General features: G+C 43.3%; 2 protein-coding genes across 2 annotated transcripts in view; one reads left to right on the top strand and one right to left on the bottom strand.

The window, feature by feature from the left end:
• The first annotated feature begins 14,760 nt into the window (after nt 1–14,760).
• fam222aa (family with sequence similarity 222 member Aa) lies at nt 14,761–58,755 on the top strand. Its single transcript, XM_010770651.1, has 3 exons — nt 14,761–15,666; nt 39,323–39,466; nt 55,390–58,755. Exons 2-3 carry the CDS (start codon nt 39,370–39,372, stop codon nt 56,868–56,870), a joined length of 1,578 nt encoding a protein of 525 aa, XP_010768953.1. The 5' UTR covers nt 14,761–15,666; nt 39,323–39,369; the 3' UTR covers nt 56,871–58,755.
• Nucleotides 58,756–65,311: 6,556 nt separating this feature from the next.
• Nucleotides 65,312–72,089, bottom strand: part of trpv4 (transient receptor potential cation channel, subfamily V, member 4) — a 14,115-nt gene continuing 7,337 nt past the window's right edge. The window contains exons 8-17 of the mRNA XM_010770650.1: nt 72,073–72,089; nt 71,716–71,874; nt 69,396–69,488; nt 69,187–69,260; nt 68,683–68,848; nt 68,456–68,522; nt 67,653–67,957; nt 67,098–67,225; nt 66,884–67,005; nt 65,312–66,761 (exon numbers count right to left, since the gene is read on the bottom strand). The exon at nt 72,073–72,089 is cut by the window's right edge and continues 163 nt beyond it. Coding sequence (XP_010768952.1) covers nt 66,661–66,761; nt 66,884–67,005; nt 67,098–67,225; nt 67,653–67,957; nt 68,456–68,522; nt 68,683–68,848; nt 69,187–69,260; nt 69,396–69,488; nt 71,716–71,874; nt 72,073–72,089 — 1,232 coding nt within the window. The 3' untranslated portion in view covers nt 65,312–66,660. The remainder of the gene's footprint in view (nt 66,762–66,883; nt 67,006–67,097; nt 67,226–67,652; nt 67,958–68,455; nt 68,523–68,682; nt 68,849–69,186; nt 69,261–69,395; nt 69,489–71,715; nt 71,875–72,072) is intronic.

Raw genomic sequence — 72,089 nt, 5'->3', positions numbered from 1 at the left:
TAAGAGGCAATTGTCCAAGAATGATTGGCCCCTTACAAACAATCACTAATTACTACGGAAATAGAGTCACGGAAAAGAAGAACATCAACAGCTGTTGAAGTGGGCAGGTAATGAAATGATAATACCTTGCTGATGGAACGGTTGTCAAGGAGTCTCTGACCTTGTTTCCTTCCAGAGTTGCTTTCTGTTCCCTCTGCTCGGGGTTGATAAGAGCAAACACGCAGCATCAAAGATCTGTCAGATCAACACCTTTGTCTCACTACACATTTAATATGTACCACAAATATTTCATGTCTTACCCAGACCATGCAATGTGTATCTGTGTTTGATGATGAAAAACAAAGGTGAGGGTCTTCAAATGCGGGTATAACTACTAAAGTGTTCACTCAAAATGGGGCTTTTTGTACAATTTGAACAAACAGCATCCCTTCCTGAACATCGACTATAATGTGATTACATATTCGTCTGGAGGGCAAAGTGAGAGTCTGTGGAATACAAAAGCTTCATGCTACAGCTTTCCTGTTGTGTTGATATTTTTTGATGAAATTCAATGTGATGGCCCAAACAGCAGAAAGAGGAGAGGCTTGATGGAGGGGAGACTCAAACCGGGGTAAGGAGACCTCCCTCTGGGCCCGGCAGCACAGTCCAGTTTATTGATTTTCTGTCGTCTCTTTCCACATCTGGAATGCGCCATACCCAATAGATTATGACAAACGTGCCCGCCAGAGACCAGCGATCCTCTAATTGAACTTGATGGAGTACGGTTGAAGATCAAAGGTTGGGAACATTTGGTGACATAGCAGGTTTCACTACTCCTCCCAAAGACACTCCTTCAAAGTCTATAAAACAGGCCGGGGAGTGTCCTCCGTCCGACTGTCTCTCCTCTCTTGTCTTTTCCATGGCAGTGGACAGCTAGACTTTCACCGCACCGCTGAGCACAATGGAGTCAGTGCTTTACAATAACAACCTCCTGCCAAAAGCACAAAAAAACAAGGCAGGAGAAAAGCTCAGTGCTCTATTTTGATGAAAGTAACAAGCACAGCTTGTTGTAAATAGGCTTTCTGAAGCCTGAGGCAGCTTTTCTCCCCAGGGGACGTGCTTTCTGCATCTCTCCCAGGGTTGCTGTCGCCACAAGGTTCTCTCTGTAAGGGAAAAAGAAGGCACAAACAAGAAGTTGCTTCAGCTCCTCTGGCAAAAGGAAATCATCCCTCAGTAGGGCACACAAGCTGGGATTTACCATCCATTCAGATTAGGTAGAAGATGTTTTGGTTACAATACACGATTGTTTACTGATCTTTTTGTTAGCTGCAATGTTAGGATTATAGTCCAGGTGCACACAGACATTATTAGCTGAGTGTGTTGAGGTGTTGAGGAAAGAGGTAGCACACTGTCTGTCTTAGAGCTCTTCCTCCTGATCCCTGATAACTCGGATGTGTGCTTATTCAAATGGCTTTTGCTCCGGGCACCCTCTTGCAAATCAGGTGCCATCCGCAGTGGCATTGTCACACAAATTAGAAACGGATGTTTTGGGCAGAGCCGAGTTGCAACCTCTGTGGACATAGTTAGGCCGGTTTCTTTGACGTGTTAGTCTCTCTTCACACCTCCACAGGGGGCTCAAGACTCTCTCTCCTCTTTCTCCCTTAAAGAGGGAAAGGGGGACGTAAAATATGATTGTCTCTGACTTGCCACCCACATTTGAGAGAGTAGTTCTTTCTTTTAATACATCTCCTCAAACCTCTCTCTTCAGTTACCTTCCTCCCCAATGCCTATAAGCCCCTCTGATCCTTTCCAATAATAATGGCATTGCCAGCCAATCTCTCTGAAAATGGGTTCAGCGCATACCTAATCCCATTTAATTACTTAGACACACAGGGCTCAGGACACACTCCTCAGGCGGCGGCCCCCCCTCTGTAAGCATGCCCTGTTTGCACCCCATCCACCTCTCCTCATGAATTATGGATCCCTGGCTGCAAGCGAGGGGTGATCATTCCGCCTGCTCTGTCATAAGGCTCAGGGAGAGCCTTAGCTCAATGTAAATATGGTGGCTGTCTGGGGTTGAGGTGCCCTATTGTGCGTGGTATTAAAAGCTCGCCACTCTCCCTCTCAGTCCTTCCACTGCTGCAGTGCTCACGGCAGGGGGGCAGGGGTAATCGCACAGGCCTTCCAGCACTCTGCTCAACTGCAGCCGGGCTCACGCTGACCAGCATTATGGCTGACAGTCATCTTACCTGAGAGGCAGGGGAGAAATGAAAAGGAGATGGAAGCTGAAAACTGGAGAAATGGGCTGAATAAGCCAGGTTTTACTGTTGATTTGTCAGCACAAATACCGGTTTACACAGTAAGAAAACATCAACACTTTCAGTGTGACCGAATGTCAAAGTCCGCCCGACCCTGTTCCCTGGGTGATGTAACGGTGATATGACTTAAACAGACAGTCCCTGAATGATAAGGGTTTCTAAATGCCAGGCAGTGGCTGTTTGCTGTTTTAACAGGGACATCAGTATACTATCTGAACACTGCTGCTGCTGTTGATACCAGTCACTGCCACAGCGTCAGCAGCTGAGTACAGCAGAGGAGCACGGGATAAATCATGTTGTCCATTCCTCATGTGCTCAGCTGACAGGATCAGACCTCTGCTTTTCCAGCTACTATCAGATGCTTAAAACGCAAACACTTCTGGGCGTGATATCCCATTCTCTTGTGACAATCCGCAGTTGGAAACATCCCAGCATGATTATTGAGAAGGAATGTCTACTAGAGCCTTCATCAGGGTTGTGTACGTACCAGAGCTAAATAAAGTACAAAATCGACCCCTAAGGATACTTTAATTGGGAATGTCACAGTTCTCCCCTTGCCCTAGGAAAAGAAAAGAAAGATGATGTCTGTGTCAGCTCTGAGATGGTTCGATGCTGTCTGTCAGGGCCTTGAGCACATTTCCCTGAGCTTGATACAGACAGGGCTTGTCTCGCTGCCCTCAGCAGCAGACAGACGTCTCATCTTTATCTCTCCAGATTTCTACCTAATCTGTTTCTCTCCCCTTGGCCTCTCTTCATGAATCTGTCATAAATCATTTTTGGATTTTGGCCCCCGTGTGCACAGACGGTTTCATAAAGGGAGAGGAATGGGCATCAGATATCCAGACTAAATAGCGATCAAATTACACGGGATATGAAATGCTGTAGTTTGGAATCCATTATACTACTCAATAAGAGTCTTCTCTCTGTAATATGTCAGCTCTGGCCCTGAAGGGACAAAAGCACAGATGGTACTGTATATGTGCAATATGCATATGACTGAACAGTCTAATAACTATGGTTGACAGCTGAGTGAACAAAATACAAGCTAAGTGTACACAAGTTGTTCAAAAATACAAGCCTGCCTCAGTATTACTTTTATACATTAAAATTGGCCTGATTGCCACACATTTTGTATATTATACAAAAGAGCAAAGCATTGTGTTTGTTTTGAAACCGCCCACACCAGGTGCTCTTATCCACAGATGAGGGTTCATCTTATGCCTGACCTGCTCATTGGTTACATTGATTTTGCAGGTAAATAAATGTTTTTATTTCAAGGTTCACATGAAAACAACAATTACATTCAATAACAGAGTAAATTGACGGTCGTGCTAAATGGACTGGCCCTATCTGCCTTCATCTGTTAAAACCACTGGCATTTTTTAAAGGGCTCTTCATTTTGACAAGTATTATTGAAAAAAGTCTGTCTCCATGGCAACAGCAGACTCATTACATTTAATCCACTAATTGCTAACTAGCTCCACAATTGGCTGTAATTGCTTTGGGGACACAGTTAACCCCTCGGTTGGTTTGTAGAGCGAGGCTACGTCTGCCGGCGTGGGACAAAGGCCAGAAATAAAAGATGGTGCAATGGGAACTCCACTGACAAAATCCAACAACCCCCCCCCTCCAAAAGACAAAAAAAATCTGTGCACACTCGGCCCTCATCATCCTTGCATTCCTAAATCTCCTAGTGCAATATTAATTAATGGGGAAGGTTGCCATGGTGATTGATCACCATATTCTCTGTCAGCAGTATTTAGTCAAATGGGCCCTAATGTTGTTTGTTAATGGAGCAGTAAACAATACTGCTGGAAGTCTTTTTATTACCTCCTCAGCAGCTCTGCTAGCACCTGGGCCATTCAAAAGCAAACTGTACACCCAACATCAAAAGAAAGACGGGAAATCTCGTCGCTCTGATACATTATTTTTCTCTCATGGTTAGTGATATGGGGGAACAGAGACTGATCGCAACCTAACATGACAATTTTGTAGTGCGTATAACACCACTGAAGCCATTTAAGCCTACAGAAATCCTACATGTAGTAACAAGCTAGTTACAATATAGAGGACATCACCTTTGCCATTTGAACCAAAACACTATTTTATTAAATCAGTAATCTTTCAAACTACTTAGGTTTTGGAGTTATTGAGGTTCAAATGAGTCATGATGAGACAAGTAATGATGAAAACATATAGGGTTACCATTGTGAAAACTGCTTTTAGGTTTACTGTGTGTGAATGCGTTCACATATTGGTGTTGGAGTATGTTTTAGTGTGTGTGGGTGTGTGTATGCCTATGAGTCAGGGCACTGAACAAACCCAAACCCCTTTGAAGAGTGAAAGGCTCAAAGGATGGAGAGGCAATCCGAGAACTTCACAGACGCAGAGGGGAAATTGCCTTGAACCTTGAGGTGTATGAAAGTGCAATTTGTGTCCCATCTGTTCTGCTTCCCTTCCATTAGGAGGAAGGGTGCTCTAAGGCCACGAGTAGAAAATGCCCCTGTGAGGGTCTCTGGTACACAGAGGCTCTCGTAGATTTAATTTTCCAGACTAGCCCTTCCCGTTTCCTCTCTGTGTTATTAGAGCTTTGAATGTTATTACCTTGGTCCTCTTTGTAACATGAAAATGAAAGAACAATGCTTTTTGATATTGGGAAATTGAAAATGTATGACAGAAGTAGCTTTTTGATTCATGTGTCTGTGTGAGCCAATAAGCGATTCCCACTGTAATATTTCCACGCCATATTGACCGTCTTTCCAAAGGGGGATAAGAACATTGGAGAAGGGAGAATGAAAATGAGAGCGAGACAAACCCTGCAGCTCTTTTGAAACAGGAGTCTCTCCACCTTCAGTCAATCCTGCCTCCGTCATACCACTCTGCAAAGTGGCCCGATCGGCTTCCTTAACTTTTTTGCCCTTTCTTCGGAGGGATTTGCATGACAGAAGCCAGGAGTTTGTTGCCCGGGAAACGGATTGCCTCCATTTGCAGTTGGAGCAGGTGTTACTAGAGGAGTTGGAAACCATAGCATCAGAGATTAGATTAGAAGAACATTGTCAGAGCGAAGGGTGTAAAGTGCATTACTGGCACCAGAAAGAGCCACTTTTATCGATTCACATTTTAAATATAGCGTCGGTGGAGAGAATCTTTGAAGTATTTCTGCTGCATTTAGGTCAACTGTTAACCATTAGCTGGCAGGGATCAGCACTGGCATTTAAATATGAGCAGGATGTGTCAACGCCTTACACTTTTGAACAGCATAACACTATGGGATGTAGCAGATTATTTCAGGAGAATCTATATTTTCTTGCATTAAATAGAAATAGTTCTATATGAAGCAGAATTAAAAGTAAAAAACGGACCAAAAACAGCTTTTAAATAATGAATGGCCATGTCTAATTGTTGTGTTTATTGTCGTAGGACTTTTATGGCAGGTTAAGGCCAATGCTCTCATGTGAATTCCTGTTGGGAACAAAGGAGAGCTATAAAACACTTAGAGGGCTATACAAGGCCTTTCAGCAATATATTCTTTTCCATTTCTATTACCCTCCATTATTTAGTTTCACAGCCAATTAAAGCAAAACAAGTAACTATTTTTTGAAAATCGTTCTGTACATAATCAGGACAACTTGTTTTGTAGTCATCAAGGTGACGTCCCTTTGGTGGAAAACCAATTTAAAAGAAGCAAGGTCTTAGATCCAGACCCCTCCAACCCTTCCCCGCTGAAATCCTAATGGCACCTTTCTGTGGAAAGCTTGTCTTGACAAATTGATTTCAACGTGTGAAACAGAGAACTGTCCCCGGAGACAACAGCCCCTAAAACCCTCTTCACACTCATACGCTGTTAATTTAGAGGAAAGAACATAAAATGAATATGAAATAGAAAATGTGGTTGTGTTGCAGGGGGGGATATTAACAGTGGAGGGGCGAAGGGGTGCATGCATTTAGCGATTAGCACCACAGTTTGTATAGAGGAGAGTGTGCACGGTCCCTGTTGCAAACTGTGAAACAAATGGCATCTAAATTGAATAATTCAGTCTGGGGGAAAAAGACGTGGGATTTGCACACAAAGACTGACTGACAGATAGAGTGAGAGGAGAGGCAGCCAACCTTTAACTGAGCTGGAGAGAAAAGACAGTAAATGGCAAGTTAGATTAATAGATTGGCAAGGTCTCACAGAAGATGGGATAATAATTCACCAAGCTCAAGAAAGGCAGCTTTTTCTGAGGTCAGAGTTGAGTGAAGAGGAATTATGAAGATGGAAATATGAATATTGAATAATGTAGTCAAGATCCTTCCTTGAAACAAAAAATGGATTAAGAGTGGTAGGAGGAGTCAAAGGTCAGAAGCAGCTTTGGAGAAAAGATTGAAATGAGTCATGTGGGTGTAGAAGAAAAAATCTGTGAAGCATAGTAGAGACGGAGCAGTTGAAGAAAGAAGAGAATGTCGTGTTGGACGAAGGTCAAGGTGCTTTTATCATTCACATCCAGCATCCACTATCTACCTCGGTGCACCTTTTAACCAGCGGCTGACATGCAGACATGGGAACGGCAGACAGACATGTAAATGAACACCTGGATTTTCTCCGAGCTTCTTTTGGATTCAGTTTCTTACAGAGTAATTATGCTGAACAAATACAAATCACTTCAAGTCAATTATGTCGTGGGGAAATGGGAAATGGACTATTTAATTTTTACAAAGCAACCTCTAACTCTGGCTAATTGCGTGCTGCTCATTCCAGCTAGTTTTTCTTCCCATGTGATGTTTCTATCCTGGTCTGGCTCTCTGCCCCCAGCACCTCGCTTTCAGATCTTTCTCTGATCTCATTTGTACTTTGTGCTTTGAGCTAAGATGTCCTGCTGGGTTTGTTAAGCAGCTTCCAAGACAGACTTTTAACCTCCTCTCTCATGTCCAAACCCATTATTTCTACCGGGTCTTCTTTGTCTGCTGATTTTTTGACTGACAGTGTGATATTGAAAGTGTTGCAGTCTGGCTTCATATGCAATTCTCTTTATTCAGATGACGTTTCGGCCCTCAGGCCTTTTTCAAAAGCAACAATTATGACAGAGGAATATAACTGATGGATCACATGGCTGCTTATCCATCAAAGGGGAGGCTTGTAGTGATGAACCCACAGATAATTATTACTGACTTTGCAGTTCCCTCAACTGTCTGGAGCCTTTTTAGCAGCTCTCAGCTTATTGTTTTGATTTGGACCACGACTGAACTGTTTACTCTCAATGTTCTCATTGCATTGTTTTTGGAGCTGTTTTTGACTAGCTGGTGTGTGAACTCTATATCAATGCTCATGTTTTACCTGCAGGACATGTTCAAATAAACCAAGTGTCTGTTAACAAGTTAGCCATATCACATTTCAAACTAATGTTGTGTTTTCATTCCCCCAACAAGTCAGAACTTGTAGCTTTAGCCGTACAGCAAACACTGTAACCACAAGTAACACATGTTATCTTAAGTTTGTTTGTATTCAATAACATTATCCTCTAGCTGGTCAAGCCAGAAAAAGTTAGCAGCAAAAGATAAAGCTGCAAATTCCTGAGTGAAATTGAATAAGCTAACTGTGTTTAAATGCTTACAAACAGCATTTATTTTACAGTGAGAACATTATATTCCTTCTTAAAGTAACACATTTTCTTTTTTTCTATGATTTATATATATTTTCCTTTACAATAAAGTTTCAGTGCAAAAATAAATCCTACAAAAAAACGTTAAAAACAAGCTGTACAGTACACGAAGGGTAAAGAAAGCAAGCTAGGAAAGCTTCACATTATTATGGTCCTCCTTTTCATTATTATAATAATAATTATAAGTAGCCAGGTATTTAGCACACATTTTAACCGGGAAAATCTGAAAAGGAAAATGTAAATAAATGCTTGTTTCCGTCCAGTACCGTGCAGTTTTGAGTAGTTGGTTCATCGAGATTAGCAATAGGTACTGGCACCATTTGTCAAATCGTTAAACCATTATACCATTCAGTTGACGTCACAAGCTTTACATGCGACATTGTTTTTTTGCTTAATCTGTAAGTACTTTTTAAAATGATGCTATAATTGAACACCATCTTTTCGAAAGCCTCATCTAAGAGTAAACACTTTTTGGAAAATGCTTCTTCGGTGTACGTTTTCCTGTAGTGTATTTTTCTACTCTCCAAATGAAACATGTTGAGAAAGAGAAGGATTTAAATGCACATCCTGTGGTTAAAACTTCTGAATTTATGGTTTAAATGTCTGCAATAATTTCACAATTCAGTCTCATCGAGGACAACATAGTTAAGTAATTGGACCGAGAATCCAATGAGAGAGTTTCAGCATGATGATTGCTTCCAGGAGACAGTTGTGCTTGAGTGTTTTGGAGAGGTTGTCTCTAATGTGATTAGCTGTCTGTTTCAAATTAAACACAAGCCAATAATGAAACTAGGGACAAAGTATCCCATTGTCCTAAGCATCCCTACAGATATCCTCACTTCTCTGCCTCTTTCTTTGCCTTGACAGCTTTTGTTCTGCCTTTCATTTCCAGCCCTTGTCCTTTAAGAGATAGACAGTAGAGAAGAGGTGAATGTGTGTGTGCGGGTGTGAGTGATTTTGTATATGTGTGTATGTGTGTTTTGGGGGTGCAGGGCGGGTGAAAGGAGGGAGCACTCAAATCCCAGTGGCTCTGGGGAGCTGTCAGAACTGATAGTGCTCTATCACTTGTGAGCGGAGGTGCAAAATTGGGCCGAGCTGAGCACTGTGCACAGCAGAGGATGATGGTCCCTCTGTCCACTGGAGCCTGACTGACTGAGATGGAGAGACATGGAAAGTGTTCAACCAGCTGCCTCACAACTTGAAATGAACAAGCCTAAGCAATTTAAAATACAGCACAGGGAATTCAGAATACAGTAACCGGCAACAGGGGTCACAAAATCCTTCTTTCTAATATGTTTTATCCAAAATGCAAATGACTGACTGCAGCTAAGTTAAATTCTGCTGCTGACATACGCTTACTCACTTTTTTGTTGAGAGTTAGATGAGAAATTCAACACCAGTCTTATATCTGTAGAGTAAATAAGTAGATACTGAGCCATGAGATGGTTAGCTTAGCTTAACATAAATCCTGAAAACACTGGAATACACAACAGCTCATATATATTAATATCAAAAAATTGTAAATGGGGATTAAGTAAGATCTTTTTTTCTGATTACATAGTTTTTTAAAGACAATATATAGAGTGTACCGAAGTATACAATCTACTTGTTCCGCAGTGGGTATAAAATATAGGGAAATACTAACTGGTAATGGTATAATATACAAATTATATATTTAAAAGCTGCTGCCATTTCACATGTAGAACTTAACAAAGAGGAGGCTAACTATTCAGAAAATGACCCTGGAAAAGCTTATAAATTGACTTTGATTTCTTTGTAAAACTACTATTTCCAAGGTCAAGAATAGACTTTCTAAAGAAATCACAGCAGTTACTAAACTGCTCTTGAAGCCATTCACATTTGTTTTATTTGTTTTCTTCTGTAAGCAGCTCATCCAGATTTGTCTTGCATTGCATTGTGGGACAATATCATCCTTCAACCCCACACTCGACAATCAAGTCATTAAGTATTTTTTGATTTTACTTAATTGTGACACTTTTTCAGGAAAAACACATGACACACTTGAAACCCAGTTAGAATAATGTATCGGGAACTGGGACTCTCTTTAATTTACAGTCACATTTTTCACAAGATTAAGATATCTAATTAGTGCAGAGATCATCACAATCTTTTTTCGCTACACATTGGGGAGATTTCACTGCAGCATGGGTGGAAATCTCTGATTCAAATGAACTTTCCTTCATGTTGTGCTTGGGTTTTAAACACATATTGATTATATGTGTGCTTTTGTTATAGCTGTTTCCTGAGGGCATCTGTTATTAAGGTGCTCTTAACCTAAACAAAGTGTATTCAGCGGCCCCTCACTTGTCACAGACACCAGTGCTAATCTGATTCTGTCTTGTATTGTATACAACAAGTGAAGCTCCCAAACAACAGAACTGCCTCAACCAGCTGCTGTAAGGAGTACAAGTCTACAGCCTAAATATTGTGTGCGTATGTGTGTGTCTGTCTGTGTGGCTTTGTGGTTATCTGTGTGTGTTTGTGTGTAACTTCTGGTTGTTGTAAAATGTTGACGTTTCATATTATCATGGAACACTTTAATTTGGTGTGACATAGTATTTTTATTCAGCACAATTTCATTACTTGATAAATAACAGAAACATTTATTTTTTTAATATAATGCTGGGAGCTGCGGCTAACATTAAGGTGCTGACAAACAGCGAGTAGGTGTTAAAAAAAGTGCTTTATTTTCTAACAAGGTAGTGGCAGCTGGGTGAAAGACCTTCTGCTTTAAGGCTTTCCAAATACTGGAACATGACTTCCTAACAAATACAAATAGTTTGGGTGTCTTCTTAGTTTGTCTCCTTAGTTTTTTTAGGATGAGGAAGAGCTGCCATGAGATTAAAAAGGCCTAAGTGTGACAGAGGTCAAACTATCTGACCTCCCACCACTCGATTTAATGACGACACATAAAAACCTGACATTTCATCTCTGTTAATGTTTTGTCTCAAGTAAAGATGATACTAGAAATGCACAAATACATTATTGTCCTTCCTTATCACACTTAATGCAGTTACAGTATTTGATTATACTGTTTTTTTTATTAAATGTAGGCCTGAGGAAGGGTCCCCACCTAAAAACAAACTGATCCCAAACATGAAAGCCACAACGTAACCCAAACTCAGCCTGTCTGCAACAGCTTCCTGTGTGTATGATGAGGCTCCGAGTGGTGTCTCTTAGAGACTTCTCTTGACTGGTCACACACAGGAAACCAGATGCTCTCAAGGGTTGAACCAGAACACTGTTTAAGAAAACAGCTTTCTGAGACATAAACAAGTGACAGTCTTTGTGTCAAGTCAACTGAGGTTCACTTAAACTGCACCTTGAATAGAAAACAAGGTTACAAAGCACTTCACAGGAAACCACTCTCAACCAAGCTGTTCAGGAACACCTTGTCTTTTTTTAAATATAAACTAGTGTCAGACTTCCTGTTTACTTAACTAAATCTGTATAACACATTTAACACAAAACACTGATTCAGAGATTTAAAAAAATAAGTAACTAATACAATAGGAACCATAACATAAAACATAGACCCTGGATCAAATGGTCGAAATATCACCAACTGAGCGAGGCCATAGGAAAAATGTGTCTTATTGGTTTTCTAAAATACGAAATACCAACCTTTTTCTGAAGGTTGCTACGGAAGCAGGGGGTCACGATATCAAACACACACTTCTCCTTTAGTTTCAGTGTGGACGTGAGATTGCAAACAGCCCACTGAGGAGCGAGAGAGATGTTGTAAAGATACCAACGTTCAGGAGTAACACTTCTTCGTCCGGGTCTGTGTGGCTGCTCTGCCCTCTGATCTTTGTCCTGGCTTCCCCTCTTCTCAACAACATTTGGCTGTCAGTAGAAATTCTCTGGGGAAACATCTATTTGCCAATTGCTGAAACTTAAAATATTGCAAAAGACTTGTTCTTGTCAAGCCCTTGCAACAGCAGGATTTGATAAATGCTTACTCATACAGTATCATTGTAGCCAACAGCCTTTGACATCACAATGAATAAACTAAAGTTGTTGTGCGTACATTTATGAGTCATCCAGGTTATATTCATTTAAGATGATGATACTTTCAAGAGGACAGGGAAGTCTTGAATTCAACTGGTGTCTTGGTTGATGGCTTTGGCTTCAGGCCTTTTTGCTCAGCGTTCTGCTTTCATGTTGATCTCTTCTCGCTTCTGTCTGAGACATTTAACGCAACACTTTAGAGACTCAACCCCGCGTAGTGTCGTTGCCATCCTCGCAACATCATCCCCTCTCATCAATCCTTTCTTCCACTCCTTCTTTCCAGTTGATACTTCATGCCCTTGCTCCCTCTCCAGTCTACTCTTCCTCCCATGCCACCTCTGGCTGTTCCCGATCTTATCCGCCACCTCTGTGTCCTCCAACCACTTGACACCTTTTCAGATTCATCCCCACCAGTTGGCAGACAGCGTGCATTTCACCCAGAGGGCGCAATGCAGCGATCCCTGGGAATCAATGGCAGATAAATCAATGCTATCTCTTTTTTCCATGCCTCTGCTGCCATCGATTTTTTTTCCTGTTACTTTGCTGTTTGTGGAGACTTGAACTTTGCTCAATTAAACCGAGTTCACTTTCAGGAACAAATTGTAACAGTGTAAGGCTTTCAGTTCACAGACAGACACTAATGTTGGCTCTGGATGGGGGCATACTAGAGCTTTATTTATGAGATGCCCCATTCAAACAGAAGCAGCAGTGGTTTTCACTGAAGCTGAACCTGGATTTATTGGTTTTGTAAACCCTCTTTCAGATGAAGCATGCCAAAGGCTTTGCTTAATAGTGAAGTCTTTCATTTTCATGCAGAGCTGATACCTGAACGGAGACAAAGCAAATATCCTTTGATCATATTTAAGAAAGAAGGAGGCCCAATTAGCATGTGAATAACCCTTGCTTTGGTGTTTTAGTAAATGGTTCCTAGGTTTCTTGGCAGGGAAATATCTAATGTGATTTCATATCCAATCTCCAGGCTCTAGATCCTGTCATTGGAAATGATTTCTGGGGAATGCACAGACTCAGACATATTATTCAGAAAACTGCATTTAATAAAGCCGACAGAAAATTATCCCCCGTGATATTTCGCTAGTCTCCCCCATAAATAATTCATTGTTTTTATGTGCCCTCATGCTGCCTTGGGGATTGGAACAGCTGAGTGTTTTCACAACGTATTTGTGTCCAATCTTCTGCGTATTGGGCGTACTCTAATCAAACCACAGTAAACATGCCTTGAATGTTTGTTGAGTCATCTGCTTATCAGCTAATCAAATGGCTTATTTGCCTGCCTGCCTGCCTCACTGGAGCAAAACACAGCTCTGGTTGAGTATTTTTCAATTAATTGTTCATCTGTATGATTGACTATGCAGCTGCACGGCCTAGGTGATATGATTGAGCTTTAATGTGTGCTATATAGGTCCACTGCAGCACTGAGGGGGAGATGTGATTGCAGTGAATACATTTAAGGGATTGACTAAGTCAGGCATCATCATTTCGCCTCCCCCGATAGTCAGTTTTATGTTTGTCCTGTAGGTGTAGGACCACACAAAAGACCCCATATGTACCTATTTTTCTGTCAAAGAACTAGCATGAAAGTGCAAGTCATAGAGAGAATTTCAAAGGCAGAAGCAGGACAGCGACATGGAGCTGCCAGGGATTGGTGAGCAATCAGATAGGGCAGAATTGATGACCTGGCTCAGGATGGATTTCTTGGAGCGGGCTGCCAGACCGAGGTAATACTTTCAGGCTCTTATCAGCACTGGCATAAGCTGAGTGCTGCATCACCCACTTCCCAGCGTCAGCTTATTATGAGAGTCCATGATGTGTGATTGCTTGTACTACCTTTGTGTGTCCCGGGGTCTGTGTGATGCACCGGACACAGTTAGTAAGAAGAAGAAGAGGATAGCTTAGGGCCTCTGTCAAAGAAAAACCTCCATTTCATCTCGGTTTGAATGACATTTTGCAAAAGTAGGTGTTTTGCAAGGTTCCCTGTGACTCATAGCTGGAAGTGTCAGTAAATAAATTATGCTAAGTAGACAGTCACGTACCCTTATGTCATTTTTTAAAAGATTGTCTGGCTGAAATATATTTAGGTGTGTCGTTGAAAGACATTATCAATGTGCAGGACTTTGAAGAGATGCGCATGATTTCCCATATGGATCACTTTAGATATATGAGCTCACAGGACAATAAACTCTGATCACACATCAGGCAATCTTTTGATAGCATAAACTGATTTTTGCCAGGCTTATTATTTATATGGATTATTTCTCCTTTAGGAGTTTCAAACCAATTAAGTTAAAACGCATTTTGCAGTCACCAATTCATGAACAGCAGATTAATTCTGCATGCTTATCACTTTTAATTGTATTCCTGTTGCATGATAATACTTTAGTTCTCCCTGTAGACTAGCTACAGAGCAGCTTTCCTGCGGCTGGATGTAATTCAGTCTCCTGCTCAAGGGCACGTCTGCAGAGCCTAGCGGTTTGAGTCTCTCCGTGAAGGGATGCTGCCTTAAACATTTAACTAGGCTGCTGATAAGGATGAAAGCGTGATTAAAGATCTCAATCTGCATCCTGCCACGGCAATTTATATCAGACCGTTTTTTTTTCTTTTTCCGCGAATAAACAACGTGGTTTCAGACGCTTGGACGCCGAGCATCTCTATGGTAACAGTCCTCAATTACTGATGATTGGCCAACCCGTGGGAATGTTTCTATTCCCTGAGTGCAGTGATTGGTCGGTGGGCGGTCTGTGCAGCCTCACTGTCTGCAGCGTTCCGGGTTATTGTCAGTCTCGGCAGCTCGGCACAAGGGCAGGACCGCATCCCGAGCCGCCTGCTCTGCTAGCTCTAGAATCAGACGTAACCATTTCTTATTTGGTTCATACACCAAAGAGAGTATCTCGGACCATTGCTATCGAGGTTACTCCACAGTCTGAGCTGGAAATCTGAGTCTGAAACGGGAGGCAAGATATCTCGTTTCTTCCGCCACCACGGAGAAAGTGACGGACGGAGCAGAGCCTGAGCACCGGGATTTTATATCGCTTCAGTTTAGGATATTTCAGCCAGCTCCAGTGGCCCAGCCTTGATTTCTTTCAGGGCACCTGCTATTCCATAGAGAATATTACTAGCAGTCGCTTGAATATGTTGAACTAAGGTTGTATATCGAACAGGCGGACCACTTTAAACCCATGCGTAACAGCGGTGGATTTGGGAATACTGCGTAGCCGTTCAACCAGCCAGTCTTCAGATCATCTAATCTGTTATCTGGAGGTATCTACAAGCGCAAAGAAGAGCAACCAGGACCTTTTACTTTGTTCCGGAGGCTAAACGTTGAAAACCCGAAGCGCTCTCGGTGCGCAATCCTTCCGAGGACGCTCCTGAAATTGCCGACCTGCGCTTTTGCCCTCGACATAAATTGGCAGCCGAGTCGAGAAAAAGGGCAAAGCTTATTAACTTTGCATGCTGGAGGCTAGAGTGTGGAATCTAATTCACGGGGTTACCGGTGTATTTGCATAACATCGGAAGAGGAGGATAAACTTAATCAACATTTGACATCGACAAAGCGGCTGCTGGATTTTGGAGAACAGAATGAATCCTTTTTAATTTGGACATCAGAAGTATGAGGCAGATTGCTCAGTGAATGCTACAATCTGCATGGAGTTCTAGTCTGCACTACGGAGCAATTTATGGTAAATATATTTCACGGCCATTTATTTTTTTCCTTTAAGTCTTGCAGATTCAGAATGGTTTTGGTCAGTTTTTGTATCCATTAACGTAGTGCAGGCAGAGACGCGCTGAATCCTTTTGGGATGGTAACGAGAAGAACAACAGAAAATAATGAATGTTTGTAAATGTTCCCTTTTCCCAGGATAATGCCCACATAACGATGTCTCAGATGTAAAGCCTTTGTTTCCATGCGTGACCTACAGTAAAGGAAGTGTTGTAAAATCGACTAGTTAGAGAGCCGCTCCCGAATGGCTTTAGGAACTGCTTTGATGTGTAATATTGGTCTTTTCAAGTATGGGTAGCAATTAAGTGTATTGTCGAGGGTATCGCACCGCAGGCACCACAGGCAGGAGTGTGTGCCACTGGAAGAGTTGCTGCTCAGAGCAAAAGGTGCGAATTTATCATCTGCACGCCCCCGTGCGTCACTGCGTGTGGGGAGGGTGGCTATAGTGACTGCTGCAATTAGTGATTTTTCACCCTGGAGTGTTAATGATATACCATCCCTTTTTATAGCGGGCCTGTATATTGTGACAGGCTTTAATCAAGGAACTTACACAATTCCTGCAGATGTGTGCTAAATGCTGTAAAACTTTTCGCTTGGTGCTCGGCGACATGGATGATTCTCTGTGCTGCATTGAGGTCTGGAAGGCAATTTGTCATTGTCCTGTGAATTCTTTAGCAAATATGTCTTCTGCAGCAGCCTGGGTCTTGAATGCAAATGGAAAAGTCTGGTTATCTTGAATTTGAGTCCATGTTTATTTGAATATGCTGGTTGATAAAGTTTAGGGCTGTTTCCACTCTTGTGAACTTTGAGCCTCATGGGTTGCTGAGGTTGCTCTGCAATATTTAGCTTCATCGCTCACACTGCACATAAATGAGCCTTCACATTATGCTGACTGTGCAGGGAAAGAGCTGCACACAGTATGTTTTATCATTAGACTACAAGCATCCTCAAAATGTATCTTCCTCCCTGGCTCCAGTCACTCTCTCTCCAGCCGCCCCGCAGACAGGCAGCTCTCTGAATGTAATATGGGCCCCTACAGCAGGGCAGGCACCCCCACAGTCAGGGCACCTGCCATCCTGGCTGTATTGAATAAAACATCCAGTGATGTATGAGGCAGGGGCTGCACCCGAGGGGGCAGAACTGCCTCATTTACTTCCTACACTCTGCGCCTATGACCTGCTGAGCAAATTGTGCTCATATTAGCTCTGCGGCTGCTCCTCACCTAAACAAATAGTCTTCCCAGCATAATGCTTCCCTTAACTCAACATGAAGGTTGGACAAGGCAGAGGAGAACAGAATGGTGAAAAAGCTATAATATCTGGGTCACTGAATCACCTTTAGGAGTTTTTAGCTCTTGGTTTGCCTTTTTATTTTCTAGCTTGCTCTTAAGTCCTGTGTTTTCTAGTAACATTGAACTTTCAATTATCCTGCTGCAAGACTTTACTCACATTTCATCTTCCTCTTGCTTTTACCATGTTTCCTATTGCTCTATGCTATCATCTGTCCAACAAAGGCACAAGTCCACAAATGTACACTTGCAAAAGTATTTTGTGTTGCATCAATCCTGATCACATCAGCACTTTCTGCTTTACTTGTGAGAGAAAGTATTACTAAAGTAAGATCTAATATAGTCATTTATACCAGCAGCAGCAGCAGCAGCTGTGAGGAGGAGAACATATTCTAGCCTCATATTGATGAAAGTAAAAGCCAACACCAAGAGAAGCTATGCATCTTTAGCTCCAATTCCATATCAGCTTGATTGATTGATAGCGTTTGGGTTCCTTACTGTATTCTTCGCTTATTAAAGCGCCAGCCTGAAGTGAATAAGTGAGCCTCACTCATGAATATCGCTAAAGTCGCTGAAGTTTAATTTCCTGCGCTGTGTATTAATCTTTTTTAATCCCTGCATGGTTTGATTGTCTCAGCACCTACCCAGAGGCAGCAAAACTCATTTTGGCACTCAAGATGACTAAAATAGGTGTGTGTGTGTGTGTGTGTGTGTGTGTGTGTGTGTGTGTGTGTGTGTGTGTGTGTGTGTGTGTGTGTGTGTGTGTGTGTGTGTGTGTGTGTGTGTGTGTGTGTGTGTGTGTGTGTGTGTGTGTGTGTGTGTGTCTAACGATCTTCCCACCCCTGAAGTGTCTGCATGTCCGTTCCTGTGTGGACTCTAGTAATAAAAGCACTTGTTTTTACCCACACAATAAAATAAGTTAACCACTTTTTATAACCGATTTACGATCCGCTAACTCAATTTATAGAGAAAATGTACTGGAGATGTAAATAATAATGAACAACATTTCCTTCCGATGTCAAAGAAAAGAAAAGACAGGCGTTCTTAGAGTATTTTATATCATGGAAAAGCACAAAGCTTCTTACTTCCTAATATCATCGGACACTTTGAGGAACACAAGCGTTTTCTCTCAAAGCCGTGTCACCAGCAGCTCATTAGACGCCTGATCAAAGTGTTTCATTTCAGGCAAAGTCTACAAAAGTCCTTGTTTTAACACTTTTCATGTGCAGGCAAACAAAAGAGACGTGCCCTTCCTTGTACCTTACAATATTACATGATTTAATATAAACTCTGATGTCCCGGCAGCGAGATTTGTCTTGCACATCAGTACTCAGGATGTGGAGGGGGATAAAACCAAAGGTATTACGCAGAATTAATTGTGAAGAAACAAACACACCCTTCAGCCAGTCAGTGTGAATGAATCGAGGTGAAAGCTGAGTTCAGTTTCCAGCAAGGATGATAGTGTTGATTGGATTTGGCATGTGGAGGCAGGATATGCTGGAAAAACATTTGGTTTGTAGGTAGTTATTTATGCTCAAAGTAGTTAGCTGCTACAGCAAATCAAATTGCACACCACTGCTGTGTGATTGACCCTTAGTGTAATTAGCATCATGTAACAGAAAATAATACAACACATCTTCAGTAAATTGACTAGCGTGTCATTCTACTACTTTAAACACAGCGCAGGCATCTTGTTTTCATAAACAACTATGCATTTCAAATCAAGCATGTTTGATGTGGAGTAGCTACTGAAATAAAGCCTACAGGCCTTTGATTGCACACATGCCCCAGTGTTTCTGATGAGAGCTTCATGTTAGTGAGACGCTGTGTGGTTTTCTGCTCGTTACGCCACCGAGGACTTCCTGTTGTTCAGGCTGTAGGGAAAGATTCACCTGACCACAGCCCTGCTCAAGTGATCTGATCCGCTGTGATGGTAGACGTTGGCAACTCTTCATCAGGTTTATCTGCAGCCACTTAGCGCATGACGGACAGCGGCGATCCCCCGCCCTCCTCCCCTCTCACCCTGTCAGACTGAGTGGAAGTCACGTCTCACAGGGCCCCCGAGGTTAATGTATAGCCTTTAATTTGGAAAGGTTAGGGCGGTCAGTCCATTTTTTTTACGTCTGACAATGCCCTTGTGCGTGTGAAATGTAGGGACTGTGGAGTTTATGTGGTTAATGAGTACAGTAGTATAGAAAGGCTGAGTGCCGTGGATTTGATAGTTTACTCCATAACCCAGCCAGAGACGTGTGGGGAGGCATGCTCCTTCCAAAGTGTTCTTGGTGCAAGAAAGAGAATAAAGCAAATCTGACAAGCTCTCCAACAGCGAATTTGCTCTCCTTAAAAACAATGCCGCTCTTGCCTTCCTCATGGTCACATTGATTTGTTCTGGGTGACAGTGCAGGCTGCTGTGAAATCACCCCAGCGCCATTGATCTCAAGTGGAGGAGGAGGAGAGGGAATGAGAGCCTGGCGACAGTGAGCAACATGGGAAAATCCTCAGTGTGCCCTCTTCAACCTTAAACAGTAATAAAATGAAGGCCTTGGTTACTATCTGATCAGCCCCCGCTGTACTTCTTCAGCCTCAGTATTGCAGCCTAGTCGGCGCTTTGATTTGTTTTGGAGGCCTGTGCATGCTGTTTGATTTGCTATTGTGCCTCGCCATGTTTCACATTATCAGCTGAACTCTTTATTGCCACTGTTTTCCATGCCAGAAGCAAGGCTGTTTTTTATCTCATGCAGGCCTCTGATTAATATCCCCCTCTATGCTGGTGCACTTTAATCTTGAATGGAAGATATCTGATTCTCCTCGGCTATTGAGGAAGATCAAACTTTAATGGAACAAGGAACTGCACATCATCCTAATCTCCACCTCCCTGCATTTTGCTTGACTGCTCTCCCTCGGGCAGGAAGCAGGAAATACATCAGACAGATAAGGTATGTTCTGGTCATGCTGTGGTAATATATTCCCTGTTGACAATGGTCACTTTACATCTCAGATGGTTGAATACTTGGTTGAAGTAACAGTGGGTAAAAGCAAGGAGAATTGATTGATATTAACTTACAAATCCTGTATAGACTCAAACACGGAAACTTTTCAACAAGCTTTAATAGAGGTTTCTTCACAGTTCATTGCGCAGAAACAGAAAATGTGTACGCCTCTCTGTATTCATCGACATGCTACAGATGAGGCCTTTTGTGACCCATGTCATCCGTCTATAACAGCCTGCAGGAGAGATACAGTCAGCTGTATGGATGTATGAAGGTTCAATGCGTCTGATTACACGACAGTCAATCCAGGAATTAGCTATTGACTGCTATTTCCACCACTCACCTCCTCCATATCACTGAATAACGGTGCATTATGCTGACCAGCATCTGGACTGTGACTGACTAGATGCTTATTGTTGCAAATGGATAACACGTATGGAGTGTCACACCTCCCACAGACGGTTTGTGTCTCTGACAAAAAGAGGCTATTACCCAATTCTAAGGCGGTTGCTGTAAGGTAATGAAATTTCCACTGACTGGAGAAAACAATGTTGTCTGGTCCTGGATTGTAATTGCAGAAGCCACCTCACCATTTTCCTGAGTTCAGCGTGAATGCAACACGATTTAATAAAACTCTGGAGATTTTTATCATTTATTGCCAGGCCTGGCAGCCGCATCAGGGGGAGCAAGCTGAGGCGTGCACAGATAAAACTCATTCAATTTACTTGTTGAATTTTAACCAAGCCGCAGACCATTTACAAGAGAGCTGGCATATAAGCCATAGGGAAACGTTTATGTGTTGGTATAGGGCTGCAGCAGGTCAGCTATATTGTTAATATAAAGCAGCCATTTCCTTAATCTAAATGGAGGAGTAGCCTGGAATTTCCGTCATTTTCTCCTGTGTTATTATTTGTGTCAAGAACGGGTTGAAAATCCGTGGGATATTAGGCCCTGAGGCCAAAGAGCTTCTGTGTGCCTGCCTCCACTCACATACAAAAACATAGGAATATTGACATGAGGACATGTATGGACACACACACACACACACACACACACACACACACACACACACACACACACACACACACACACACACACACACACACACACACACAGTCCCAGCCCTGTTTTATTACCTCCTGCCTGCTGCTGGAATTGCTTTCCTCCCTCGAGTGAGCCAGGCAAAGCCGGCTTTATTGTGTTAACCTATTTGTGTGTCAAGAGCGATTGCAGCGTTCTTTATCTCTGTTTGTATTCGGACGGGGAGACGGCAGAGAGAGAGGGAGAGCGAGAAAGCGAGGAAGAGGGAGCGGGAGTGGCGGGGGAGAAAGGAGAAAGGGGTGGGGGGTTTGCACAGGAGCCAGGCGAGCCACCGGAGTTAGACGGATGGCCGGTCACCTCGCTCCACTCTGGAGGATAATGACTGGTTGCTTAGCAATAACCCACCCCCACCCACTTCCAGACTTGCATCCAGAGTAATCACTTTTTTCCTCCAAAAGATTTCATATATAATTACTAGCCCACTGCCGGCCTTTGAAATCTGCCTAATGGGTCTTTTAATTTATTTAGCAGAGTGGGTCGAAGGTTCGAGCTGAAATTTGAAATGGTGTGTGTGAGTGAGGGGCTTATCATCTCCTGGTTACTGTAGATTTGCGTTTGTGGTTGTCAGCATGTGTTTGTATCACTTTGCGTTGAGCTGTTGGTGGAGTTTGACCGGGATTACAACAAGGCCAAAGATATATTTCTGCTAGATAGCTGCTGCTACAACCTTTGACCTGTGTAATGCTGCAGTGGCAACGCTGCATTCAAACGGATGCATCTGCACACACAATCACATATTTCTGTTTTTAATGGCCGACCAGAAGCTAGAAGTGCTTCTTCTTGTGAGCTCTTAGTTTTATTAACATTTTTATTGAGTTGAACAAATTGCTGACCTTAGAGCATAATTAATAGCCCGGCCTGCTTAGGAAAAGAGAGTTTTGGCAGAAGTGACTGGCGTTAATCCAAGCTGTTTATCTCAAGATTTGCAGTATGTTTATTCAGCAGGTGACAACATTTAATACTGCTGAGTGTTTTCCAACGTCTAAATTATTTCCAACTGCTTTTCTCATTTATTATTCCCCAGTCAGGATGTTAATCTACAGGCTGTCTTTAACCTGCACTGCTCTGCAGCAGATCTCCATTATTTTAGGTAACTGTGTTTTTAAGTGGCAGGATAAAGGTATAATATCTGAACATGACCCCAATTTAAACTGTCTTTCATCACCAGCAGCAGCCACTGATGTTGGCACAAAGTCCAGAGTCGTTTTAATGCTCAGCCAATTATCCTCTCTGCTGTTGAAAATAGATTTTTTTCTTCTCCTCTTTTATGAAGAAATTCCCTGTGAAGTTCATATTAAACTTTGACTTGTTTATGATGGTAAAAAAAAGTCACGGCTGCTCAAACAGACCGTGTGGATCAAATCAAATGTTTTTGACTTATGCCAGTTGGTGTTGCATTAGACTGTTCATATTTGGATAAACAAATTACTCGAAATTACTCGAAAAAAAAACGAGTTTTGTTAATGGAGCTTCTTCAAATAATGTCAGCCGTGTCTGATATTTTCCCATCTGTGCTCTCTCTCCATATCGCGTTTGGTGCCATCTTTCCTTATCCAGGCTCATGCACCATTGCTAAGAGTGACAGCTTTGCACGTCCTGGGAACTTCATACAGATACACTAAACATACAGCGCTATCCCCCACCCCCATCTCCGTGGCATGCTTCTGTGGCTGCGTCTATAGGAACAGCTGTCCAGCTGTCACCGCAGCCAGCCAGTCAGACGCTCTCCGAGGCAACATCTGTAGAGACTGAACGCACACGGGCAGCCTGCCATTCTCTGCTCGTCCCAAAAGACCATGAAAGTGTGTCAGGCCTTTTGGCTGCACATTACCACTGACCAGATCAACCGTATCACTGGGTTTTGATTGAACGTAATCTGCTCCTGTGCCACTTAAATAGACTCTGCGGGGCTTCAAACCTTTATTTTGTCACTAACTTTTAGTGATCTGTCACTGAAATGAGTCAGATGATAACAACAGTAGACCGTAGAGCCAAAAACTCAAACCACATTATCGCACCCATTAATAGTCATCTGCTACTGCATGGGTATGTGTGTGTTTGTGTGCACGCGTGTGAGTGTGTAAACAAAATCCCATCGAGCAAGGTGCAATGGCCTGGAACTGACGAGAGCCCACTGGGAGAGTCTTTCCTTGATGTAGCCCCCGCTCCCCCTCCCCACCATCTCTTCCTCCTGACAGCGGAGCGGCGGCGGCGGCGGGGGGGGGGGCACAGAGCCGTGGTCCCTCTGTCAGCCACAAACTAGGATCAGGGAGATCGCATGGGACTCTCCTGGGATGAGCAAAGGGAAGAAGGGAGAAAGCAGCTGTTCAGTGTTTTTCTCTCACTTCTTCACCAGCTTTCTGTTTTTTCTTTACTCTCTCTTTCTTTTTCTCTGAGGCTATCATTAGCTTCTGTCATGCTTCTTTCTTCGGTGGGTTTGAAGAAAACGCTTAGAGTGTTCATGTATGGTTGAGATGGAAATGTGCTCTTTGTCATTATCATAACTGTGCCTCTCCTTGTTGTTTTTAGGAACTTTTAAAGCACTTGATTTCTTCATCAGTGCACTTGATAACTGAGGGCCTCTCAGGCATACCGCCTCTCCCCACAGACAGCTGCAGACTCATACAGGCTTTGGGCGAATCTGATGGATCCTGTTTACTGGAGCTGAGAGAATGCCTGGGTATCTCAAATTAAGTGTCACTTAAAGCTTGTCTTTTAGTCAGCTTTCCATTTTGTTCCTCCATCTCCAGTGACAGCACTGTGCTGCCAATTGTAACAGGGATTGAGAGGAAGACATTTGGTGATTATACATTCTGTCATGATTGAGGGGTGAAGCCAGAAACTCGAGGCAAAACCAAATTCCGTATGGCTGCAGTGAAATCTCTCCACCCATAGTGAGTTACACTCAAACAGCCCCAGTCCCAATGACAGGGAAATCGCCTCCTCATGACTTATCGTTTTATCATTCAAATTTACCCCATTGATGCTGGCTGGTGTGATTGACAGCTGGGCTTGAAAGCCACAGCTACCTCAATTGAGCTGCGGCAGCCAGTTGGTAACCGTGACAATGGTCTCTCCTCTTTGCCTTGTTTTCACACTTTTTCTGCTGTCACAGAAACCTCACTGATTGTTTCTCTGCCAAGACAGCATCCTATTCATCTTTTAAATAAGGGCCTCAGCCCAGCTGTATTGTTTGCAGAAAGCCAAGAGGACCTTGTGAGACCACACTGAAAGGGAAAAGGGGGCAACTGGGGTTGAAGCCACCGCATTGTGGCAGGAAAGCCAAGCCTCCTTAAAATCAACAATATTAGAAATCTAATAGCTGCTGTGGAGATAGATGGTGCCGAGGTCTGAATGCAGCCGGCGCTCTCTGGCCCCGCCTGATAACTCTGAGCTCTCTTGTCTTCCTGCGCTCTCAGCTTTGCTCTCCAGGTGCATTCTGTGCTTTCATCTGCATCGTGGCACTCTGAATAAAAGCCTCTGTGTGTTTAGGGCCATTTTCTCCTTCTTTGCACTTATTGATCCCTTTCAGCGCGGTTAGAATAGGTTTTATCTTTTTTTCAATTCTGGGCTCAAAAGCATAACAGCGGCATATTCTGAAATGGCACACCATTGATGTATTGTTGTCTGACCTAGGGAAGGAAGAATTACGGCCCTATCCTTTGTCCCTCTGTACTTGGCAATTTCTTTGAAGTAAACAAACATGAATTTAATAACGGTGTCCTCGCCAAATGTATGTTTCTTACGACCCAGAAAAACCCTCTTGAAAAATATTTCTGCACTCTGATTTCAAGGCTTTGTGTTTAATTAGGTGTGATTTGTGAACATTTCCCATGTGGTACGAAGTCTTATTTGAGTCCCTGTAATTTCTTGTCAAGCGGTTGTTAATGGGAGTATTGCTGCAATGCTCCCGACACCCTCTGCCTCGTAATGAGAGCCTTCCTGTGCAAAATAGTCCCATAAACCAAACCTTTCAAGGATGAGGAACATGTGGTGGCAGTATTTGTCAGCTTAGTAGTTAGGATGTTAACGGAATATAAAGATACTGAAGTTATAGGACCTTTCTATTCCTTCCTTGTGTCTTTGTCTGGTTTCTGGGCATGGAAACCCAGTGAGGCAGGGCAACCTGGATGACTAATTGACTGCCAGGACAGAGCCATATGATAGCAAGACTGCTGGTCAATGGAAATGGATATACTTTCCCCTACAGGGAGCTATGACCGCTTTGTGATCATCTGTGTGATCACGTACCCGTGCATGCAACCGCATGAGCATTTGAGCATGTTGCTATTCATAGCTGTTTGGCTCTTTGTCCCACAGTTGCTCCTCTACTTTAAAAACACAGCAATTGTATTCCTTTAATCACAACTTCAGAAGGTTATAGCACATCTATTTGTATAGACTTTATTCTGGCATTTGCTTCTGCTGCTTGAAAATATTGAACATTTGAACAAAGGGAAACAAACAGGTGAAGCATTCATTTGTTTTGATTATATGCTTTAACAAATGGAAATAATTGAGGCCTGATTATGTAATACACAACAACAGTAATAGGTGTATCCACTTCTCCTAAAAAATGTAAGGGTGCTGCAACAGTTTTTTTCAATAGCAAAGGTTTTTCTCTCTGTGGATAAAGCCTCTCTGCAGTGCCTTTTAACAACAATGAAGTTCTCTCTTCACAAAGACAAGTGTCTGTCACAGTTGCTCCTTGAAATGTGCGTTAAACTGCGAGGACTATGTTTCCTCTGAACATGCAAATGTTTGCGCGCAGGGATGTCTTTTTGTTCTTGTTTGCAGGTTAAACACAAACACTTCTGTCCCAGTTTCACACACAAGCCCCCCCCACCTGAGTCTGATCCTCGGCAGCCGGCCACGAGCCTCCACCCGTCATCCAAAAAAAAGATCCTCTCAGTTCCTCCAGTTTCAAAGAGCCCACATAACTCGACTGTGTCGAAGCACGCCCCCCCTCCCTGACCCCTCCTTCTGGAGACGACACTCTTGACCTGCTGCCCCATTGTTTCCAGCGGGGATGGATGGGGAGCCGCCTCTGCCGGCGCGATCCTTCACTCAATAGCCGCTCCATCTGTTGACTGCGTGACTCTGGGTTACAAGCGGGGATTTTGCTCCGTCTGTGCAGGGTGTGAAAGGAGCTATCTCAGGGGGCTTCCTGAATAGGGGCTTTAAAACCGCAGTAGCAGGGTGTTGTGATGCCCCTCACACCCTGTCCCCCCACCCACCATCAGCTCCACACAGCCGGCTGGGTGTGTGCAGGATGAGAGGCCTTCATTGTGCCTGTTCACAGGCCCCTAGGCAACAGGGTCACCTTGTCCCCTAACAAATGCCGCCCTCAGTGGGATTGTTGGCACTGCATGTCTGTGTGTGTGTGTGTGTGTGTGTGTTTGTGTGTGTGTGTGCAGGGGGGAGTGGGTTTTTGAGTATAAGAATGCATCATCAGGAAAAGGGCAGAGGCCTTAGCTGCAAGGACATTTATCTAACATCTCTGCCTTTCACATCAAGGCCTATTCAGTGGAAGCCGTCTGCGTCAGGCTTTCAAAGGGCATCACAGATAGAGAAACACTCTGGGCTGCTTTAGGTCAAACTGCTCTCACTGAGCATTTAGATCAACAAAGTTGCTCATGTGATTTCCTATGTCTCTTGTCAATTCAGCTTAGAAAGAAAAAAACTTGTTGGAAACATTATCAGTTTTTTGTCTCTCCTGAATTTCAGTTTCCATATCCTGAAATAGTGAGAAAGTGCTACCTAGGCTTTTAAAGATGTTATTTTTGGGTCCACACTTTAGTGTTTGTGAAGAAAAACTAAATCTGTTTTGACTGCTGGTTCACCTTCAGTAATTAGTGTTGAGATTGCATTCTGCCAAACGTTTGTGCTGAGGTCCTCTGTCTATATGCGTAGGAGTTGTTATTTGCCATTTTCTCTTAAGTGAAAATGAGCAGGATACTGCCTTCTGGGATCCTTTTCTTTCTCCTGATTAAAATGTTCATCAACTAAAATAACAACCTGTGTTTGGGATGATGTTGCCTTTCAAAATATTGTTTTAACGCAATGCAGATTCAGATAGTTGTATTTTTATTTATTTTCTGCCCTTTTATGAAACAGTTTCTCTGTTTCATGCTTTTGACAGTTCAAATAAGTCAACTGCAGTTTAATTGAGCTCACTTTCTTTTGGTTGTATAGAAAGGGGGGTCTTACAAGCACCCTTGTCTGCTCTGTTTCCTGTTCTTTCCCTTTATCACAGAGCCACAGTCAGCCACAGCTCCACCACTGGGGCCCAAAGCTCTTAGCTGTGACAGGATGTCCCCAACACACCATTACCTCAGCTAAGATGATTAAAGTAGCAGGATCTGCTCTCCTCATGTCTTTGGCACATGTGTTTCACCTCCACCTTTCTTCTCAGCTAAGTGAGCAGCAGAACCGGGCAGAAAGCAGGCCTGAAGCCCCCTCACCAGACGAGACAGAGTTAAAGGAGGAGGGGGCTATTGAATGAAATGAGTGGAGGTAGAAAACTGCAGTGACAGCAGAATGAATAAATTGAAGAATTCTCTCATTGTAAATTGTCTATCGCTCGTGACAAACGATCTGATAGGCGAGCGGCCCGGGTCTCCGACGCATCCGTCCCAATAGAGCTGTGAATAACTGGTCTATCTCCACACTGCTTAGCACTGGCCCCGCACTTAATAATTCATACAGTGTGAAATATTTTCCCCGGTACAGATATGCCAAAGAGCTGCCGCCAGCAGGCGGGGGCGGCGAGGGGGGTGTCCCTGCGGTGCTAATTTAGGGGATGGTGACGTGCATAGATTTCTAAGGGGGCTATAGTTTAGAAGAGACGGCTCAGACACATTTGCTCTCCTGTACGCTCTGTCTGTTGTTAGAGCTGAGCTGGAGATGTAGAGTGAGAGTGCAGATGATATTTAACTCATGGCTGATCTGCCTGGAACCGGGAACAGTGAAGGGAAATACATTTCCATTTAGGCTGACTGAACACAGTTATCAGTGACTGTGGGGACAAAGGCAGGCTGTAAACTTGCTAAGTCGTTTTTGCTGTTTGCCCTGGCGAGGGTTGTGGTCACATCAGTGGCAGCAGGTGTCTACGGACACCTGGTCTACAGTATGTCTCCTGTTTCCATCAGGTGACTCCTCCTGCCTCAGGCTCTCATGGTCCCTGACCTTATTGTCCCCTTTATTCACAGCCCAGAGCTCATACCCTTATTCTCCACGGCAATGAATCCAAAGCAATAATGCCCTAACTTGAGTGTGCGCAGAAGCTTGTGTGTTATGTGCTTGTGTGTTATGTGCTTGTGTGTGATGGTGTCATTCCACGTGTGTCCTCTTACGGTGGGTTTGTCTGGCTCGTTCCACAGCGCAGTCCAGTACAAACTGGGTTTTATGGTTCGCATTCAGGCCCTGATACCAATTATGCAAACTATTAAAAATGTAAGGAGGACAGTCTTTTATAATTTAATCCTAAAGTAATAGATTCTATTAAAAATGTATGAGAGGAGCTTTATAGATGGAGCTAGAGTTAGTGTCTATCAAAGTCTCCAGTCAAGGATGCAAGGGGAATGGGCGGCAGGAGTGGTGGTATTGCCTCATTATTAAAAAAGGATATGATTACCATAGAGCAGGAGTCCCTCAGAGCTGAGGTAGAGCTCGCCGGCCAGGAGTCAGGTTGGGGAACTCTCCTCTCTCCTGGTGAAATGAATCTACATTTCCTGTTTCAACTTTTGCAAATGGGATTCAAAGTGACACGTGATTTGTTGTGGTTTAAAGCATTCTGACGTCGAACTACTCTTTGTCTTCTGGCTACTCCTCCCTGGTGTTTCACTCCAGATTGTTTGGTCTTGTCCTTGCTGAGAGCATGTAGAAAGTGTTCAAGCATGAAAACAGGAAACCTGCAGTGTTGTAACTTAATGGCTCATGCAGCAAGCAAGCAAGCAGCAGATCTTTTACTGGCCTCCGTGTTCCTTGGTTTATCGCACAGAGCTTCCTGGACAGGTGAAAACGAACCAGAGTGACGTCTTTCCACAGGACTGGGACTGGTTTTAACAAAGCACATATATTTGCACTGTTTTCATTAATTGTATTCTCCGCTTTTTCCCCACACTGCATCGTAGGTTTAATGGAGAACAAATAGCAGGTGAATTTCACTTTGTTATTGTGATTTGCTTCAATAATTACAGGTAGGAACTGCAGTGATTCAAATAGCCAAACAGCTACTGAACTAAAGGCTCTGTGCTCATTAATGTGCTGTGAGATGTGTTTTGAAAAAGGACCCTCATGAAGCTAAGTTCTGCCTCTGAGGTAAATTCCTCGCCTTTTTGATGTAATGGTTGCCTGTTTATGGAATAAATCCAACAGGCTTAATCGATCATCTCCGTGGAAAGGTCAAGAGGAGAAGCTATGGTGTTTGAAGTGCTTATCCCATGGAGGAGTGCCAGAAATGTGACACCTCCTTATGAGTAGGCGGCGGCAGGCAGATTAGTGACGGACAGGGTGGCCCAGGGGCATGATTTAGGGAGATTCAGCTCTAAATACTCTGTGTATATCAGAGGGAAAGAGAAAAATTATAAGCTGCTTTCCCACAATCTCTATTTTCAACGGAAAAGCATATTAGTAGATTAAAAAGAACATTTCCAAAAAGAGTAGAGAGAAAAATAAAATGAAGGGGGGAGGAGTTCACAGCTGGAGGGGAAAGGTGAACAAAAGTGTATTGGTTTTAACCTCCTGCCCATGCTTCCTGTGTAATGTTGCTTGAAGTTACCAGTCGGTTTCATCCCTCTGCAGTCTAATCTAATCTGGAGTGGGTGGCTTTGGGCAGCATCTGCGCTCTGAGTTGAAATAGGGCTTTCTCTCCGCCTAATCCTCTATCCAGGGATCACTCAGTAGGGTGAAGACAATTACCAGCCTGCTCTCTCATGCTAATGGAATCTCTAACTATATCTTACAGAAAGAGGAAAAAATAGACGGCGGAAAGAAAAGAAGCAGGGACAATGGTGCGGAAAGATGACCCAACTAAAATGGGTTTTTAGATTACCATTTAATTATTGATAGAGACCCAGTTGTTAGGCCTAAGGTCAGGATTTAGAGAGCATTTTCTGCAAAGGAGATGGATTATCAAGTTATTTTGGTGTGTGGGTGTCGGGCCAGGAAGTTGCTGAGACAGGACTGATGTCACTGACATATCAGCAGCTGTGTGCCAGGTATAGTCTGCCTTTCACCTTTTCATCACCTGCCTCCAGCAAGGTGTCTGGAGTGGTTTTAAATTGCATTAATATTCAGGAATTTATAGATTGCCTCCCTTGGCGTTTCAGCATGGAGGGGATGAGAGTAGTACAGTCTCCATCTGCACTAATTACTGGGTCTTGGCAGTGTTACCTGTCTCTTGTGAAGGACAAACCAAGGCACAGAAACACACAGAGCAGAAGGATCTCATCTGCTGGGGAGTCTTCAGGAGGAGGCACGTCTCTAGGGCGTTTTTAGCCTCATATGTTTGATGTGTTGGGAGTCTTGACTACCATAAACAATATCTGCGAGCAACATCAATAGACTAAAGGACTTTGTCAAACTTCCTTTTTTCTTGCTGAGAGAGAAAAGCTAAAAAGGTCTGCACCTTATTTTAGTGACAGTTAGACTTGCTCACGTACGTTTGCTCAAACTGGTGTGGTTAAATATATCAGCATGTATCTTCTGTTAATCCCGGGGGGGAACTCAAATTGACTGTGTGTCAGAAGATTTGAAGTCACGGCAGCTCAATCTTAACAGGTGGAGACCGGCCATGTTCTCTTTTAAAGTGTAGTTCTGAGAGGTGAAACAGGAAAGCAAGTCTTGGGTCTAACACATAAATCATGGAAGCAACAAAATGTATCAAAAATCCTTGAGAGGGGACACGATAATCAGTCTTCACATAAACTGTTATCTATGCGATGACCTCGCTTCTCATTTCTCTCCGTGGCTGGTCAAACTCGCTGATAACAGGATCCCTTATCGGGGTGCTTTTGTCATGGAAAGCATCTACTATTTTAAATCATTACAACGTGGCTACTTTTTCACTTTCCCAATCATTGAGCAGTGACACCAAGACCTTGCCTTGGAAATCGATGCTTTAACTCTTTGCACTTCAGGCTGCCAGGTTTCTGCATCAAATCTGCCTGCTGCGACTCCTCAGCCTGCTGTGGGTTTCTCAGGTTGTGTCTGTCAGGAAGACTTCTTGGATTGCTGCTGCACGACAACATCTTGCTGATGCTTGTGCCATCTGTGCCTCTAGCCAGCAGGTGATTACCAACCGCAGACTCCACTGCCACTCTGTCCAATAGATTCCTCTGCTGGCATGGTCAGCTTTGAGAGGAAGCAGGATGACAACAGCTGGATAGCACACATTACAGAGTAAAGGGAAAGGCTTGCTGAGTCTCTGTGACAGAATCTGCAATGAGGGGGAAATGTGTGGAGGAGAATGCCTGCTTCTTTTTTGCAGCGAGCTTCGCTGTGAGAACTTGTGTCATCCTCTCTTTTATAGTTGGTAATATCCAGCAGAGAAAAAATGGCTTTGTTACACTTGAGATATATCAAATGAGATCAGTGTCAACATTTCAACAGTGCACTATTTGATTGCCTTGTGGGCTTCACAACAAACTAATGTTATGCATGACTGACTATTGGATCCATGACACCCTCCAGTGAAAGAAGGCGAAGTCGCCTTTGGACCATGGGGATTGGGGTCACCTTAGGCCCTGCAGAGAGCGATGTTTGGAGTCAGGCTTCGGCAAGTCAGAGAAGAAATCACATTGTTTGAATTTAATTATATTCCATTGATTTATTGAACACCCATTAATAAGCATACATTTTGAGGCAGGGCCATTTTGCATCAAGGTTTTCTCTCACTCTCTTACACTGTCTCTCTCTCTCTTTTCTCTCGCCTGCTCACTCCATTTCATCATAAATTGACAAAAGCCTTTCTTTGAAGTTCAGGAGCCAAGCTGAGAAATGACAGCACAACAAACAATGAACACTGTTAGAATATTCAAGTGAGCCACCATAGGATGGGTACAGGGGGGAAAAAGAGCCCTTGTTTTATTGTTGGTTTGTTAAGCCATGAATGGACCTGTCTGAGACAATAAAGGATTGTGTCACATAGGGATAAGACATTTAGCAATATCAACAATGCTTTACAAATGTTGTGTAATAAGGTTTACTTGGAAAATATGATTCCTGAGAGTGAAAACCAAGACAGCTCAGCTCATTTTTCACATTTGGTGGAAGTTAATTTGGAGGGGGTTTGTGATTTATGTTCAAAATTTCTACTTGTGAGGTTGCCTCTGCAACAGAAATATGTTTTTAGGCTTGACATTTGTTTTTTTAAAGCAGCCAGATTGGTGTTCATTTAATTTAAATTGTCCTTGTAACAGAGTATTTCTCAACAGCAGTCCTCTGGTGTATCTGCGATCCACAGTTCAGTAAAGACTCCACAGCTACCCTACACATCTGTTCAATATGTCACAACATTCGCAAGGCTTCTGTGTGAAAGTGGTATTAGATGACAACTGATGCTACTGCCTCGCAAAACAATGCAACACAGGCTGAGGCAATAAGCGGAGAAGAGGATCTGTTTCCCCTGTGGTTTGTCTGACAATCTTAAGCCACACTCTCATTGCTCAAAGTCCCTCGCTGGTATCAGCAGAAGCACCGAGGCTCCGTCATGTTGTAAGAGCACCGAGGATGTACTGTGCTAGAAACCAACAGATTTTACTGAGGGGACTCTCCCAGTGCAACATTAAAGGCATGTTTTGAGTTTCAAACTCAAGGTGAATTGTGCACAGGAATAAGGCAACATGATAGGTGCATGAATAAGGCCCCTATCATGCCTTATTCCTGCACCTATCATGTTGCCTGTAGTGGTGTTTAACATCTCTTTGCCCTTTGTTATGCCATAACAGTGTCCAGTAAATTGACAGGAATCTCATTTGCTAATATAGAATGCTTATACAAGGACAGAGTTTTAAAATTGGCACACAATATTGTGAGTGACCTGAGGCACCCTCTTGCCTCTTACTTTGAACTGTTGCCATCCGGGCGGAGATATCGTCCCACTCTGTTAAAAAAGAACAGATCTCGGCTGTCTTTCGTCCCACAAGCCATCAAACTCCTAAATAAATGATGGCTAGGACGCACTGTTTACCCAGCTGGTCTGGCCCTGTCCCCCCTATTTCGCAAATGAGGGCCTATAGGCCCCTTGTCATGTCTGCCGATATCTGGTTTTCTTATGTCTGTTTGTTTTAATCTGTTTTAATCTGTGTCTATGTTGTTGTCAGTGACGAATTGTCTTATCTTTTTAAATGCCTTTGTGATGTGCTGCAACCCATTTTCCCCTTGTGGACAAATAAACGAATACTATACTATTGTTAAAATGTTATACCTGGTAAAAATCTCCATCTAGTGTTATTATGGCATGGCCTTCCAACAGTAAAACATATTGTTTATACATTGCCCATATATGCTCAGGGCACTTGTTTGCAAATTTCACATGTGATCAAATCATGTGATTCAATTGATTCTCTGCTGAAGCCTACAAAAAGCAGTATTACTTCAGAGAATTGCCATGTCTAGTTGTTTCTTAAGATTCAGTGTTTTCCTCACAGGCTTTGGTATCCACTGTAGAAGAGGAACACATTCTCGATACTATGTTTAAAAAAAAAAAGGAAATGAGTAGTTTTTCAAACTAAACAAGGTAGCAGAGTATATTATTCATGTGGCGGAAAATAGTTGGGTCTTTGTAGAAATCAAAATTCCATTAATCTTCACATTTTTTACTTCAGTTCTCTGCATATTCAACATTTTGAAATTCATGAATGCATGCCATGCCGCCTTCTGAGCCTGTTATTTACCATAAATGAACCCTCGCCCAGCACGAAGATGCAGCATTCGGATGTAAAGTCAATTAGTCCTCATTGCTATAACAGTGTTGACATTAGTTTAGACAGGCATGTTTTGATTAGAGACAACTCGCTGCTATTGGACTGCTAGACATTCCTCACCCTTCTTCCCATGGGTGAGCTATTGAAGCTGACTGAAATATATAAAGCTAACAGCTCAGTGTTTTTTTGCCAAGGCGCCCGTCATCTGCAGAGAAACCTCTTATAAATACGACAACACGGCATACAAGGCTGTATAAGCCCCAATAACAGTGACATGCTGCATCGTATATATAAGAATCGGCTGCCAGTATATTATTCCAACGCTGTATATCATGGCAATAATGCCTAAACTGTAGGCTTTTACACACAATGGCCTTTTGTTGTGCAGGTTATTTATTGTGCTGGTGTGAGGTTGTGCAGAGCTGGTGGGTGAGTGCATCCAGGGGCTTGTATTGTTAGGGAATCAGTGGCTCTTGTTTGTGGAGCTGGGAGGGTCTGTTAACAATGCCTTTTTTATGTCCCAGAGTGCGTGCCTGTCGGCAAACGTCCCCTCAGAATTTTTGTGTGTTGTTTTGTTGTGTGTGTGTGGATCAGGGACGGCGAACATAACCCTCTCATTGTTTGCCACGTCCAAGTAGACCAGTTTTATATCAGGCACATGTGAGCATTAGTGTGTGTGTGTGTTTTGAATATACAGTATGAGTGCAAATTATGTAGTGCCGATGTGTGGAAAGTGCAGAGCTGAAGGGGTTTACTGCCAGTCCTTCCTAATGGAGCCTTTCACTATCCCTCCATTCATGTGACGATATGGTGACGGAGAAGGGGGAGCCGGGGATTAAGGGGGTAGAGGCAGTGCCTTGTTAAAGAAAAAGAAAGGGTTTGAGTGTGTCGATTGGATTAACTTGTTTGGGCTTATTAAGAGTGGAGACACAGCCGCTTGTTAAAAGCACTGCATGGGGCGTCCTACAGTGAGACGGCAGGGTCACCATTCAATTAGGTCGAAGCCCCGCCTCCTCCGCTCATTGTGTAGGCTGTCTGCCAGGACCTCGGCTGCTCCTCCACTGGGAGGGGGGCTTCACTGGAGACCCTTTAACTGAGACAGTCAAGCCTCCATAGGAGCTTGGCAATTGGTTTTATATAAAAATAACTACGGGATAATATTAGCTAGGACGAGATGTTTTTGCTACAGTATGCTGATCAAAGACTTGAGTTTCTATGTCAATGACAAATTATTAACTTTTCCAGCTTTGTACCATGGTTTGTAACACATTTAACACCAGTTGTTATCTTTTATCTGATTCTGCAAAACCATAGATTGCAGCTATCTTTTTATTTCTTATGCCTATGATTTGAATGTTATGCATATGTGGAAGGCAACTGTATGGTAAAAAGATGTAGAGATTATCGTCATTGTAAATAAACCTTGGTTGAGAATGGTTAGGGTTAGGGAAGTTAATGCAAAACATTTGTTGCAACAAAATGTGAAGTCCAACCTCCTACACATACATTAGGGCACGCCTCAGGACACAGATCCTGTGGTGTGAATATGTCTAATATGAGCAAAACTCCTGGGTTCACTTTCCTACAAAACCTTATTTAATTTAACAAAAGAAGCCAAAGTTCACACATTTGTTATGCTTTTTAAACACAAACAGCCTTTTCAGAGCTTTGCATACACGAACAATCTGATCAAAGAATAAGCAAACAAAACTATGAATCTGACCAAACATTTAACCCATAGCTAAAATGATTGCATATATTCTGATGTTTCAATGCCCAGCGACAGTATCTGCTGCTTTATTCTTTCTTTTACCTGAAACATGTAGTTTAAAACACACACACACACACACACACACACACACACACACACACACACACACACACACACACACACACACACACACACAGACTCCGTTTATTCACCCATGACCACCCTGCAACACCCCGCACTTGGCAGGATGCTTATCTGGGCAGACAGCTTTGGGCGCGGGGAGCCATCTCTTCTGATCTCCTCTGCAGTTTAAGAACCTTTTAACTTAGAAATAGCCCTCTGCCAAGCCCACCGCCTCTTGATTCCGGCTTATTCCCTCATCTCATGGGACTGATCTTCCGCCCCCATTGCAAACCCTGCAGCAGCGTTAGCAGAACGGGAAAGAGCCAATAGACATCCTGGCTTTTGAGATATCCCCGCACTGGTGTAATAGGAGACCTGTGAGTGGATTTGATGAGTGAGTGAGGTGCAGGTGGTTTTTTCAAGTCTGTGTATGGCAGTGTGAGTGTGAGTGTGTGTGAGTGTGTGTTCTCACACCAGCACCTTACAGGGATTGACCCGGGCATAACAAGCTTTTTGCGGGCAGCTGGTTGATGGGTCACAGGGTTTTTGGTTGAGATAATTTCCTGCCTCTGATAGACATCTACTAAGTAGTAGAATAACCTAATAGGAGGAGATGAGGGGAAAGGGGGACATGACAAACAAGTCAAAGACTTGCTCCTTTTGCCTCGCTCTTAAAGTCAATAATGGGAGAAAATTGGTTCTTGAAATTGAATTGAAAAAAAGTGGGTCTCTTTCAGCGAACTCTAATGCCTCCGAATACATTTGGTGAACAGCAAATGGAGAAAAATGGAGGGTAGTTACACGATTGTCTTTCATTTCACCGAGGGGAAAACTGTGGAGGTATCCCCCCGTTAAGACTAGCTTTTAGTCTCAATCTACACCACGTGTCCTTTCACTCCCTCTCAACCACTATCTTTTCACAAATGGGCTTTGAGGATGGGGTCGTTGTGAAATTAGTATCCTCACAGAGAGGACACAGAGAAAGGATTATGTGAATAGCCAGTAATGAGCTCAAAGTGCCTGTGTGTTTGGGCCAGGCCTGCCTGTGTGTGTGAGAGGAAATGGCACTGCAAGTGACCTTTTTTGCTCAAGCACCTGGCGAGAAATAGAGTGGCCTCTCTCTTCCATCTGCAACGTGTGTGTGTGTGTGTGTGTGTGTGTGTGTGTGTGTGTGTGTGTGTGTGTGTGTGAGGAAGAGTGAACTATTTAATTAACAAGAAATTCTGAGTCTAAAGATTTAATGTACCTACATTTATCATGGAGAAGCAGCATTTTCACCATGTCAGATGTTTGTGCTAAAAAGTGTTGTATTTAGTTGCTTGTAAAACGTTTTAAAAATACATATTTTTGAATGAGATTGTAAAGTGTGTTATTCAAGCATCAGGGTCTGAGGTCAAATTAAATGTTTTGTTAAAAAATATTTGTATGAGTGAAAGACTTACTTCTTTGAACGGGTGCTGCTTTTTTCTGTAACACCTGCTTCTAATCTTTTAACTATTCAAAACAGGAAAGTCATTCAACCTTAATTATAGGCAGTAAATTGTGTTGTGGTAGTTTATCGTGCTTCCTTCCTCCATTTCTCAATCCATACTCGAGCACTTTACTTTACACAGCATCTGTGCAGGGAGGGCTGTTAAATTTAGAAAATTCAGATATAAATTATATTTGAAATTGTATTATCTGCATATCCACATTCTGACTAGTGAAAAGCAATCATTTATAATAAAAAAAAAACACATCTTGAATAGATATGAATTGTTAGATTTTGTGCACTAACATTATATTAAACTGCACATACACATATTCTATAAATGTCAATACTTTTTTTTAATTATGGTTTTCCGACTAGATCCGTTATTTCAGGAGTAATGTTTGTGTAAAGGTTAGTTTGATTGAACGCTTCTATTAAGGGTTTAATATATTTGATGTTTTCACTGGTGATCCAAAATGTGCTTTATTCCTAAATTAGAAAGAACAGGAGCTGGGGCTTTATGGACTGCCATTAATTTATCTCGTAATCATTATAATTGCTTTCTTTAAATGATAATATATAAAACTAAGTAATGGACTGATGGCAGGTGGCTAAATGTTCATTTAGTGATTCACCGAGAAAATAAATAACAGGGGACAAGCCCCGTGACAGGCGCATGAGAAATCATTTTTCAATAATCTGCCACGCATCACGGCTGGAGACGCTAGCACTGACAGCATGGATGAAATATTCGCCTCCTTTGTTTTAATATGTGAGGAGACCGGCCGAGATGGAAACGATAGTGTTTCATATCGATGCATTTTGGACAAGAGACTCAAACAGAAGCAGAGCTAAGATTAAAGCCACAGAGTTTTAATCAAAGACAGCCATGCTTTTAGGCGAGACTGGGCTTCTGCTGCGTTGTATTCAGTACAGAAAGAGCACGCTGTCTTCCTGGAAACCTAACAATATGCGCTAAGTGAACTATAGAGGGAATCTCTATACTTATCATATAAAAACACTCTCTGGACCCAAATGGTTTGCTTCAGCTCTTCTCATCTGGCACATAATCCAAGTAGAAGACTTAGTAATCAGTCATCATTGTGCAATGTGACACTGGTATGTTGCTGATGAATGATACCTACCATGCTACTCGATTGTTGAGGGTTCTCCGTGAGGGAGCTGTGGGTTTTCTTACATATAAGTATAAATATATACATCTTTGTTTCCACTGGGGCTGTGATGGGCTTTTTGAGAGGAAACTAGCAGCAACTGCCTCAGTGTTCCTGAGTGAAGGTGGCTGTGGGGAAAAGGGGGAGTGCAGAGCTGGAGATTTATGGCCTAGAGGGAGATTGATTAGTGCCGTCACAAGCCCTGATGTACGGTTGGCAGTCTCCCCCTCCCAACCCATCGCATTTCCCACAAACACACACACATACAGCCATACGGTTCAACACACAGCTACACATACATCCCGACACCGCTCAGTCCCCCAGGCCTTTCCTGACAGTCCCCCAGAGCTGTTGCATGTTAAGTTGTAGCAGACAGACTGCTGTTTTCTCAGCATTACCATTTTCTTTGCCGTCCATAGATAACGCCATCAATCACCACATACACACTGCCCTGGAAGGAATGTGTCTGAGTGTTGCTACTTTCTGTGTGTGCCCGTGTGTTTGTTTTGAGGATGGTTTCCAAGACGGGAGATGCGGTTGAATGGCTGTGTGCTTGTGCTGTTTGAAGCTGCAGAGTGACTGGCCTGGACTGTGCTCTGAACCCGTGTCAACCGTGCTGCCCCAGTGCAGGTGTGTGTTTATCATTCAGCACACACAGCTGAGAGGCAGGCAGCTGTAGGCATGCTCTCGCAATTAAATCCCGGGTGAGAAACCTAGTCCATCTAGCCCTCAGCCAGATCCTGCCGCTTTTACCAGACACGGCATGGAGCTTTGACCTGGAATCATCCTGCTTAACTCACTCTCTTTATCTTTCTCTTTTCCTGCTGCAGGTTGGCCGCAGAACTCCCCACGGCTGTAGAACTGTGCCCACCTCGCCATGCTGGCCTGTCTGCAGAGGAGGCAAAACCCTCCACCCCAGCACCCGGTGTGTGCCAGCAAAACCCTGGAGCCCCCGCAAGCCCTTGGACGGAAATGTAAGTTTAAAAAGTGACAGTGAGCAACACAGGTCAGAAGTTCAGCTCACCCAAAGCTAAGGAATGAGAGAGGCTTGTGTTTGTCGTTTGTATTTAATCGGTCATGGTGAATGATGGAAAACGGGTTGTTAACCCCGACTGTGAATAAGTGAAGGAAAATAGACTTTCCGGTTCCTGTTGTTTGTCACTTGGTTCCCTTCTCTGAGGAATTCTAAACAGTTTCATTCGCTCCACACTTAGACCTTGGATTGCCATGTTGTTTGGCTACTCGTTGTGAGGGGGGCTGTTTAGCTGTGCTGATTGTGCAGTCGTGGCAACAGGGCTGAACAGACAGTGTTTAACGTGCCTCGCTGGCCCCGGGTGACCCTGATGGTCTGTAAACATTTACAGTGTCTGGCCCTGGCTGTGCCGGCCGCCTGTAAAGCATGACAGCTGCTCTGTTTGCTCCCCGAGCACCAGTACCTCTGTCCACTCACAAAATGGTGTAAAGGGACAGAGATGAGCCAGGGCTGAAAACTGTTATAGAGCTGGCAAAACTAGTTTCAACCAGTTTTGGATTAGAGGGCTGCAGCAGTCAGGCATCTGGAAGGTGAATTTCCCCCTGATTTTGTTAAAGCTTTTGGATAAGCTTTTTACATTGAGTCTTTTTTCTGATGAGGGGAAGAAAGACCCTTCCTCCTTATTGAATGCTTCTAGAGTCTTTAGTCGCTTTTGTTTACACGGCAGGCCTACGAGCTACCTCAAGCCGATTAAAAGGACTGGCGGATGGAGAGCACTAACCTACCAGTTTTCACCTCAGCTTAGAGAGGCTTAGCGGGAATAGCAGGTTCTGTGCTTCTTCGTCAGTGGAAATGATATCAGGCCTGTAAAAAAGAAAACGCGTTATTTCTCAGCTTCTCACTGGCCAATTAGCTACTTCTCAGCTCAACATCACACTCCAATCGCCTCCTACAGAGGAGACGGAAGTCACAAAATAAAGGTGACTGTGAGCCACCCCTGTCCTCAGATCTGGAGCTGTTGTTTTGCAGGTCTGTATGGATGGAGCTCTATAGGTGTGTGTGAAACAGAAAGGGAACAAGAGACATAAACAGAGCTCTGAGTGCATTTGGAAGGGGAGCTCTTCAGCTGAGTGGGTTTCAACTGGGCCCACTAATGAGGTTTAGAGAGGTGAAGAAGTGAAAGGAAGGACAAAGAGAAACTGCACAAAATAGAATTAGAGAAGATGGAAATGAAGGGGGGCAAATAGAGGGAGTCCTCAACAGTCGTCTTAATCGATTCCCTTCTTCCAATTTTGTAGGATTAGCCCACTTCCTCTTTATTGAGGAGCAGCCAGTGGGAGTCAGGACTTAAATCAATAGAGAAAAGAACAGTCTCCAGTTTTCCCTTTCCCTCTTACTGACCCTCTCTCTGTTACTCTCCCTTTCCCTCTCTCTCCTTCTCCACCTGTTAAAAACCTTTGATTGAAAGACTACCACAGTGACTGAGGTTCATAATGAGGATGTTTGAACATAATAGCCTCCTTTCTGTCCTTGGTGGAGGAGGGGGGAGCAAGTGTTGGATTTCCACCACTGTGCTGCTCCTGGCCTCAATACGGCAATTGTTCATCCAGGCCCAGCAGGGGTGCAGAAAGGCAGACAGTGGGTCTGGCTACACAAGTGGGCACACTCAGGTCACCGTGCTGAGCAGGTCCCCATGATTGATTGTTCATGTCCAAGTTTGTGCCAACGTGGAATGGGGGTTGTGGGTAAGGTGACCTGAGCTCCCAACAGGCGGCTGAATACCAGAATACACCCTCAAAGAGAGAGAGAGAGAGAGGAGACGAGCGAGAGCACAGGAGGGGGATTACCTGGCAGCAAGGCAGAGGTGAGCTTTGTCATCTGCATCTGCTGTCCTTTACACAAAAAGAGTGTGTGTGTGTGACAACTGGGGGGGCAGAGCAGTTGGAATGACAGGGCGAGGAGGGTTTTAGCAAAAGTCCCTGCATTCAGATGCCGAGTGGCTGCACAGATCATTGATGCGACTCCCATTAAAAATCCCTCATACCCTCAATAAAAAAGGACTTAACTGGCTCTACCATCAGCTGGAAGCGTTCAGATCTGCTCGCCAGACAATCAATTTCCCCCAAGCGCACAGAGCTTAGCGGGAGAAACGGGAGGCGGAGAGCGGGATGTTTCCATTATCACAGGCCGCTCTGTGTCTGGACTCGGGGGGGCTGGGTGAGGTACTGTAGAGCGGGGAGTGCAGGGTAGAGAAAGGAGCGAGTGCCAGAGGGAGATGGGGAAAGACAGACAAGTGGAAGAGAGAGATAGGAGCCGAAAGGGAGACGGAGAAGCTGGCTTTTCAAAAAAAACGTTGACCGCCCGCCCTTAAAAATATCATATTGGATTAGCCTCACAGATATTTTTTTCTTTGGACGTAGAGTTAAAAGGAGTGCAGCACATTACTTGAATTATAAATTATAGGCACTTGCTTTCACTAGGTCCAAATTCCACGCATATGTGGCTGCACTCTCCAGCGCCAGCCCCTGTCATTTTTAATTAAATCCCCCCTTATGGGTGACATTTGTAGCTTGCCCCCTCCTCCGTCCTCCGCTCTCTATCACTGCCCTAGATGGAGACATGAAAGGCAGAGACGGCAGCGGGCCTCTCATCGTGTTGTGCCCCAGAGAGAGGGCACCCATCCAGACAGATGAGAAGGAAAGGCCCTGCGAGGGTAGAGGGGTGAATAGATGCCACTGACCCCGGCCCCCCACAGCCAGCGGCACCCTCCCTCGCTCCCCATCGCTCTCCTTGATTGTCGTCCTCCACTGTGGGTCTGAAGGTCCAGGGAGCAGGGGTGAGTGGAGCAGGAGGTGCATTGGTCCAGTGATGAGTAACACTGAGATGGCTGGACAGGAGGCCCAGCAGCCCCCCCCAACACCCTGCCTCCTCCCTGGCCCAGACAGCAATTACTCTGCCACATGTCAGCTCAAGAATAACAGGTCCAGAATCCCTCAATCGACTGGCTCATGGGGATATTTCTTCCTGGCTATTTTCCAAAATGATGTCTTTCAGATTTCAGCAGGTTTTCATTTGTTTAATCAGAACTGAGTGGTTTCATTTCAGCCATGCATGACATTTTACGAGAATGTCGTTGTCACACTGGCTGTCCGTGTTTGTCCCTTTTTATTCAGACCCTCTGTTGTAACCGCACAGCTTGCTGCCCCTCCCATACACACACACACACACACACACACACACACACACACACACACACACACACACACACACACACACACACACACACACACACACACACACACACACACACACATCAATTGTTGTCCCCAGTTGAATGTCTCCTTACATACATGACCTGCTCACATGTACAAACACACAGGACCTGCAGGCCATACCCTCCCCCCCGTGACACCACCCAGGAGGCCCGAGGTGCCAATCAGCCAGGTGTAGATGAGAAGTTCCCAGAAGGCCTGATATCCCAGGTTCATGTGGTGCGGGGCAGGTTTAGCCCTCTTCAGTCTTGATCGACAGAGACAACCTGGGCATGTCACACGCAGCCTCAGGACATGACATGCGGGTTCACCTGGGGATTGTAGTTTTCCTAATAGCCCTGTGCCTCGCAGGCGGAGCTGCCGGAGCCATTAGTTTGCTTTGCTTTTAGCAGCTTTTCTTCATAAGCCACCACACCACTGAGAGAGAATATGCTCAGGTAATGACCTCTTCCACCTCTCCTGCACTGTTGTCTGAGGCGGCGCGAGACGTAACAAGGGAATTAGCTGGCCATATCAAATTGCAGCAGGAACGGCTGTTAGGCGGCAAGGAAAAAAACACGTGGGGAGGGTTTTCAGTTGAATATTTAAATGTGGTCACGAGCAGCAGCAGGAATAACAACCCTTCCCCTGATTGCCTCAGTACCCTGGAGGTGGAGGGCATAAAGTAGGACTGGGGGAAAGGGAATGGAGATGGAGCGAGGGAGGGAGGGAGAGACTATGCATGCACTTGACCTTTTCCCACTGATTGAACTACCTCGTTCCTAACTCCCATTTGGAATTCCACAGAGTGCCCACAGAGACTGTCATTATTCCACAGTCTGCAGCAGGGAAGCAGAGGTCATGAGGTATTTTTCATAGTGAAAGGTGATTGACAGCTATCCATGGCCTGCCTTCTCCTGGGTGCCTGCTTATGCAATCTCATTTTGGGCATGGTCACATGACAATAGCCTTCATCAAATTGTTATACTGCAGATACAGGATTTTTAATCGAGGTTTGCTTTATTTCAGAGGGGCAGCCCTTTGATATTTAATGTAATAGTCTTACCTCCTGCATACTACTAGCTCTTCTGTCATGTTGGCATCTCAATGCTGGCACACAGAGGATCATTTCCGGCTGGTGGAGTCCCACAGAGCCCTGCCTTCCCTCTGCCCTCTGCCTTCTGCTGTGAACACGGGGGGCGAAGCAATCTTATTGCCTTTGGAGGTGCGCTCGAGGAAGAAGCGCCCTGATTTAGTTTTGGTCACAGCGGGACTTGGGTTGAAAAACTGGTTCCCAGTTCCAAAGTCTCCAAGCTGGCATTTGAGCGTCCCAGGTGCACGGTATCGACACCCTCTGTCTTCGCCTGCCAGAGCATGGGGGTGGGGGAGGTGGTGTGAGCGAGTACAGAGAGTGTCCGCAGCCCCTTGCTGTCCCACAGGAAATGACACACAGCCTGGGCTATCTCAGCGCTGAGCCCACCACAGACTGACCATGTGAGGCGTTCAGGAGGGGCTGCACACTCCTGGCACGTTCCTAGAGTTTTAGACGTCTCTACGATACCAAAACTCTAAATAAAAACGTAGATTTCGGCCAAGAGTTGGACATAAAAAGTGTGATAGTAGGAAGAAAGGTTTAATTCCCCTTTTAACTTGATTGCCAGCAATTACTCTATTTGTGTCCAGTCACTCCATCCAAATTGTGAAAAAAGTACAGCACATTTAACTCGATGAATTAGATATCTGTTTTATAACTGCAACATTTCAATTGTTTAACGTTCTTTTGTTTTTTTATAAGTAGAGAAATAAATATATTTTACATTCAGCCACTTTGTGGTAACACTAGGTTACACCCTTGCCCGTTTATTGTTAAATAAGAAACAGCTACGATAGCTATATCTGTTCATTTTCTATTTAGTCAATTGTCCCATACATTCTAACCTCTAGACCTTGATTGAAATTCATAGCAGGTGAATATTGATCAGTATGTTGTTGCTGGGGGTCTCCTTTAAATAGTGCCCTTACTCTAGGAACATTAACTAATAAGTCTTGTGTGGACAACATAAAAATGCCCACAGCAGTTGAGTTTGATGTTTTCTTCCAAACCACTTATGAACTTCACCAAACTGTAATACCAACCCTAGCTGTGGTTTTTCAGTCCACTCTAATACTGTAGAGTGTTTTGCTGAGAAAGTATGGGAGTGTAAACTGACCACAACACAATGTTGAAATCAGCGCTCCTGTGGGACATTTTACTACAGTTTATGTGGTTTGCTCGTCAAGCCCCTTCCCATGAAGGCCATCTTCAGATGCATTGGTCCCATCGTCACTTTAAGTCTTGAGAAATACTGAATCACATTGTCTTGGCTTTAGGTTCAGAGGTAGGGCATGTTATTATGCTGACCTCTGGCTGCCAGCTCTTTCAGAAAACCACTTTTCACTAACCTAACCCTGGAGGCCTGGGTCTGGCAGTTCCATCATGGAGCTGCAAGTTTCTAATTTGTAAAGTTGTTTTTTACTTTCTGATGTTGCTGCTATAGGCACTGGAAATGGAAGCAAACATATTACTAAGTTTGTCTGTTTTTATGTTCGTCCACAGTCCAATAGACGGATAAAACAAACGTGTATTCATTAGAAACAGATTTACGCTTGAAGCAATAATTATAATTAAACAACCTGCTTTTGTTAAATCCCTGCCTCAACAACTCCATAGACATGGAATCTTAAAAAATCATTGTTCGTCTTACTTAAAATCTACTGTATCTCCTCTCCTTTATCATCCTTCGTTCTCTTATCTCCTCTCCTCTCTTATCCACTCTTCTCATGTCTCCTTCTCTCTCCCCCTCTCTTATCTCCTCCTCTCCTCTCGTTGGCATGTGTACTGCAGCCGAGTGCCTTGTTGTCTGTGCAGTGTTAAATATTAATTGGGAATCAGTGGAGGACTTGTCTCCTAAATGATAGAACAGAAGGGCCCAGGCTTGCCTCAGGCAGCCTGCGGGCGCCTTTCTTCTTCCATTTACCTGCAGGCCTGCGCTCGAGCACTTCCTCCGGTCTGACAGGCCTGCCCAGGCGCCTCCAGCCTCCCCACTCTCTCTCTCTCACTCCCACTCTCCTTTTTTCTTCCTTCTCTACTCTCTTCACTGGTTCCTTTTCTTATCTCTGTGTGCGCTTACAATATCTACCTCTGGGGTCCCTTACTCCAAACCGGTGTGTGCTTGTGTTGTTACTGTGTCCATTTGAGTTTGTGCATGACTGTGAATGCAGCTTGCTCTCGGCTGTACATGTAGCCCTTTGAGAAAATAATGTCACAGCGCGGCATATTCTCTTAAAACAGGACAGGGAGGGCTCGACATGAATCTTTCTGTTTTTAGCTTGTTGGATTTCTTTCTTGGCTCAGCGTACCGTGTGCTCTCCTCATCACTAGTTTAATCTCTGCTTCTTCTTCTTCTTCCCGATGTTTCCACATAAGTTGCGTCACTGTTGGTCTTTCTTTCTTCTGTGAACTGGCCTTTGTTCCTCTCAATCAGCCTTGTCATCTGGATTAGTGTACCGAGACAAAACAACCGGCAGCAGCTGCTTCTTGATGCACCGGCTAGCTCTAACTTGTGGGTGACCCTTGTCGACTTAGTTAATTAGGCTGCGGAGATTTGTTTTGAAAATCAAACCAGCCTAACTTGTTGTTGTGTTTCAACTCTGTTTGTGTTTGCACTGGAGCACAGCTTTCACAAGGTTCAGTGAGGGAACATTATGGAGTGGCAGGGCTGAATGTGAAATGAAAAAAGCCTCTAAATGTAGGAGAGGGCAGCAGAGAGGCAGGGATATAACTGGAGGACAGTCGGGGGGTGGGGATGACTTTGATGCCACAGGAATGAGTTCACAGGCCCATGAGCACAGGCCTAATCGCACATGACAATATCGGCTGGTGTGCCAGTCGCAACGCATAACCACCCCGCTGCTTGTGCTGACTTGGGGTATTTGCTGATATAGCTCTGCTTTCTAGACCATGCTGTATGCACAATGAGGGTGGCCCAGGCAGGCCTGAGGGGAGGCTCATCGGGGGCCGGGGTCCCCCTATCTATACAGAACTGTGCTCTCCACTAAGCCCTTTGGCCAAACTTCATTATTAAACAGAGAGCAGTTTTGTGATGAATATAGTTTTTTTTTTCCATTTATAATCTATAATGTTTTCCATCCAGGCCCATAAATTATTGCAAATGTAGAGAAACCAATGCTTGAAATGAGGTCGTGGCTGTGTTGACGGCGTGGAATATTCAGGGGTGATATTTTTCTATTGAAATGCCTTTTTTCAGGCTGTCATGGGAACAAACATGGAGCCCGTTCTTTTTTGTTTGTCCGTTTTGTTTATGGAGTGCAGTGTGTCATATGAGGTAAACATGTTGCCCCAGGTTCTGTGTTTGTTTGGGGCACGGCTGTCCCACAAAAGGCCTGACACGGCTGCTGGCCCGCATTCTTCTGTGGCTCAAAGAGGACATAAACTACCCACTGGTGTTGTTTTCCTGGACAGTCAGCTAGTTCATCAGTAATGAACACTTCCAGTCATCCACTTTGAATAAGAGGGGATCCTGTTTATTTCTCTTTCACTCATGCTTTGATTTGCATTAAACATGACATGAGAGGCAAAGACTGTAGGATGTCTGCCTAAATATCGTAGCATTAGTATCTTCTTAAATGCTATCTTCACAAAGGTTAGTGCTGATAAGGTTTTTAATTCCAGGGAGAGGCAGTAGGTCTCCTCTGGTGATGCTGGTGGTGTTAATGGGGCAGGAATGCAGGACGAGTGCTTTCCCACGCTGTTAGTTTTCTTCTGCCGGGCGCGTTTGAGACAAGGCTCTGTGCCGGCTAGGCTCCGCTAATGCAGCCAGAGTGCAGACAAATGGAAAGTGACACTTGTGTGTGTAGAATGGTATTTGTGGTGACGCTTTGACTACAGATAATAAAGTGTTCGCCCTGAGGTGATTTCGCCCGGCAAGCACCCCAGATGAAACTCACTTACTCAGAGAGGGAGACTGAAGAGACTGAGTGGGGGATGAAGAGACAGAGAAGGGGGGCTGAAGCAAGAGAAGAGACATAGAAAATAATGAGAGGAGGTAGAGATGTTAAGGAAAAGGGAAAGCAGCAAGAAAAGGGGATGTAATTCATCCTGGTTTTAATTGTGTATCCACCTGCTTTTTAAAACTAAAATGAAAGAACATGTATGGAGCTTCTTTAGATTAATAGACTTTGACAATTAATGGTTATTGATGTTGTATAGCTGCTAAAGAAGAAAGATGTCAGGTTCAAATGGAGGGTAACATGTTTGGGTCAGCTGTTATTAGCAGGATGTGTGTGTGTGTGTGTGTGTGTGTGTGTGTGTGTGTGTGTGTGTGTGTGTGTGTGTGTGTGTGTGTGTGTGTGTGTGTGCCAGGCCATGTGTACAGAAGGGTCCTTCAGGATCAATCAATTCTCAGTAATTTCCCCTACAGCTCATAAAAGCCAGGTCTGTCTGGAAGGAGCATGAGGTTGCCACATCAAACCAGCTAATTAATTTTCATGGCTGTTTCAGGAACATCTGGCTTTAGAGATAAATTCTAACGAGAAAATGTAAACATGACAGTGTCCTGGTGGTATAATATTTCACGTTTCTAGGGAGGAAATCTTAAAAATGGAACCCTAATTAGCTGTTTTGATTTGACACATTGTCCACAATGTATTACATACTGTATATGTTAATCTGTAAAATTATTATAATATTGATAGACATTGTGCAGGAGGTGAACATGGATCTTGTTTTGCCTCTGTCCTTCCGAGTGTTATCTGTACCTGTAGAGCTTATCTCTGTCTCGCTGCACTATATTAGCCGCACACGCCTCACTGCAGGCTAACTAAATGACCTCATGCTGCAGTCTGTGAGGAGGAAGCCCAAATTAGGCACTCAATTTAGTATTTCTTCCATCTGCTTGTGCAGGAAATAGATAGATTACATCTGAAATGAGATTGGTTTTAATGAAATAAAAGATTAGATTTGGGAGTTTTATCCAACTTTTTTTTTTTAAATCTCTTTTAATGATTAAATCCATTTCTGACATTGTGCCATGTCTGCGTGCCTCTGAAGGATCACTGTGCAGATTGCTTTAACATTCTCATTATCCTTTTTGCTATTTGTGAAACATGTTGGCAGGTTAAAAGCCCAATATGTGATTACAGCATGGCACCCCCTGATGAAAATGTTGTCCAGCTACGGATTTTATTAACATAGTGATTCATTCGAGTTATTTAGAGTCTGATTTGATTAAATCGTAACAATATGTGACTGTGAAATATACCACTTGTTTACTTCACAAAATACAGGTTTTTGATTTAGAAAGTTACATTAAAAATGACATTAGATCGGTCAACCCCTTCTGAAAGTTAATGTAAAGAATGTATGGATGAGTTGACTGCATTTTCGTTTCCACTGTCTTACAATATGCATGTATTTGATGATTATGATGACACAAGCAGCCGTGAATTCAGACAGCTCTATCCTTTGAGAAATCATTGCAGTTTGATTTTTATCTTTGCAATTATAGATAGCAGAGGCCTGACAAATAATTGCCTTGATTTTTTTTCTCGCTGTGTTGTTGCACAAAAAAATCAACCTTGAAATGAACAGAAGGAGATGAGTGTTCCTAAAAATGGCTTTTCTGATATCAAGCAAGCAGCGGGGTTCCCTTTCCCCTCCTGTACACTTGAATTGATTATTACTCTGGCTGAGGGCATATTCAACATGTCTGCCCCCCTGCGAGGCTGCTGTACCCTGTTGATCACTGGCTCATACATGTGCTTCCTCTGCTCCCTCGCTCCTCAGGAAGCTCCTGTGGGGCGCTGGGGCTTTGATTGACTGGCGGCTGAGTCCACAGGACGCCTCTATTATTATCATCTCTACCTCGGCAGAGGGGTGGGGGGCTATGTCCAGGGGGTCTGCCCCACAGCCCCTGCTTTGTGTGCCCGATAGTCAATTAGAGGCAGCACACTGCCGGAGACGAGTGGGATGCAGGGTTAATTGCAGAGGACCAAACAGCTGGCTCTATCAGGGCCCATTGTGTTTGCAGCAGTTGTCACGGCAATTGAGGCCTGGCTGTAATCGCTGACTAATCAGCCCTGTGCCAGATGACACCTCCATTAGCACAAGGCAGGTATTGTTCAGGACGCGAAGCTGCCTCTGGTTTCCCCCCGCCTTCCCGTTCCTTTTACAGCAGGCGAGCAGAGCTGGGGACAGGACGTCATACACCCTGATTCTATCACCTAAGAGCTTAACAATAGCCACAGGTCAAGGGTCCCTCCGTGCAACAATGCTGTTGAATCTGCTCTTTCTACAGCAGGCTGCTACACATTTGACGGGTCAGACATTTTCTGAGCGGGGGGATCGGAGGCTGTTTTACCCTTGAATTATTAATATGAGTAACTTCATTACAATGAAGTTTAGAGCAAAGTAGTGGAATATGGTACGTGTGTGGATAATAGAGGCAATCTGTTGGCCCGTGGTCAAAAACACACGGCATAACATTTAACAATTGTCCATCTCAAACCTGTGGGGAGCCTTTGTTGAATACAATTCTCTCCCCAAAAAATGACTTTGTCTATCTGCGGGACAGGACATACACCTTTGCTATGTGATTCTCCATTAAGAGAGCGGATAGGTTTAGGCACCAACACTAAATGATAATATTTGGTAAAAAACATCATCATTTGTGTTAAAATATTAAAAGTATGTAACGAGACAACATTTATCAAGGGAATGTGTTGTAGTGAAGTGGGTGCGTCATGTAGCCGGTGAGACTGCAGTAAGCCTTTGAAAAATAAAAATAGCATGAATAGCTGTATGCCGGTTGAAAGGATGTACGATGAGTAGAGCAGCTAATGTTTCCTCTTAGCTCAAACACATTTCACTTTGCTCTCCTCAGGGGGAATAGTTCCCAGTGAGCGTGGCTGCTGTTGGACTGAAGCTGACCCCTGTTCTCCTCTCCTCCTGTTGTTTGTTTGGCCAAAGTTAAATGTGCTATGCACCCGTAGTTCCCCTGTAATTGCAGTTCAACCAAACAGTCCTCTCCCTTCATTTAAACAAGCAATTTATTCCCACCATTCACCAATATACATGGTCAGGGCAGGGGATCAAAACATGTGGTGAGTAGGCATACAGGCTTGCAGTGAGTGAGGGAACAGCGAGGGGTGTTTGATGTGTCGGAGCATTTCATCCACTAATAAGAAGACACTTCTCCAACCTGCTCATCATTTTAGAACACTCGGAGCAAGGGCATTTCAGGCAGTTCTTCAGACTTTCCCCTCTGCTTATTCATTTAAACCTCTAATTAAAATGCAAAGCATTCTCATGGTCCTCTGGATTTGGTGCTGCACTCTTGCACCGCCTCTGACTCCCTATCTCCTCTCCCTTTTTCTCCACTCCCCTGCTAACCCCCACCCTCCTCTTTCCACCTCACCTAACTCCCTGCTCTCATATTCTCTCTGTCTGCCTTTGCTTCTTGTGATCAACACAATTTGACCTCTCACTTGGAAGAAGTGCACAGAATTTAATGGATTTTTTACAGTCTAATCTAACCAGTTCCCTCTTTATAGCTGTTTTGTACCCAGTGGACCTCATCTTTGCCAGCCCTCCACCACCTCCTCCACCCTCACACCAAGAAAATTAGTTCATCAGAATTCAAACTGTACTGCTGGCTAATTAAAGGAGTGTTAATTGAGTGTTCAGAATTGGGTACTCCTTTCACCAGACGCACACACACACTCAAATGCGTGCATACACACAAGCACACATGCAATCACAGTAACGGCACTGGGTACACCAAGGACGTTGCGCTTGGGGAGTTTCATGCCAATCAAAAATGGAGAGAAAGGAGAGTGCCCATCCTCCAAGTGAAATGGGATTTCTAGATCAAATCATGGCCTACTGCGGCTCAGCCCGGCTCTGTGTGCCATGTTATCCTATCGCAGCCTTGCTATCTCTGTCTGGCCGCTGGAGAGTGTAACACTGCATAGATAGCCTCTCTCAATACGTGCATCGTGCTAATGAGGGGTGGCATTTAGAGATGTGCTGCTCTGACACATGGGCATTGTGTGCCAGGCACTGGGTGATTAAGGACGAAGGTCAGCCCATTAATTGCCTCCCTGCCATCTCCGCTCCCTGGCGCGTGATCTCTCAGAACTAATGCATGTGTTTGCCTGAGCTTTTATCTCATCTCCAATGCAGTTCAATCATATGCTTGGTTTGTTTACATTCCTTTCATGTGAAACTGTTTTCCCCTGCTTATTGTTAAAGCAGTGGTAGGCCAGGTTCTCTGTTCCTTTGCAAAAAGATGTTTCATGTGCTTGTGAGTGCACATAGACTCCTGCTCACAGGAAGGGAACAAACATATTCTTGCATCCCCAGGGAAATAATTAATCCTTACAAGGCTGTCGCATGTTGAAATGAAGCGAGTGTGAAGCATTTAGCCCAGGAGGCATTGCAGGCTGTCGCCCGCACAGGCACCTGTTGTTGTCCCTGCCCTACATTTCATGAGAGAGAGCTGAGCAGAGGATAACAACATGCTCCACTGATGGCAAATGAGACACACAACTGCAGATGAAGGTTTGTGTGTATTTTAGCCTTTTTTCTGTTTTCCTGCAATGCGTTAGCATGCACGGCGAGGCTGGAGAGTGTGCACAGGTGCAGGAAACCCCCTACCTTATGAGGAGGTGAGGGCTCACACAAAGGAGGCAGTGCTGGCTGCCTCAGAGGCTGTTTATCAGCCAGCACCATCTGTATGCTGCTGCTCATAGCTATGATCTACTGCAGCCTAAACCAATAAGTCACAGAGTGCCAGCCTAAAAAGAGACTCTCTCCTTTAACCTCGATGTCCTCACTTATAGACTCACTGCTCTGGAGGAGAGAGATGTGGGGACCCTGCACATCAAACACACACAGTGTTCCACTGAATGTATGGGATTGAAATTACGCCCCGGTTTGTGGGCATACTTACTGTAATCAACTTTGCTATAAAATGTATACCATGGAACTTTTTATTGAGGGGGCTGGAATCAGAAGCATCCAGATGCTCATTTGCCTCCTCCTCCTCTTCTTCCTTTATGCCTGTGGGTTCTAATAACCGGAAGCCTTTGTGGAGCTGAGATGGGTTTTGTAGGCCTGAAAGGCCTCTAATCCCTGTGGCCTATGAAGTGTGAAACCCTTTGATGCCAGGTTGGTGTGCCAAAGGCTCTGCCTATTGACAAACAAGGGCCAAGCTGGGAAAAGACGGAGGGAGAGGGCTTTCTCGTCTCTCGGAAGAAATGCAGGCTCAGGCATGGAGAATATGGACTCAGTCAGTGAGAAGGAATAGAATTAGCCACCCTTAAATGAATTTCCTGGCTGTTTTTATAGTTTTTTCCTCACGTGGCAGTAATTAGGTGGAATGATGGGCATATTGCAGCTGGGGGCTTGTAGGGGCAGCAGGGCACAGGGCCTTGATATGCCTGAAAGCCAAGTATCTTTCCTCATTTAGACCATGTGATGATCAAAGATGTTTTTTTGCCCTCATGTAAAGAAGATCAGAAATTATGCTGCCATTCCATTTGCATGTGGACCAGCAGTGTGCTTTGAAATGAGCATGTTTTTATCTTCTGAGCAAATGAAATAAGTCTTCTGTCAGTTTTCAAATGCAAGTCAGAACATCAAAGCAGATGGCAGTGGGGGAGCAGAGCTCTCCCTCAGAAAGGTTGGTTAGATCTTTGATAGGCTGGACTGGCACACTCAGCCTTGCCCATTAGGGTGGCACCAGGATATCATTCTGATTTAAGTTATTCAATCAACTCTATTTCTACAAATGTAAAATATAATTTGAAGTGCAGTGTCTCTGATTTAGAGATCATGTTGTCGATAGTCAGAAATAGGTCTTGTACTTAATTTGGCTTGGGATATTCACTGTCTCTCCCCTCTGCTGTTAAATTCCCAATTTATTCCTTTTATGATATGGATCTTGTAGATTTAATCATTTTCACAGTTGGAGACCCAAAGGGTTGTTGAAATGAACTCCCCATGCTATCTGTAATGGGACCAAAGAAATGAGAATTGTGACTACTTGGCTGTGGAGTCTCTTTATAATGAATTTGCAATCGGAGAGGAAATGGAGTGAGTCGTAGTCACAGGCTGCACCCTGCAGACTCCTTCGGTCGCTAGGACATTTGCTGACAGCACAGTTATGGCAGTTAATTTTTTTTACGTTTTGTTAGCTTTTGCATGAAAGTGTCATTTTTGAAGGGGTTGCAAGTCATTTGTGGCAGCTGATATATTGCTTGTAAATTGAGTTATTTTCCCAGCCCCCCACCCTTTTTGTTACACTGAGCTAAGTAGCCATGAAATTGCCTGAATAATGTCGTTTAAATCCAATCTCACCGCGGCCTCTCACCTCCATGCCCAGCTCCCAAACAATGACACATGGTGGGGTTTTTAGAAATTGCCATTTTCCTGTTTGCCACCTCAATTCACAATGGGCAAGCCTTGGCTCATTGAGCGAGGGCCATTGCTACTCTCACTGCTGCGTTCACTTCTGAATTTAATTTTGGGTTCGGAGTGGTTTTTATAAGGCAAACCGTAAACAGCATTTACATGTATAGTGCATTCGTAGCAATGTCTTTTTTTGTCCTTCAACCGTCACCTGAAAATATAACATAAACACATGTGATTATACTCTTTATTATATAAATGCAAAACGACATTTATTTTTGCTACTCTGTGACATAATTGAGATATTTCATGGTCACACAAACCATTAGCATGTATTTTGTTTGATTTTAACTAAAAAATGATGTGTCTTTTTAGTGTGTTTTCAATTTCAAACCAATTATTAGTTTTATCTTTGAAAACATTTAAAGATAGCAGCACTGTAGCAGTCTTGACGAGGCTTCGGTCTGATGTAGATCACCTTAACCCGGTCAGATTCCCAGTAGATGTGTTATAGTTCTTTTTGTGAGGGCTCTCCACGTTCTCCTGGATTGAATACATGTGGAAATGATGTGGCCAAGGGTAAGACCCAGTAAGTGAAACCACTTATGAATGTCAACTGTGCAATTGCAATTAAACAAGCTTTTATCCCATCCCTTCGTCCCTGCTTGCCTGATATCCAGGGCTAACCCAATTCAATGCTAAAGAGGGTCCGAATTAATTTCACAATGCACTGATTTAACAGCGCCTAAGGTACCAGGCTTTGACGGAATTAGTTTTTAAAAAGATCCATTTGTCTAGGGATGAACTTCCACTGGAGGGTTTGACAATGAGATGAAAGGAAAACTCAATTGGAGGAGGGAGGTGATGAAACATAAATGAATGTCAGTCCTGATTTACTATGTATAAACTCTGTTCGGGTTGTTAGGCACTGGGTCCTCTGTTTGCATCTGGTTTTATTCACCTGCTCTTGTAGAACACTCACATTACTCAGTGTGCTTTAGATGTAGTCACTGTACTGCTGCCGGGTTATACTGTTGCAGCAGAGAAGTGGTTATTGGAATTGATTGATTGATCTGACTTTGAGGCTGCCATTGCTCTTGGCTCCTTCAATATTCCTGGTAATTAAACTCAGGTGTGCGGATCTGCAACACATGCACCAGTCTATTTTTTCCACTCATACCCTTTTCTCTCTTTATCTTGAAGGTGAGCTGGCGGTACCCACACATTCCCCACGCTACCCCACTGCGGCAGAACTTGATGCCTTCGCTCAGAAGACGGCCAACAGCCCTCTGTCTATCAAGATCTTCCCCACCAACATCAGGGTTCCTCAGCACAAACACCTTAATCGGACTGTGAATGGATATGACACCACAGGGACACGCTATGGTCCCTTTATCTGCTCCGGGGGGCTGCTCGCCGTCCTCAAGGCCTCTTCATCGTCATCGTCATCAACAGGCACCTTCTTTCCTGCAAAAGGTGTTCTGAAGAACTCCGAAGGCAGACGGACTAAGCTCTCTCCAGCCCACATAGCAGTTGCCCCATACCCGCCCCCTAGTAGTAGCACTTTAGCCAGTGGCCACGGCCAAATGGTATACCACACGGGCCCCTCGAAGCCTCCTGAAGGCCCCGTGCTGTCGGTTCCCCCAAATGTCACTGTAGCTGGCTCAGTGATTCCTGTAACAGGGGGCCGAGGCCTGCCCCTGCCCGCACAGTCCAACCTCCCCTCCATCCAGAGCATCATCTACCAGATTAACCAGCATTGCCAGGCCCAGGCTCTGCAGCAGGTGTGCCAGGGGGCCGCCACCGTACCGTCTAACTCTAGCCCCTCCAAGCACGGCACAACTGTCATGGGGGTCTCTTCAAGCTCCTCAGGTGGAAGCTACGTGGTGGGAATGGGTCCCCAGTCTAACATGCTGTACACAGGGCCCGGGCTGCCTGCTCAGAATGCAGAGGCGATGAAGACGGGCATGTACGCAGATGGTATGGACTACATCCTCTGGCAGAAGCATCAGCAACAGCAACAACAACAACAACAGCAACAACAACAACAACAACAACAACATCAACATCATCAGCATCAACAGGCTGTGCTCCGTATGTACAGCGGAGGGAGCGGTGGAGGGGGCGCCATCAGCAAGTCCCCCGAAACTTGTGTTCCAGGGGGAGGGATTATGGGGCCGCAAATGTCCTCCTCTTCCTCCAGACCTTACCACCTGACAGCCAGCGGCGGAGGCGGGATGGACAAAGTTAGCTCCTCCCCTTTGAACTGCGTGGGTATGCATGGAAATTTCTCAGTGGGTCAATACTTTGCTCCGCCGTGGAACAGTGTGCTGGTGACACCTGACAGTGACTGCTATAACCCCCAGGAGCTTTTGGCTAACTCTGCAGGAGGGCCGGTCACAGGGCATAGAGAGATGGGCTACCCCCACCACCATCACCACTACCATCATCCTCACCACCCTGCGATAGACAGCGGGGGAGGTATGTGCTGCAGCCTGCCCAGCAAGAGTATGTGCAACACATCGGTGCTGAGCAGCAGCTTGCAGTCTCTGGAGTACCTGATCAACGACATCCACCCACCCTGCATCAAGGAGCAGATGCTTGGCAAAGGCTATGAGACTGTGTCAGTGCCACGTCTGTTAGACCACCAGCATGCACACATCCGCCTCCCTGTTTACAGATAGAGGGGCACGACGAAGAGGAGGAAGAGAATCAAGAATTGTGAATTTGTGAAGAAAATCAAAGTTAAAGAACCAATATGTTTTGTTTTCTGGGTACAGATTAATAAGAGTGGCACTGCTTTAACTCGTGTGGGAGCTTAGAGAAGAGCAGTGGTTGTGCTGTGTGACCATTTGGTTTGGTGGTTTACAGGCAGGCTGTGGGAGTCTCAAATATGAAAGTTGGTGGTGATTTGGGAGAGAAAAAGGGATTTCAAGATTCTCCAGATGTTCCATTGTGTGGTTTGCCAATAGGAATTTTGGGTTGATTTATTATATTATTTTTTCTTCAGTTTTTTTATGTTGTTTTACTTGCCTGAACTTTTTGATGAGAATCATAGCTTGACATGAAGTGCTTACGGCACTTGTATCCCCCTTCCAAATACTAAGGATGAAGCTACTGTGTAGGTTGTCACTGAAAGGGTCTTAAGGACCAACGTTTAGGGCTGCTTTCAAAATCCAAAACTCTGTAACGGTACACACAGATACACACATACAGAAACACAATGTACTGATAAGTGAGGGGTCTCAAATTATACTCGGGTGTGTATGTAAAAGGATCATAAGGTTGAATTAAAAGGATAGTACAATATTAGTTATTATTGCTGTTATAATTGATTCATAAATTGCACTGCTTGAATCTTATTGACTTTGAAGTTTGAAATTCGGTAGTTTGGTTATGATATATTTAAGAAACTTGAAAACTTGAACCTATTTTTTGTTGTTTTATATATTTGTAGGTATATTATATGCATTGGCTGCTATGGGGAAAGTGTCTCAAATGCTTTTTTTCTTCTTTTTTTTTCCACTTTTGATTTTATGATAAATCCTCCACAAGCTGATGTGCAGTCTCTTATGTCCTGGTGTAAGGCAAAGTCGCTGCTTTGGTTCTTTAAGGACCTGGTCGAACCTGGAGAGCTCTTTTTCCTAACCAACACTGGAATCTACAAAAAATCTTGAAACATTTATTTAAAAAAGAAAATGTCGCAAAAAACATGAAAAAGAAATGTTACCATGAAGAATGTGATTGGGAGGTTATTGACATAACCTTATGTGTATGTTTATGCGTGTATGTTGCTGAGTGCATGCGCGTGTGTGCATTTTAGTTTGTGTTCTTCAAAATCCTCAGACTTTGTTTCTTTTTTTTGTGTTATTATAAGATTTCTACCACCAAGACTGAAAAACTGATTCCCATAAACATCATATCTGAGTAATGTACAGGAAATATTTAGCAGATCTCGCTGTCTTTTATCGGAGGCTTTAGGTATTCTCTGGAGTTAGAGGTAGAGATCAAGTTCTCACATGACTCCTAATAGGAGTAGCAAATACAAAATGGAAACAATCATGCTCTCTGGCATCACGGGAAATGAGAAGAGGCTCACTGCTTCCCCTTGTCCTTTTTAGACCCTGGTTGCGATACATTTAGCCAGGGCCAGTCTTAACTTGATGATTCAGAGCAGTGAAATATTTATTATGACTGTGAGATTCCCTTGAATGTACTGCACTTAAATTACTGCGATGTTTTATTGCCTTGTGGGACTCAAGCGAAAGAGAAAAATTGGATCAGTGCAGCAGTCCTCTGGTCTTAAATTAGCATTTCTTTTGTCCATCAAATTTCAATGGTAAATTGAATTTAGTAACTGGAGAGAGGGAGCCGGAGCTTTGTTGTGAGGAAAATACTGGCATCAGTCTAGATTTATGAAGTGCAATTATTATGACTGTATTAACATTTTTCTCTGAGCTTACACCAAAAAATGTAAACTACAGTTGTCAATACATTCCCAATGTACCACATCCCTAATCCCTATCCTTTTTTCTGTTTTGAGGTGTAAAATAAATTTCTTTAAGAATATATTCAGAAGCCACATCCTGGCATTGAAGTCTGTCATTTTTTAATGTATGTCCTCTACACGTCAGTGTGAAATTGGGCCCTTGTGTCAGCAGCAGCTCTCTGAGATCCAGAGCAGACGTGGTGTGTGATGTAGATCCTTTAATGTGCTGTAGCGATTAAACCTCTGTCACTAAAAACTGTATTTAATTATTCATATTTTAAATGTTTACACTTTGATCATCCAAAGAAAAGGACAGACAGCATTGTTCAACAAATAATGGATTTACACATAAATATTAACTCAAAGCATCAAAATACTGTTTCTTAACATTTATAAACAGACCTGTTTTTCCATTAAAATAACTCTCGCTTAATCCTAACTATGAGCCTTAAATGTTGATCCAATTGTGTTTGTAGACACACCACTGTCTTTGAAAGCTGACAAAGATTTTAGTGGAAATAATACCAAGCCCCTTGGCTTAAATGTGCACAGTAAGCCTCCTTAACATTCCTGTGAAAATGTTTCATGTTGTTTCAACAGCTTAATACCCCACCCACACTGTGATTCTAGCATATTTTCTGTCTTGTAGAAATATTTTGACAGATTTACAGATACATCCCGTTCCTAAATCCCCTCCGTTTGGCTCCTGCATCCAAGCATTAAACCCTGTCACATGATGTGGAAGTGGAGAGGAGATACTTCAGGCAGTGGAGCTTCTGGTGTCTGGCCTTTCCAACCAGTGAAGGTCTGAGGCACCAGGCCCCTCTGCTAATGGGAATATTGGGTGACGCCTGGCTGCTGGACACTGCCAATAGAGAGTATTCATTCACTCAAAGGGTTGAAATAAAACCCTTTTCAAATAACAAGGGATTTCCTATTAGGCACTGCAAGGAATCTGGCCATTTTAAGCCCATTAGAATGAAACAGAAAAAAGACGACTCCTAAGAAACCAATTCAATTTATATTTCAGCAGAAACATAATAGTCAATTTGCACGTATAACATATAGGGCTGACATTTAAATACTTGAACCATCTTTGCTTTGTGGCAACATGTTTTACTGTACTGGCTCCAAACTGTCTGTCCCCCTGGTCTTTTACACCCATTAATGAGCTCCAATTGATGGGATGCATCTTAGCCCTGCAACTGTGCTCCATTCCACAATTCCTGATTTGGACAATGGACGCTTAGCCCATGTTAGGATAATAGAATAAAATTTCAAATAGATTTGTGCCTGAGCTGATCCATGCACGGCTCACTCAGCTGCAGAGGCAGAGTGGCATATGGCATGTCATTATCTAAGCCCACCCTCCCCCTGTCCGGGGCCAACAGGGTTCAGCAGTGCTTAAACAAACTGAAGGTTAGGACTGGCTGGCTGGCGTTGAAGGGGAGGACAGCAGGGTTTTAAGGGGGGGTGGGGGGGCTAAATCACAGCCTCCGCAGCGTCTCGGAGGGCCTCAGCGCCGCACCATGGCGCCTGTGCTCAGAGGCCTGCTTTAAAAAGCTGTGCTGTGTTTGATCGAGGGGATTTGTTTTCTGTTGGATTATACATGGTTGCTCCCTGCCTGGCTGAGGGGCCCTGTGCGATGTGACAGATCTCAGCAAAAGAAAGAAAGAGGGAGAGAGATACAGGGAGGGATTTGGGGTCAGAGGAGCCTCGAAGCATCAGTAATCAGGATAATTGCCATGTTCCTGGTGCTGGTTTCAGCCGCCCCTCCTCAGCTCTGCGGCCTCATATTCAGATTCAACCTCTGAGGAATCACATGCCTCCCTGTAAGACTTATTGTGCCTAAATTTACTTAATTATAGTAAGTGAAATATTGATTTGTAATTCAGTTTTTAATGCTTGGAATAAAAAATGTAGAGTTACGTTGCCCAGGAAATGATAGATTACTCAAATCAGACATCATCTGGTGACGACATTTAGATCTATAATTTATCTGTGTGGCTACAGACTATCGACTGTTAACACGCTTTCAAGGGCAATGAGACGCCCGCGAGAAAGGCCTGAGGGCAAAGTGGAGGGGAATTGACTTATGCTGGTTGTAAAAATCCCTTAGTAAATCCTAATAAGTCCATGAAGACCTTTACCCAGTGCAAAGGTCTAGTCGCATATTATGCACCTTAAATACTGCTGAGCAGGAGAGACAGCGTTCAGAGTAGGGTCAGCTCTTTCAGTCTCACAACAGACGGGACGGGAGGGTGGGGAGGGATATAGAAAATAAAGGCAGCTGCTCGCTCCGTAAGTCTGGGCGCTGCTTCTCAACCTACAGATGACACGAGAGGGGGGCGCGGGGGAGGGGGGGGGCGGTAATGGGTTGATGTCACCCCCACCACACCGCTTTGGTCATCCTCAGTCGTGTCCCCTGGCTGCCCTTGGGCCCCTGGGGCTCTCATCTCACAGTCCTTCCCAGCATCCCTCCCTAACGTCTGCAGAAGATAAAGTCATTGGCTCCTACCCATGGATGTATAATAAGAACTCCTACCTAGCAAGAAAATACTTTAATCAATACTGTAGACAGTCCTGAAGAGGCTTGTATAGTTGACCCACCAGCCTTATAGCTGTGTTGCACAATATCAAAAGATGTGTTTTTGTTTCGCTACAGATTTACAGCACATTGCCATCTGTTTTTGTGCTAGTGAATACAACTGAACGGGCTATGTGTGAGTAAACAAATTAATGTTTTAAAAAGGTAAAAATTCAGCACAGGTCACAAAATAAATCAGGATATTTCTTCAAAGGCACAGACCCACAGCCGGTTTCTAAAAGCCGATGCAGCAGGTTGTAATTCCAGTAGTTTACAGCTTTTTATTTCTTCAGCGTCACAACTATAGGCCTATGTATGTTCAGCTGAAAAAGCTTATGGCCTCCATATATTCATCTAGTTTATGTGCTGGGTATATTGCTGTATCCAATCCAAACACAAAAGTCTGGGGATTTTGCTTTTTTTCTTCCTGTTTCCTTTTACTGTTTGTGTGGCTCTCAGAATGTTCCTGTAGACAAACAGGGCTGTTTTTCCCAAATGATCTCAAATGCACCAACGCTGCCAAAGTCTGAGGGTGCCGCAACCTTGAGAAAATAATATATATGGAAATGGGAAATCTTATTGTTCTCCCTGCAGTGTTGTATTTCTGTTTAAAAAATGATTTTGTCTCCTCAGGATGAAAAAATGTAAAGAATACCTTGCTTTCTTTTGGAAAATGATAATATATGAGTCTTAGATTTCGAAAGAAGAAGTCTGAATATTAAAAAAAGCTGTAAAATCCTTTCGTTGTGGGGTTTTCAACTTTTGAATGTGCCTACAGCCAAGCATCCCAGTGATTGCTTACCTTACCCTCTCTCCAGTTCTGCAATCTCCCCCTAATCTCCCCACAACCATCATCTTCAATTTGCTCAAACTGCCACTGTCTCCCATCCCTCCCTCCCTCCCTCCCAACAACCACGGTAGATATTTTTGCTGTTCCCTGCTTTTTGTCAATCTCAGGACGGAAATTTCTTTATTTCAATGTAGATGGTTGGATTTCCTTTGACCTCTCCTCTCTTATGTGTTATTGTTTGACATAAGTAAATAAAGCAGATGACTTCTACACCTGTCTTGTTGCTATAACCATCCATTGTCTTTACTTCTTCTCTCTCTTGCCGTAAACATCTTCGAAACAATTTTTAAGACTACCAGTAATGCAGGTAATCATATAAGTCTTAGGATTCACTTCGCACATACACCGCCATATGCCGGGCTCTACAATCCTGTTGTTCACTTGACCTTTTCCACCTTTACAGCAGAGTATTGTGGCATCACTAAGTATGCTGGAAAACAACCCACAGTATAGACAGCACACTGCACGGATGACATTTTTCCTGGATGGGGATTTGGAGAAACTGCTCTTAAGCAGAGGCAAGATAAGTATCTAATGCAATTTACCAAAGTGACCAAGACAAGATGTCCTTTTCTGAGGCCTGGACAATTGAGTCATAAAATAAGGGAATATTAGCTGTCTCAATTTTTTTTTATCTAAACCTATTTTGTTACCAAAGAAAAGGACAGCCACTGATATTTGTTACACTCCGAAAGGTTCCCTGTGATTTCTTTCCACATTTTATTTAAATTTGATCATTAGCTGTCTATATTTCAATGCCAAGCTATTAGAAATACTTTGTGCTTTTTGTATTTTTCCTTAAGATTTCATAAACTCACTACAAATGTACTTCCAGAAGATATGGTACACCATGTAGTGTTGCATTCTGATATTTAGCCACACAAGTAGCTTCAAGAACTCACAATTGATGCTTCTTCCTCCTTTCTCTCCTTACTCCCAACCTCTCCACCCACCTGAAACATCAGATAAGCTGCAGACTGATGAGCCGGTCGCCTCCACCAGAGCGTGTGGTAGTGGGAGACTGCACACTGATTTCATACACGCTCGCTCAGACAGAAAAAGAGCTCTGTGGAGCAGAAATGCTTCTCTTATTAGCAAAACTCATTCACCTGCACGCCACATTGAGTCCCTGGCAATTTCACAATAAATCATGAGAGATGCCTATGGAGGCCGGGCAGCAGGCTGATGCTGAGCCGTGGCCGTGCCCTCGCCTGTCAGTTTAGACACTCTGAATCATTTCAGGTTCAGCAGCCTCGTTTCATCTGAGATGAACTGAAAGGTCATCTCACACACTACCTAACAAATATGTCCGTCTCCTCATCTCCCAGTGCTTCCAGTGATTGCTCATTCTGGTTAGAAATACCACGCCTTGGTGAGATATTTCGCTGGATATTATAGAGGAAATTATTATAAGAAAGGAAATTAGCACCCATTGAATCTATGTGGAACCTGCTTTTAGTTATTAACCCTGGTTTTCAGTTGTTATCCGTCCATCTTTTTTGGATATTAGTGAAATATTTTGTAAGAGTGTGACCAATATGATGTTTCCCTCTGTGTCCAGCTGCTGGACCTCAGGCAGACAACACATTGAATCCATCAGACAGTCTGAAGCGTTAGTTAGTGAATGAAGAACGAGTTGGCCAAAGTCCAGTCTGGTATCTGCTTGAGACTCATCAGCCTTAACACCTTAAAGCTTACCTGGCTGGACAATAGCTGAACAATTTGTACTGCCAATATCTAAGCTAATTAGTTTACTAAGGACCTTTGGCTGAGTCTGTCAACTTTCCCCCATGTGTGGTTGCTAACTGAGGGCCGTTAGTTACAACATGATCCTGCTTGGCTGTCACTTTGGTTTGTTGAGACACATTTGTGGCAGCGAGCACACACATGCTGCAAGCAAGTGAGCCATTTGTTAACAGCTCACACTTCCTGTTCAAGTGTGCGGTTCCAGAGTTGCTGACAGTGACACTTGCAGGACCGAGCCCTGCCCTACTTAGCAGGCTGCGGGGAGGAGGGCAGGCCAAGTTGTCAGCAGCGCTAGGTGCTCACTGCTTAGATAAACCTGGAGGATTAGTGGCCCAGTTAAAGTTGGGGCAAAGAGGATTAGCCTCTTCTCTGAGGTGGTGAGAGATTCCCTGTGTCCTTCAGCACTGCTGGCCTCAGACAGGGGAAAGAGGAGGAGGAGGATGAGAGGTGAGAGCCTGGTTATCATAAGTGAGAATCACCACTGTAGCGTTTTAAAAGGGAAAAGAAAGATGAGGGGTAATGATGAAAGGTGAAAAGCAGTGAAACAGTTCATAAATTGTTGCCAGCTTGTGGTTTCATTAGGAAGGAAAAAGCCCATAATTACTGGCCAGGTGTAACAGCGAGGTCAATGAGACCTGAGATCCACTGCGAAAAGGCATTTCTTCAGTGCATTCCACAAACTATAGCCTATTAAAGGTTATAGTGCTAATAACAGTTAGCACTGACAATGTGATATTTACAGCTATAATTACAGAATATATGTGTGCCCTACAGTTTCTGCAGGAGTAGACTCAGCTAACAGGGATCTCCACATGCAGCACAGACAGGAGTTTAGCCCTCTGCAGCCATCAGCAGGCCAGAGGAGGTACTGCAAGTCATTATTACTACAGGACTCGAATCCTGTAGTGACTGTTTGAGAATAAAGTGTAATGTGTAGTCAAATGTATGTGCATTTTGTAAAAAATACAATGAGAATCAATGACATATTTTTTACACAAACAAAAACTTCTGATAAAGAGTATATAAATGTGTGGCCACAAAAATGTTGGACATACAGTAATATAACGTTTAAGGCAACAATTAGAAAAATGTCATGTCAACATTGATATAAACCTAAATTTATATATTTAAAGGTTTGTGAAACAATAGTTTTTCTTGGTAAAATACAAATGCAAACACATTACAAAAACACAATTAAAAAATATTCCTTTCTTGCTTTGTTTTTGTGGCTATTGTTATTAGTCTTTTCCCGAATGCATTTAATCTTTCCTCACAATTGCATACACATATATATCACATACATATATATATATTGCTGGTGATGGTTAGTAGCAACTGTACTAGGATAAATCAAGTTAATCATTTATCAGAGTAGGGATTGCAAAAAATCTTTAGGAAAAAAAAGTCATAGTTTTATACAAGAATAGGAAGACGGACTACTGTGTGGTTCATAAAATAAATTCAGTGTTTATTGTTCTGTGCAGCAATATATAAACAATATAAAAAAATGCGTAGACATGTCTCTTTCCAAAAACAATGTAAACATAGTGAACACTGACCTGTGACCCTCAACAGTAATGAATTAGTGAAAATGTATTGTATGGAGTATCTGCTCTTAATCAAACCCTGTCATGAAGAACAATAACACAAATATGTGTATACGAGCATTAGTTGCGTATAAACAAGATGCTCTATAAGGCAAGGAGCCAATCGCAATGAAAACACTGAAGCAAATAGAGGGAAGCACATAATGGCAAGGCCTGAGAGTTGATTATGCAAATACCCCAGCTGCAAAGGAACAATAACTCTGGAAATTCAAAGACAACCCATAACACGGGAGGCTATTGTCTCGCATTTGCATATGTGCTTGACAACTATAACCTGCTCATCATGCCCATCTTGTTCAGAACAATGTCTTTGTGTTCATATAATAATGCACACATTAGAAAATGGCATTGTGCATTGTCTCAGTTCAAATGAAAGCTGCGCTGCCTGCGCTGGCAGCCCGAGCCTGAGACTTTGTAACTATTTGATTAATAGGGTATAAAAACTGGGGAGAAAATACACTTTGTATAAAACATTTGTTTCTATGCACTTAACTACCATAGCCTGAACAATACAAATTAACATAATATACAATATAATCTTTATGATACTTCATACAAGGACCTCTTAAATATATAGCAAGCAAATAGAATCTGTCTATAAGCATTTTTCAGATAGAAATATCTCTCATTGGGATTTTATCAGTAGATGACATTTCTATCAAATCCTTTGTTTACACTTCTGAGAGAATAATGCAGAAATTATGCTTCTGTTAAATCATATCAAACGCATCTTTCTATATTCTGTGACATTATATTACTACTGGAAATGCTGAAATATTTTTGATTCTCTTGAATCCCTGAGTGATCAGCCACTGATGTCTGAACTACAGAGGTACAGTACATGTTTACAATATGTTTTTCTGTCTTTTATGATAAATACAAAGCAGGGTATAGCTCTCTGTGTCCTTAATGCTAAATGTTCTTCATTCTTTTATCTCAGCTTTGGTGTTTTTACCTGTATTTTTTTTTTTTACAGATCAGTGATTCTCCAAGACATTGCAAATCCAGTGTCTTTGTGTGATCAGTCCTATCACACTGATTACATTAATATATTTCTAATACTTTCTTTTCAACAAAAGGCACATGAAATCTGGCTAATGAGTCCACCTATTGATCAAATTGTTCCCTCTCACTGGTGCTGATGGCTTTCTGCTGTCTCTATTTTTAAATAAAGACAGCCAGCCTCCTGCAGGCCTCAGTATCTGGGCGTCAGCGGCTCCATCTCCACCACCAGATCGCGAGGCCGTGGAGCCTTACTAAACTCCACCGCCCGCGGAACCACTGTGGACCAGCGGTCTAGAGGGGGATAAGAAGAAGGATTCTGGTTTGATCTGTATGAATAAGTTAGTGTGCGCTCCACATGAATATATACTTATTTGTCAATGCATTTATTCATGAGAGCACAGTGAAAATCTCACCTCTCCGCAAGGCTTTGACGCTCTGCTGCAACCCATTGGCTTGGCAGGTCTCATTCTTGCCTGGATCCTCGTTGATTATTGCCAGGTTCTGATTCCAGTGGCACCAATTCACCTCATCCACCCTGATGAAAACAAGACAACATTCGGTTGAACAGTTTCCTTTAATGTGCTATAGGCGCTGCTGAGTGAGTGTGATATGAGTCATGCATTATACCTGAAGCACCAGCGTCGATCAGGTGTGCCGTCCCAGTTTTTCCCAACAGTCACCATCTCCCCGGCTCGAAAAGACTTGCGAAGGCAGACTGGGAAAGAGCGCTCGATGTCCAGTATGGTCGTTGCCCACTGTGAGTATGGGTCATGATTAGTAAGGGTATCTAAGACACTCAAAAATCAAAAATATGTTTTATTACTCAACTCCTGGTAACTAGTAATGCAGATGGATTTTGAATTTTTTATTATCAATTGTGATATATTGTCTTTTAGGGTTAGGGTTATTTCTGCCTTCACTGAAAAACTGGAAAAGTGAAAAGAAATGGTACGTCTTAAACCTGTAAACATCACCATGTTAACATACTGGTGTTACAGTTCAGCCTTACGGAACAGCACGGATGGTAATAATGTGTTGGAGTGGACTTTCTCAGAGATAAATACTTTACAACCCTCCAAAAATAAACCAACACGTTAGCATGGAGAGTTAATAAGATATACATGTTTTCGTGAAACTGACTCTTTAATTAATGCCTAAAAAAAATATATACTTGTAGCTCACCTGAAGCTTCCAGATCTTCTTGCTCTGTTTGGACACCTGTGACACTGTCTCCCCCATCAAAGCGATCAACATGTTAAGCAGCAGGACAAACGTGAGGATGATGTAGGTAACCAACAGGATGAGAAAGACTGCAGGATACTGCGCACTGTGAATCATGTCCAGTTCTCCCATCCCAATGGTCAGCTTAAAGAGGTCCAGCAGGAAAGCGCTGAAGGTGTCTTGGTCCCTGCAGTCGGGGTAGGTGGGGCAGCCCCCCTCACACTCTGTCCCCGGGGGAGGACACACCGTCAGCAGGGCCACCAGGGCTGAGGGAACAGAGGAGCTGGGTTATGTGTCTGTCCAACATTCTGAGAAAGACACATATTATTATTATGAACAAGGACCATGCATAAAGATACTAGATGCTATATGCCAGATTATAGCTAAAAGCTAATTTCCATCTGCAGTCCCTGGACACATAACAATCAACAAACATTACAAATATTTCATAATGCCTTTCACATAGATCAAATACAGATGTATACAATATAAATACAAGTACATTTGAGGAGATAGCACTCTTTTCTTTCTGTTTAATATGATGCTACATCCAGGAGACATTTAGCTTAGCATATAAACTGCAAACACCATGTTAGCTGTATGCTCTGCTATGCTAAACTAAGCTCAATGGCTACTGGCTGTAGCTGTAGCTTTATAAAGTTAGTGGACATAATTTAGAGTATTAATGCTATCTCTCCTTTCCCAGAATATTTAACTATCCCTTTCAGCAATGCTGATCTCTAAAGTTAGGTGACCAATCCTACCTGATGCATAACCAATCATGAAGAGCACATATACCAGCAGGAATCTGAAAAGGTCTTTGAAAAGAATCTGTGAACCAAAAATAAAATCAGCATTAAAGACACATGGAAATTATGATTATCAAGAGAACAGATGGAACGTTGTCACTCAATTATTGCTGAATTTCCACAGCAGTGGTGACATTTAAGGTTAATTCATTTTCATTTGCTAACTGTTTCCTTTATCTAACCTTCTGGATCATGATGCTGTAGGTGCCAGTGAGCTTCAGGCCTCTGGTGAAGTAAAGCGTGTTCATCCAGCCAAGGACAAGTGCAAACACCATCACAGCCACATAGGCCTTAATACCAGACAGGTAGAGAGCAGCTGTGACTACAATCAGCACCGAGTAGATGAAGCTAGAGGGGACAGAGGAAGAGTTTGTCTTGAACCAACTCAAATGGTCAAATCTGTGATATTGAATTAATTATTAACAGAATAACATGATCGTTAACAGAATAAAGGCAGCCATATTGCTATTAATGTACATCAACACAGTTCATAGAGGGGCTCAATACTCTCTACTCTTAGTTTGGATCATTAAATATGTAAACTGTGAAACATGCCAGGTTATGAGGTAAATAAATTAATTCCTTACTCAATTTAGAGATTGCAAAATGTGCCTTGAGTAAAAGTCAGCAAAATCTGCGCTCGAGGTGAAGAAGAGAAGGAGCAAGGACAGAGGATGGAGACTTACTACAGCAGTTGAAAAGATCCATCCATAAATAAAGACTTCACCCCAGGGCACTTCTTCAAAAAGAGGTCCTTAATCTGCAAAGAGCAGGAGAGACATTTCCATAATGACACCGACATCTTTTACACGTTTGAGTTTGATGCAAGAGACTTGGAGACATCAGTGAGCAACAAATGATCAAACCAGAGAGGCATCAGAGCAAATTGACTCACGTTGGTGAGGAAGAAGAATATTCCTGATGCCAAGGTGATGATCTCCCCCGCCATGCGCAGGTAGTCAGAGGATTTTGTGTAAGGGAATGGAGGCTGAAAGGAAAGGAGGAGACATTTAGATATACTCCATATAAACATTATAGCGTTAAAACATAGTGAAATACACCATATCAGTTTATAATGGTGACGTCAAGAATTAGTTCAACATTTTGGGAACGACACCTATTTACTGTCTTGCCGAGACTTAGATGAAAAGATTGTCAATAAGGGCTATGTGAATTAAGAACAATGCATAGGATGATCACGTAACCCCCCATACAAAATAACTGTGTGCATATGTGTAAAGAAAAGGTTAAACAAATAAGATATAATATGTTAACAAGAGAAACCTCGACAGAACAATGCTAGCTGTTTCCCCCTGCCTCTGGTATTTATTTTTAAGCTCAGATAGGCAGCTGAGGGCTGTAGATTCCTATTTAATGTACAGATATGCAAGCGGTATCAATCTTCTATTTACTTTCGGGCAAGAAAGCAGATGAAAGTAACTCAAAACATTGAAACATTCATTTAATACAAAATTGTTAACATTGAGAATGCACGTGTTCTGCTCTGGTACATAAACACTTGATTTAGAAAAACACTTTGAAGCTATCAGATGTAGCCTACAACAAAAGTGGTCTTCAGATAAATCATACATACAGTACAGGCTACTGTATATTAGGGGTGGGCGATATGACGATATATATCGTCGTGACGATATTAGGTCTCCACGATATGCTTTTTCAGAGATATCGTATCTATCGTGATAAAAAAATTCAAAATTTGAAAAACAAAATTCCAAAAAAAAATTTGAAAAGAAAACTATAAAAAAAATAAACTGATGTGAAAGACATGCTCTAAAGCTGTCTAGTCAGGATTCAGACAGTATTGCACTTTATTTATTGTCTTGTTTGATTCTGTTGACTTATATTTTATTTTATCAATAAGGTATTTATATAGTTTTTCCCTTCAGTTATGCTAAAGTCTTTTATTGCACTTCAAGTCTAAAGTTTACATTTTAATTGTTTGGCACTGACTTTTCCTCATTGATGTTTTATGTTCTACTTAGTTATGTTTTACCCTCCTTTTCATGTTTATTGATGTTCACTGCTAGTGCTACCTCAGAAAGTTCATTTTTATACTGAGAAACTGTGCCTTGAAGCCATATCAAAATGTTGAATTGTTCATTCAGGGATTCATTTCAGAAATAAAACCGGCTTGAAATGCTATTTTGGTCTGTTACTCCTTTATGTTTTAGTTTCTGTTACCTTGTAGGTGGTTGTACTGTTAAGTAACTTGAAAAATAACCATAATAACCGACATGAAAAAATATTGTGATATATATCGTCTATCGTGATACTGCTTGAAAAATATTGTGATAATATATTTTTCAATATCGCCCACCCCTACTTTATATACATATTTACTAAATGAGAAAGAAATAGCATTTATGGTCAAATAAAATGTGTTCACGTGGCATCCTGACAATTAGATACTACATGGTCATATTTAAATTTCAGATCAATCTGCTGCTATGAGATCTGGGGCCGTATTCACAAAGGATTTTAGGGCTAAAAGTAGCTCCTAACTGGCGAATTTAGGAGAAACTCCTAAGCATAATGGGCGTGTCAGTCTTACATTTAGGACTCCTAATTTTATTCACTAAGAGCAATTCACAAAGCTGAGACTGCCAAGGCACACANTATGGGCTGTTATTGAAAGTGTTTAAGTGCTGGAAATATGCTCATTGGATAATAGTTTGCGGGGTGCTTTTAATTGCCTCCTCGATTTAATGCAATTTACGTATTTTTATTGTTTGCTCTCTCTCTTTAACGTGCATATACAACGTCATTATCGTGGTCTGCACAAACTTGTCATCATGCGTGTATTCTGCTAACTGCACTGTCCATAACTATTTGATAGGAATACATTTCTAGCCTAGGCTATTTCCTTGTTTTTCGGTGATTTAGTGGGCTCGTTTGTGGGATGTTGCGGATGAGTTTCACCGAGACCGCCTACTCTGAACAACCAATCACCGTACTGACCGCTTCTAAACTCATGCACGAGAATCGACGTCATCCATAGCAACGGCGCGTCACTCTTAGTGATTTATCCTTAGTATGAGTAGGTCTCAGCGGCTTTGTGAATAACTTTTAAGAAAAAACTCCTACGTAAAATGTTTTAGCGCGAGTTAGGAGCACTCCTAGCGGTAAGATAAAATGTTTTGTGAATACGGCCCCTGATGTGGAAATATTTTCACACCCAGTAGTTTCACACCCACCTCTCCCTGTGAAGGTTGGTAATAAGCCACTACGGTGAAGATGATCATGGTGATGAGGTAGGAAACCACGCTGATGTAAAAGGTGACGGCACCGAACTTCTGCCATTTGGCCCTCAGCAGCTCGTTGATGGGCTCCACTGCCAGCATCTCATGGCGGTTCTGACAACAAGACCAGAAATAAACACTGATATAATGTACTGGAAATAAAATAATAAACACAATCTTTTTTCACACAGCAGTTTTATGTTAAATACAAGTGTCATGCAAGGTGTCTTGTTGCTCTTAATGCTATGATCTTGAGAGACACTGTGCTGTTTCTTTTCATAGTTTAATTGAATTAATAAACCTCTTATTCACCTCATTGCGGCTGTTGT

This window comes from Notothenia coriiceps, unplaced genomic scaffold, assembly GCF_000735185.1.
Source record: "Notothenia coriiceps isolate Sejong01 unplaced genomic scaffold, NC01 NC01_scaffold00009010, whole genome shotgun sequence".
Taxonomy (NCBI): Eukaryota; Metazoa; Chordata; class Actinopteri; order Perciformes; family Nototheniidae; genus Notothenia; species Notothenia coriiceps.
The sequence above is the reverse complement of the archived record's forward strand: the minus strand, read 5'-3'. Positions and strand labels throughout refer to the sequence as shown.

Bases quoted from the DNA above. Each gene is read 5' to 3' on its own strand.
- fam222aa (XM_010770651.1), top strand. From the start codon at position 39,370: ATGCTGGCCTGTCTGCAGAGGAGGCAAAACCCTCCACCCCAGCACCCG. The intron at 39,467-55,389 runs GTAAGTTTAAAA...TTTATCTTGAAG, and splicing joins GCAAGCCCTTGGACGGAAAT to GTGAGCTGGCGGTACCCACA.